General features: G+C 42.8%; 3 protein-coding genes across 12 annotated transcripts; 1 reads left to right on the forward strand and 2 right to left on the reverse strand.

Moving 5' to 3' along the window:
* The first annotated feature begins 20,080 nt into the window (after nt 1-20,080).
* Nucleotides 20,081-29,696, forward strand: csf1b (colony stimulating factor 1b (macrophage)). 7 transcript variants are annotated; one of them, XM_034086745.2, is made up of 9 exons: nt 20,081-20,374; nt 22,029-22,087; nt 22,191-22,253; nt 22,380-22,550; nt 22,734-22,935; nt 23,024-23,160; nt 26,847-26,890; nt 26,979-27,016; nt 27,170-29,696. In XM_034086745.2, exons 1-8 carry the CDS (start codon nt 20,329-20,331, stop codon nt 27,013-27,015), a joined length of 759 nt encoding a protein of 252 aa, XP_033942636.1. In that variant the 5' UTR covers nt 20,081-20,328; the 3' UTR covers nt 27,016; nt 27,170-29,696. The 7 variants fall into 7 exon arrangements, with proteins under 7 accessions (XP_033942636.1, XP_033942637.1, XP_033942633.1 ...); XM_034086746.2 differs by having other exon boundaries at nt 20,082-20,374; nt 21,968-22,087; nt 27,170-29,694; XM_034086742.2 differs by having other exon boundaries at nt 20,082-20,370; nt 21,968-22,087; nt 27,174-29,694.
* On the reverse strand, nt 29,696-32,374 carry fmodb (fibromodulin b). Its single transcript, XM_034086739.2, has 3 exons — nt 31,975-32,374; nt 30,892-31,785; nt 29,696-29,851 (listed from the first exon to the last, which is right to left on the reverse strand). Exons 2-3 carry the CDS (start codon nt 31,778-31,780, stop codon nt 29,700-29,702), a joined length of 1,041 nt encoding a protein of 346 aa, XP_033942630.1. The 5' UTR covers nt 31,781-31,785; nt 31,975-32,374; the 3' UTR covers nt 29,696-29,699.
* A 10,804-nt stretch (nt 32,375-43,178) lies between these two features.
* LOC117450142 (MAP kinase-activated protein kinase 2-like) lies at nt 43,179-51,410 on the reverse strand. Of its 4 annotated transcripts, none has more exons than XM_034088206.1 (10): nt 50,847-51,410; nt 47,886-48,025; nt 46,637-46,701; nt 46,364-46,443; nt 46,058-46,184; nt 45,344-45,419; nt 44,966-45,090; nt 44,607-44,692; nt 44,422-44,499; nt 43,179-44,134 (listed from the first exon to the last, which is right to left on the reverse strand). In XM_034088206.1, the coding sequence occupies exons 1-10, from the start codon at nt 51,072-51,074 to the stop codon at nt 43,994-43,996; spliced, it is 1,146 nt and encodes a 381-aa protein (XP_033944097.1). In that variant the 5' UTR covers nt 51,075-51,410; the 3' UTR covers nt 43,179-43,993. The 4 variants fall into 4 exon arrangements, with proteins under 4 accessions (XP_033944097.1, XP_033944096.1, XP_033944098.1 ...); XM_034088205.2 differs by having other exon boundaries at nt 44,422-44,502; nt 50,847-51,409; XM_034088207.2 differs by lacking the exon at nt 50,847-51,410 and adding an exon at nt 49,812-49,902 and having other exon boundaries at nt 44,422-44,502.
* Between the last annotated feature and the right edge of the window lie 20,679 nt (nt 51,411-72,089).

Below are 72,089 nucleotides of genomic sequence, written 5' to 3' on the forward strand. Positions count from 1 at the left end.
GTCGAACGCCAGATGCAGTGTAACCGGGAGCGGTAACCTGCTGAACGGGAAGAGTAGAGCGGTGCTACTACTCGCCGAACAGAAAAAGGGATGTAGCTACATCCGCATTACCGGTAGAGGGAGCGGGAGCGAGAGCACTGCCTTCACCTAGCTGGGTAAAATAAAGAAGCTAACAGTATACGCAAGACGTTAGCCGAGCGGCTGCTGCTAACGATCAAGCGAGATCAAGTCAAATAACACACATGTTTAAGACCAGATAACTAGCTTCTAAAGAATAGAATAGCACAGAGCCGTAGTTACAGCAGTAACCATGGCCAGGGCTCACACGGCATCTAACCGTAGTTACAGTAGTAACTATGGCCAGTACTTACACAGCTTAGCACCGTCGTTACAGTCGTAACTCTGGCCAGTACTTGCACGGCTTGGATACTTACACAGCATAGAGCCGTAGTTACAGTAGTAACTCTGGCCAGTACTTGCACGGCTTGGAACCGTAGTTACAGTAGTAACTATGGCCAGTACTTACATGGTTTAGAACCGTAGTTACAGTAGTAACTATGGCCATTACACGGCATATAGCCGTAGTTACGGTATTGCCTATGGCCAGTACGTGCACGGCTTGGAACCGTAGTTACAGTAGTAACTATGGCCAGTACTTACGGCTTAACCCCGTAGTTACAGTATTAACTATGGCCAGTACTTACACAGCTTGGAACCGTAGTTACAGTAGTAATTATGGCCAGTACTTACAGCTTAGGACCTTAGTTACAATAGTAACTGTGGCCGGTGCCTAAAAGTGTCAGCCAACGGCTGCCCACTAGACAATATAATATTGGGAGGATGAAATCCTCCTTAATGGCCATACATGCAGAGCACACGGCACACACAGTGAAGATTGTTCTCTGCATATCGTCCTAGTGCTAGGAGTCTAGTACTAGGAGCAGTAAATACCACGATATAGCGCTACTGCAACCATACCATGCGTTTACCGGGAGCAGCAGCGAGAGCACTGCCCTCACCGGCTGAGTTAAATAATGAAGCTTAACCGTACATGCAAGGTGTTAGCCAAGCGGCTGCTGCTAACAATCAAGCAACCAAGTCAGAACACAATGTTAAGACCAGATAATTAGCTTCTAAGAAAGAGAACAGCCCGCATAGAACCGTGTCTGGTTACAGTAGTAACCGCACATGCCGAGCACACAGCACCCGCCGTGAAGATGTTCTCTGCATATCATCCTAGTGCTAGGAGTCTAGTACTAGGAGCAGTAATACAACGAACTAGCGCTACTGCAATCAAACCCTATGCTACAGGGAGCGGGAGCACTGCCCTGAGTTAATAGTTAAGCTCAACAGCAAGGTGTTAGCCAAGCGGCTGCTGCTAACAATCAAGCGACCAAGTCAGAACACAAATGTTAAGACCAGATAATAGCTTCTAGAAAATAGAAAGTACTTAGCTTACTTTCTGCATCTAAACGAAAAACGGGTTTAAAGTATGACACTCTTGGCTTTCCATACTAAATCGAATGAGGGACGCAGCCAAAGCTGGGACTCAAATGCTAATGATAGCTCGGGCACAACGCCACAAGCAGAACTTTCAAAAGAGCATAAGGGCAGCTTTATGGGAGAGGAAGCGGGAACACTGTCGTCACCAGAAAGTCTAAGCCACAAACAATAAGACGGTAATCAGGACAACTTGGCTGGGAGCGGGTGTGGAAACACAGCCATCACTAGCAACAAGCTGACACAAACCTGTCTGTCGAGGCTCTGCACAGCCGGCGCAGCTCCTGGAGGACGCGTCTAACGACCCGTAGCTCCGACTGTCAGTCGCGAAGCTTCACGCGGCCAGCTGTTTGCAGAGAAATCCCTCCGATCAAACGTTCAAGCCTGAACGCTGTAGGCTACGAAAACGTAGCCACGGTACCCTCGCGCAGCGAGAAGATGAAAAGGAACAGATCCTCTGACAATACCGGCTGATATAGCCGGTGTCACGTGGGTCACAGGTGACTTTGTTGTTATTGGTACTCGAGCTGCGCATGCGCGCGATGGACATATCCAGTGCTAAAGCACCGCCTCTGGCGGTCATCCGGGACTCATAGAACCGTAGTTACAGCCGTAACTATCGATCTATATATTTTATACTATACTGCTTACCGTTTTCATACTTTATATATCTTAGCATATTCATACACACTGTTCATACTGCTCACAGGCTGATATCTAGTGTATTCATACCCCACTGTTCATACTGCTCACAGGCTGATATCTAGTGTATTCATACCCCACTGTTTATTCATCATTCAATTCATTCTATATGTTATTCTGTAGATTGTGTACATTACTTTCCACTTCACTGCTTGTTGCACCTGAGAAGCTAAACTGCATTTCGTTGTCTCAGTACCTGTAATATGTGCAATAACAATAAAGTTGAATCTAATCTTGAGCAGGAACAAATGTATTTACTTAGTACATATCTGACATTAACGATTAAACACATTTGTGCATTCTTTATAAATGCAAACCGAGTCAAGCCGACTCCGGAGGTGGCGGTATGCACCTTAAAGTTGTTTGCAATCCGCCAAAAAACCGAGAGAAGAAGAAGAAGATGAAGAAGCCGTCTCCGAGCTGTCCGACTTCAGGCGAGCTTTTTGAGACCTCCCCCGGCTGCGATCGGCTACTCTCGTCTACTTTCGAGGCGAGCCGCAATGTGTCTCAAACAAGCCTATTACCTTTAAGGGCAGCCGACATAAACGAATGCCGGTCAAATCCCGACGCAGATGGGAATACACAGGGTGCGAACTGGAGGGGAGCAGGGGGAGCTATAGCTCCCCTAGTGGTGACATGAGCTCCCCTGGGAACATGGTTTGTGAAATTTGGGGGGAGCTCTCTAAAATACTGATATGATGACCAAATAAATTCCATTTTGGGCATGTTTTTTTTCAAAGGTGTAAAATAAGTGAAATAAAATTATATTTAGAGTTTATGATTCATGAAAAAAGTGTCGCCTGCTTGCACGCTGCCCGCAGCTCCACCCACTACCCACTCACTCACAAGCTCGTTTAGTTAGCACTGCATGTTTACCAGGCATTGTTGCTGCTGCTGACATGTCGAAAAGAAAAAAACAACTTAGGCAATTTCTTTAAAAAGACGGCCAAACAACCTGATCAAGAAGACCAACCGAATGTAGCTGGTGGTAGCACATCGTACGTTGTGACTGCTGCTACAACAGAACCGAGAGAGGAGGGAGCTAACGTCAGTGCTAATTTGACAGCTAACGTTAACTTGGGGGCTGAAGAGACACAAGAAGACGAGCCAAGAGAAGCTAACTTGATGACTACAACTACCATACAGTAGTAGAGATCGAAGGAGATGTGGAAGAAGATGATGATGCTGCTGATGACCACCCCACCTGTTCTTCCTCTTCCTCCCTGCCTGCTGCTCGAGATGGGGGGCGAAGTTGCTGCGGTGGTCCCGTGGCCGCCGGCTGGCTGGACCAGCCAACAGTGTAGTGAGTGGATCACATTTGAGTCATTTTAAGTTGATTAATTAATTAATTAAACAGTCAAACGTTACATTGGTGGTCCGTGGATTATTTATTATCAAGTTGATTGAAGTTTGCGCTGCCCACTAGACAATATAATATTGGGAGGATGAAATCCTCCTTAATGGCCATACATGCAGAGCACACGGCACACACAGTGAAGATTGTTCTCTGCATATCGTCCTAGTGCTAGGAGTCTAGTACTAGGAGCAGTAAATACCACGATATAGCGCTACTGCAACCATACCATGCGTTTACCGGGAGCAGCAGCGAGAGCACTGCCCTCACCGGCTGAGTTAAATAATGAAGCTTAACCGTACATGCAAGGTGTTAGCCAAGCGGCTGCTGCTAACAATCAAGCAACCAAGTCAGAACACAATGTTAAGACCAGATAATTAGCTTCTAAGAAAGAGAACAGCCCGCATAGAACCGTGTCTGGTTACAGTAGTAACCGCACATGCCGAGCACACAGCACCCGCCGTGAAGATGTTCTCTGCATATCATCCTAGTGCTAGGAGTCTAGTACTAGGAGCAGTAATACAACGAACTAGCGCTACTGCAATCAAACCCTATGCTACAGGGAGCGGGAGCACTGCCCTGAGTTAATAGTTAAGCTCAACAGCAAGGTGTTAGCCAAGCGGCTGCTGCTAACAATCAAGCGACCAAGTCAGAACACAAATGTTAAGACCAGATAATAGCTTCTAGAAAATAGAAAGTACTTAGCTTACTTTCTGCATCTAAACGAAAAACGGGTTTAAAGTATGACACTCTTGGCTTTCCATACTAAATCGAATGAGGGACGCAGCCAAAGCTGGGACTCAAATGCTAATGATAGCTCGGGCACAACGCCACAAGCAGAACTTTCAAAAGAGCATAAGGGCAGCTTTATGGGAGAGGAAGCGGGAACACTGTCGTCACCAGAAAGTCTAAGCCACAAACAATAAGACGGTAATCAGGACAACTTGGCTGGGAGCGGGTGTGGAAACACAGCCATCACTAGCAACAAGCTGACACAAACCTGTCTGTCGAGGCTCTGCACAGCCGGCGCAGCTCCTGGAGGACGCGTCTAACGACCCGTAGCTCCGACTGTCAGTCGCGAAGCTTCACGCGGCCAGCTGTTTGCAGAGAAATCCCTCCGATCAAACGTTCAAGCCTGAACGCTGTAGGCTACGAAAACGTAGCCACGGTACCCTCGCGCAGCGAGAAGATGAAAAGGAACAGATCCTCTGACAATACCGGCTGATATAGCCGGTGTCACGTGGGTCACAGGTGACTTTGTTGTTATTGGTACTCGAGCTGCGCATGCGCGCGATGGACATATCCAGTGCTAAAGCACCGCCTCTGGCGGTCAGTAGGGACGAAATAGAAATTAAGTTCATGATGATAAACATTGTGGAACAATGATGAAAAATGGGAATGGATGTGGCGACATAAAACTGACACAAAACAACAACAAACTTTTGCCAGCAAATTGGAGAGTTTCATCAGCAGCACGTGGTAAAAACCACCAATGAGCGCTCAGCTCGAGATACCAGCGAGCCGTTTCCCATCAAGCATTTCGCTTCCGCAGCTCGTGGAGAGCAACTGTAAAAACTCGCCTCACTCTCAAGGCTGCGGGCGTCTTTGTCCCGCGAGATTTCAAAGTCTCATGTGGGCGGGCCTCCAGAGCAAGTCGGACAAAATGACTAACCATCATGCAACGCACTAGCAAGACGTTGATCGCAACTGCGCAGGTCTGCGCAGGTCTTGCTTGTCTCAAACAAGCCTAGGCTGCAGTCGGATAGTTTAAAAATCAGCTCCTAAGTTCTAACCCTATCGTCTATTCCTTGACCTCTGAGTGAAACGTCACGGGGTTAAGGGATAGTGGATAGGAGAATTCAAAAGGACTTAGGAGAAGAGACTGCGGTACTTTAGAGAATCCGAATGCACTTTCACTGTCGGACGTGTTTATGATGCGCCAGCGGACGTCATTGTGTGCGTCTGCTGCTGTGGGGAAACTATGGAAACCACAGTTTTCTATACAGCGGACTACAACATGGATGTTTAATAAGAACGAGGGACTACTGTAAACTCATCTAGAGACTCTGCACCGTGCTCTGATGCTGCTGCTTTGCTTTATGAACGTGGACAACAGAGAAACATATTCTTCATGACCAAAGCTGGAATTGAAATAAAAAAGGAAAGTGAAACTTATGCTCGTCACCCTCTCCCTCCGGTCCACATTAATACCAATGATCCCAATAGGTATGATTGTATGAACTAAAGATCTTAAAAATCAATACAGATGTATTTATTATAAACGTTAGTCCTTAACATCTATCACTGTGTATATCACCATTCAAACATCTTTTAAAAGTTGAACAAACCCCACACAGCTCAGTAAAGACTGAAATGTTGACTTTATTTGATCATTTCAGTAAAAACTAACGTTCATATTTCTCTCTTTGATTATAATACTGATGAACGTTCAAAACAAAGCACTTTGGCAACGTACCACCTATGTTTTAAAATGCTTAATAAGCACCGTAACTTTCATGATATAATTTCTCTGTCATAATCGGTTGTTTCCGTGAACGGCCGACTGTTGAGTGACGGCAAATGCTGCGGCTGCAAGGCATTGTGGGGCAGCATTTTCGCTTCTCCTGCCGGTTAGGGAGGTCCAGTGGTTCCTAAGCTAAAGGAGGTTATAAAGGAAGTTTGAAACCTCCTTTCCTATCATTCTCATCATTCTAGAGAATTCGAACGGCACTTATCATGGCTGCCACTGAGGGACTTCCGGGTCATTTCACTCCTTTAGGAAGGTTCCTAAGCTAAATGGACTATTCGACTTCAGCCCTAGGCTGCAGTCGGATAGTTTAAAAATCAGCTCCTAAGTTCTAACCCTATCGTCTATTCCTTGACCTCTGAGTGAAACGTCACGGGGTTAAGGGATAGTGGACAGGAGAATTCAAAAGGACTTAGGAGAAGAGACTGCGGTACTTTAGAGAATCCAAATGCACTTTCACTATCCGACGTGTTTATGATGCGCCAGCGGACGTCATTGTGTGCGTCTGCTGCTGTGGGGAAACTATGGAAACCACAGTTTTCTATACAGCGGACTACAACATGGATGTTTAATAAGAACGAGGGACTGCTGTGAACTCATCTAGAGACTCTGCACCGTGCTCTGATGCTGCTGCTTTGCTTTATGAACGTGGACAACAGAGAAACATATTCTTCAGGACCAAAGTTGGAATTTAAATAAAAAAGGAAAGTGAAACTTATGCTCGTCACCCTCTCCCTCCGGTCCACATTAATACAAATTATCCCAATACGTATGATTGTATGAACTAAAGATCTTAAAATCAATACAGATGTATTTATTATAAACATTAGTGGTCCTTAACATCCATCACTGTGTATATCACCATTCAAACATCTTTTAAAAGTTGAACAAACCCCACACAGCTCAGTAAAGACTGAAATGTTGACTTTATTTGATAATTTCAGTGAAAACTAACGTTCATATTTCTCTTTTTGATTATAATACTGATGAACGTTCAAAACAAAGCACTTTGGCAACTTACCACCTATGTTTTAAAATGCTTAATAAGCACCGTAACTTTCATGATATCATTTCTCCGTCATAATCGGTTGTTTCCGTGAACGGCCGACTGTTGAGTGACGGCAAATGCTGCGGCTGCAAGGCATTGTGGGGCAGCATTTTCGCTTCTCCTGTCGGTTAGGGAGGTCCAGTGGTTCCTAAGCTAAAGGAGGTTATAAAGGAAGTTTGAAACCTCCTTTCCTATCATTCTCATCATTCTAGAGAATTCGAACGGCACTTATCATGGCTGCCACTGAGGGACTTCCGGGTCATTTCACTCCTTTAGGAAGGTTCCTAAGCTAAATGGACTATTCGACTTCAGCCCTAGTGTGAGCGTCCATTCCCAGGAGTAAAGGATGGCAGAAGACACTACACTACCCATAATCCCCAGCTATCGTTTGGACTACACCATGTGCTCTTGACAAACCCCAGTCCTCAAGCTCTGTGATTGGAGAGTGTGCTCCGAGGGTTAAGCCGATTCTCGAACAGCACTTGAAATGGGATGGAACCACAGCAGACTGTTCAAAACTGGATTTGAACGGGTCAACCGCGTCCCCCCTCCCCCACCGCGTCCCCAGAACTACACATGCTGGCTATTCTGTTTCGCAACATGTTCTCTATGGCACGTCTCTACTGGGAGTTGTAGTTTTAAAAGACGTTTTCGTATTTCCCATAATAAGAAGTTGCCAGTACTAAACTGTGTACATCCCTGGAGGTTTAGGGGACAGGAAACACTCACATTTAAAACATATAATTAATAAATGGGTGAAAATTGCTTGTGCCCATTATGGGCAGTATTCATATATATACCCACATGCCAGCTAAGGTCAGAAGAGCTTTATTTAACAGCTGGTCTTATGTGTGTGACCCTTGTGATAACATTACATTACATTAATTGATAAGCCTGAAACATGCACTTGTTCAGAGGCACATTTTGCAAATATGGCAGTAGCCATCGATCAGCTTAAGATAAGATATACTTTATTGATCCCAAGTTGGAACATTTGCGTTACATCAGCATGTGTAACAGTTAAATATGCAGTTGTGTTTATTTGAAAATCATTTAGTATAATCACATAAATTCTGTGTTTTATATTCAACAATTCTGTGTTCTTTATTTATTGATTGTTCAATACCTGACAAGGCCGGAGATGAAATATCTACATACATCTTATAGGAGTGTAATACATTATGTATAATATCAGTTAAAATAAGTGCTTCAACATAGTTAACATTGCTGGAGGCATGCACAAATATTGATAGATGTCTTGTAATGCACTATTGAGGAACCTGCAACCCAAGTTTTTCATTCAGTGCAGAACTACACCACAGTTGTGTAGGCCTATATGATATGTCAATAAACCTTAGAAAATCTTGAAAGGGATGTGCAAAATAGTCATTACATACAGTCTTTAATGAACAATTAGTAGAGAATAACGAGTAATGAATATACTTTATAGGGATCGTATTAATATCTAATAATAAAAATATTGAAATTCAATAACATGCTTTAACCACCAGGTGTCCCTTTATATCATCTGTGCACCTTTATGGTGTAAATACAGCCTATCTACCAATTGGATCAAATATAAAAGTGAGCCGAATTAGTGTTGATACTGCAAGGAGACGTATTGTGTGAAAAGAAATTTAAGATGTTGTTTAATGGCTGATATATTTATGATCCACGTCACGTTTTCAGTTCCTCATGTTTGTCTTCTCATCAGGGCTCTATAAATACAGAATTACGGCAGATATGTAATATGTAATGCAGCCGAACCGTGTATTACAATGCCGTTATGTGATGACTTTCAAAGAGAAAAGCAAGCACACTCGGAATAAGGTATTATTATTATTTTGGTCTGTTTCCGGTATTTGTTAATGACGATTATTCGCATAATAATAATCTGAGATGTGAGACTGGAATTGCACAGGGGGGAAATAACGTAGGCTATCTTTAGATGCGGATTGTGTTAAACTAATATGTTTAGGCTGTGGACCAACACTATACATTGACGGGGAAGGGGGTAGCAATACAGATAACACCATTAAACAGTTACACAACATAACAGAAATAATATCGATAGCAGCGTCCCTAGCAACCACCTTGGTAACAATGAAAACGTCGCGATTTCCTGAAGTAATCTTCGTAATAACTAGCAAACTAAAGATCATGTACATCCACTGCACACATAATCAGAAATAACAACTCATATTTCTCGCATCAAATGACATCAAAACGCATTTTAATGGCCAAACTAACTTTAAAATAGACATTTTCCACGAGAATAAAACGAATTTCGGCCATGTTTTCTTTTTCTGCAGGGAGAAATTTGAAGATCACGTGACATAGACGCCAGCCATCGGAATGAATGGTGAAAAAAACGGGGTTTGTCAAACAGAGCACATGGTGTAGGCCAAACGATAGCTGGGGATTCTGGGTAGTGTAGTGTCTTCTGCCATCCTTTACTCAGAAAACATATTTGTTTCTCCGAATCGAAGGGGAAAAATACAAAAGCATTGCACACAATTTAAACCAATCAATGTTGTGTAATTAACAAGGATAATCTGGTGTTTTTTAGTCGATGAGTAGTGCAGATATCACTGTAAAATCAATCGACAGTAAGAGGAGTACTTACTTCCGGGTATTCTCCGTTATCCAATGGGAATGGATGCTCACATTGCCTTTAAAGAGCCTGTGACACGGTTTTCCCCCATCATCCAAACCCATCAATTTGAGTACATATTGTCCCCTTGAAAACCGTTACTGAACTGATTTCGGATATTTGTACTTTGATAACCATTAATCTGCCTTCAATGTTGACAATTTTCTGGATCTTCTCGCGGATTCTTCAAGTCCCGCCAAATGATGGGTGACGTCATTGCGGGCACAGCGCTCCAGCTGCACCGTTCAGGATCCCAGCATCTGCATGTAAACCTTTATATATATACAGTCAGATGTAAACGCACGATGGTGCACACAGCAGCAAGCTCAGACAGCGATGACAGGTTAATGTTGAACGTGTCTGAGAGCTCATATGAGGCTGAAGGATCGGTTTATGTTGTATCTGTTAGAAGTTTAGGAATGAGGTGCGTCAATATGGGCGATCATATGGTCATGTAGCCAGTGGTGGACTGGGACTACAAATCATCCCGGGACTCTCGACCGGCCCACTTCGGTACCGCTAGTAAATTGTCAACGGGGGGAGCGGGAGATGTAAAATACAAATATAATGTATAATGTCTGTGTCTTTGACATTAGCGCTGCTAGCCACCTGTGCCCTGTACTACGAAGCCAGTTCAACAGACCCTGGATATGTTTGAGTAACAAACAAACTAACAAACGAGATCTCGCTAAGCGGTCCTACGACGCTGGTTATCAACTCGGTAAATCAAGCCAGGGTTTCTCTCTCCAGCTGAGAGCGCGTTCACGTCTAAGACACGAGTGGATCTGACTTTAATTACATTTGTCTCGAGTGTTTCGTCAACATAATGTGTTAAATAATACTTCTGCATACAGTCTGTGGCACTGTGAGTGTTGCACGGCCAGATGAGGCTGGAGAAGCTGACTCAGATAAGGAAATATATGATATATTATGATATTATATGATCGATGATCTGATTGATGATGTAATATGAATGATAAGTGCGACACGTCGGCGTCTTCTCTGGATACGGCAGTTTAAACTGTATTTCCTTTATCCTGTAATATGACTTGAGAGATTTAAACTCCGCACAGTTATTCATCTCTTTTCTATAGACGCCGGAGGCGGGCAGCGTCAGGTAAAATAAGTTATTTAGCCTTCTCAAACCTGAGCCTCACGCGCCGCCTATGGGGGATGTGCTAGTTACTTATCCGACCGGCCCACTTCGGTACCGGCCCATCGGGATTCGTCCCGATGGCCAGTCCGCCACTGCACCCAGCCCACGTAAACTGTCAACGGGGGGAGCCTCGCTGCGGGGAAACGGTGGACCTAGTGTCCCGATCGGAGTGGGAATAATAATAATAATCCGTGCATTTTATCCATTAATTTCCCCAACATTGTGGTAAAAAACCACACATTTAATCCACGTTGGTGTACTACAACTACAAAAAGCATCGGTTTGTTTTCTCATCAGTAAATGCAGACCGGCTCAAACAAACGATTTTTAATCATCATCCTCACTCATCATTTAATGTATCATATGTTCGCCGAATTGACATGAAAGCACTAATAAATGTAGTTTCATCCACTTGAGTTTATAACCACAAAAATAATCGATTTGTTTTTATATCACATCCGACGGGAGGAAATTCAGCAGCTCTCACTCCCGATTTTTAATCCTCATGTAATCATCATCTTCACCACGATCATTTATGTTTATGTCGCCGAATTGACATGAAAGCACTGACAAATATGAATATACTGTAGTCAACTTCATTAAAATGTTATTAACATGCCTAATCTCAGTAATTCACCATTTCTACGCATGACACAACACACTTTGTCCGTGTTTGGCTCTCGAAGCGTTCCCGCATTGACGTCACTTCCGGCTTCCCCCAAAACTTCAAAATGAGTGAAGGAATTTCCCCGCGATGTTCGAAATTATTGATATTTAACGAAACGGTATCACTTTTTTAAACTGACGGTTCGAGATTACTAGTAGCCCAATATTTCATTGCACAACAGTTGTTGGGATGGTGTCACAGGCTCTTTAAGGGCAGCCGGCATAAACGAATGCGTGCTTCCATGAGCGTCAAATCCCGAAGCAGAAGGGAATACATTGCAATCAGTTGAAAGCTATTTGCGTCCCTTTATGACGCTGAAGGAGCCTAGGAGCGTCACAATTGGACGCCACGGACACTGACCAAACGTCGCTATTGGACGCTTAGGGAGTGAGAGTGTGTTGCATGAGGCGTGTACACGCTCAGGGGATGAGTGGGGGTGTGTGCAGTGCTGTCCACATGAGGCGTTAAAACAGCGCTCATGGTTATTATGACCGTGTGTAGGAGGCGTATCTCGGACAGAGGAATGCCGCGAGCTCTGCAGGTTATTAACCGATAAAACCAGCAGGCTTCTGCAGGGAGCCCTGCTGGCTACTTAATCAACAGATTAGTGGCAGCCGGCTTAATTACCGGCTCTGCTTCCTCGGAGGCTCTCGCGGAGCAGACCAGGAACGGGGGAGCCTCACTCCCCTTTGACACATCGCCGGGAGACCCTGTCTCTGGGGTGGCGGGGGAGCGGAGACGTGGGACGGAGCCCCTGCAGCCGCCGAAGGGCGAGTCTGACGCCGAGGCGGTTGCTGTGGGCGTCTCTCCGCTTGCGGCCTCCTGTGGCCGGCGTAGACGCCGCTGCACATGCTGGCGAATGTCGTCCGCCTGTTCCGCGGCCGTCTTCATGGACTCCACCATGGCATGGAACTTGTCTGGCCGTCTCCGTAACAGACGCCTACTTCAGCCCGAGGTGGCGCTGGATCTGTGTCACCCACGCGGAAATCCTCGCCTGGGAGACAGCGACGGACGCGCACAGAATGAGCGCCGTGCTGGCCGCCTTGCTGATTTCCTCTGCCTCGGTGGTGGACCGCTCTACCAGTGTCCCCACCGAGTTTGAGAGCCGCGCGATGTTATTCGCCGCCACGCTGTGGTGACGGAGAGGGGGAAAGCATGTTCGGCCGCCAAGCTGGCACCCTGCTCCGACTCTGTCTCCCCCGTCCGGGGGGGGGGGGAACCGAACGGTGAACTGTGGAGGGAGGCGGGGCAGGAGTTGCCTTTTTCCTCGGACTCCTGCCCGGCACTCGGCCCCAGGGACACAAGGCCCCGTCCAAGGGCTCGTAAGCCTGGACGGGCCAATCGTCCTCCTCGGTCACAGCAGCAAGAGCGTCCGCTCTCCGCTTCCCGTTGCCCGAGGGGAGACGAGCGCAGTGTGTGCATACCTGCTGGTTGCGAGCCGCGTACGCGTGCTCTGACCCCCGGCAGGATTCGCATACTGCTTTTATCTCTGCTGCTCATAACTCATTATGAAACTCATGTATTTATATTATGTTGTGTGAGCTTATCTCTCTGTACAGCACTTTGGTCTGAAGGTTTTTAAAGTGCTATATAAATAAAGTTGGATTGGATTGGATTGGATTATGAACCCAGAGCCACATGAGGGACAATTACGGACGCAGTTGTCCTGATGATTCTCAATTGCTATGCTTCAGTAACTGTGCTGGTTTGCTGAAGAAAAGAGGGAGCAGATTGCCGGGCCCCCTTCCTACTTATACCGGAAGGAGGCCCGAGGGTGGGGCCCACCTAGCAGGTGGGCGTGGACTACAAGTGTTTCAGTGCTGCGCGGGGGCGCAGAGGGATAACCCAATAGCGGTAGCCTTAGAGGGCGAAGCCATATACGAAATAGAACGTGTGTGAGTCAGCACTGGTGAATAAACTCTGTTAACGTCCAACAAGTTGAGTCTTTCATGTACAACATAGAAACATTACATTGGCGACGAGGAGTAAGCGAAAGGACACACGAAGGATAAACACGGACTTCGCTGAGTTTTCCGGAAAAGAAAAGAAAAGGAAGAAAGACGGACAAGTGGAGAGTGAGGCTAAGCTAACTACGCTAAGCTAAAAACGAAAACGTGGCAGTCGGCGCATCGCAGCAGCAATGGCCGTGAATACCGCTTCTCTCCCACCGTTTGACACAGAAACGGACCTTGGCTCTGTCGGACCTCGCTGGATGAAATGGATTCAAAGGTTTGAAAACTACACCACTGCAATGACCATACATGGCGATGCTAGGCTAAAGGCTTTAATGCTGCACTTAGCGGGAGAACGTGTGCATGATATCTACGACACACTAGCAGGAGAAGATGACAAATATGCAGACGCTAAGCAGAAGCTATCTACATACTTCTCACCCAAGAAAAACGTCCAATATCAAGTGTACATTTTCAGAAAAGCTAAGCAAGATCCAGGTGAAACTTTGGACAGTTATCACACAAGGTTGAGGATGTTAGCTAAGAACTGTGAGTTTACCAGCATGGATGCAGAGATTAAAACGCAAATCATACAAAGGTGTGCATCATCCAGACTGCTCAGAAAGGCGCTGAGAGAACCAGATTTAAGCCTAGATGCACTTTTAGACCATGGTAGAACAATGGAGCTGTCCGAACTTCAAGCAAGTGGCATAGAAAAGGGCACAACAGCTACAGACAACAGGCTGGATCAAAAGACCGCAGAGAAGCATTCAAGCAGCAGTCAATGGTCGGAGAAACGCTTTTCCAGCAACCGCTGCAGAAACTGTGGAGGTAAATATCCCCATGATGGTGAATGCCCTGCTAAAAGCAAACAATGTAGAGCCTGTGGTAAACTAAATCATTTTGAAAAACAATGTCGCTCAAGATCTAAAGACAGTGACACAAGACAGGCACAACGCAGAGCTAACACGCATGCTAAGAAGATTCATCATATACGAGGGGCTGCACCAAATGAGAAAACAGAGCATAACTCATCCAGCAGTGATGATGCTTATGTTTTTACAGTTGAAGCTGACAATATTTCAGAGCTGCCACAGACTCATATCAAGCTAAATGAAAATAGCATGTTTGTTTTAATCGATTCAGGAGCTACAGCAAACTGTGTCAGTGAATCAAGCTTCAGAGACCTGGTGCCTCTTCCACAACTCAGCCCCACAACAACAAAGATGTATCCATTCCGCTTCCGCCTGTTCGTGGATCATTCAGGTGCAATGTGGAGAAGGGACAGAAAAACACAATGTGCACATTCTTTGTGATTAAAGGAGATGGATTTAATATTCTAAGCTACCAGACATCCAAAACACTGGGACTGATTAAAATTGTCACTACAGTGTCATCCAGACCACAGCATCTCACAGTCACAGATGAGCTGGTGGAAAGCAATCCCGAGCTGTTTAAGGGAATAGGCCAACTGAAAGACGTTCAGGTAAAGCTTCATATAAATCCTGACATTAAACCTACATGTCAACCACATCGACGAGTACCATTCCACATCCGCCAGAAGGTTGAGGATGAGCTTCACAAGCTAGAAGCAGAGGACATCATCGAGGAGGTGACTGGACCGACTCCATGGGTATCACCTATTGTTGCACCGCCCAAGCCTAAAGACCCCGACAAAGTAAGAATTTGTGTTGACATACGTCAGGCTAACACAGCCATAGAGAGGGAAAGACAGATCACCCCCACAATGGATGACGTGATACATGAGTTAAACGGAGCAACTGTGTTCTCTAAACTTGACCTGAGAGCTGGATATCACCAGTTAGAGCTTCATCCAGACAGCAGATACATCACAACATTTTCCACTCACCTTGGACTAAGACGCTACAAAAGACTGAGTTTTGGCATATCCTCTGCTGCTGAGGTGTTTCAAAATGCCATATGCCAAACACTGCTTGATCTGAAAGGTGTGAAGAATCTCAGCGATGACATCATTGTTCATGGTGCCACTCAGGCTGAGCATGACAACAACAACCTCAGAGCCCTGTTCCAGAGACTGAAAGACAGTGGTCTCACACTTAAGCGTGAGAAATGTGAATTCAACAAATCCAAGTTTTTCGGCTTCATCTTCTCAGCGCAAGGTGTTTCAGCTGATCCCAAAAAGGTTGTGGCAGTCCATCATGCCACAGATCCTGAAAATCAGAGTGAGGTCAGAAGTCTGCTGGGCATAGCCAATTATTGCTCCAGGTTCATCAAATATTTCTCATCCATTTCCGAGCTGCTACGAAGGCTCACCAGAAAAGACACACCCTGGGTATGGGGCCCAGAACAGCAAGCTGCTCTAAAGACACTGAAAGACAGTCTAACCAGTGACACAGTCATGTCATACTTGTACCCTGGCAGACAGACAGAACTTATAGTGGATGCTAGTCCTGTGGGACTGGGTGCTATCCTCTGCCAGCATGATGAAAAAGGGGTGAGGCACATAATAGCTTATGCAAGTAGGTCTCTCAGTGATGTAGAGAGGAGATACTCCCAGACTGAAAAAGAAGCACTGGCTATTGTGTGGAGCTGTGAACATTTCCACCTGTACATATATGGTCATCCTTTCAAACTAGTGACAGATCATAAAGCACTGGAAATCATATGGAACCATGTCGAAACCACCTGCGAGGATTGAAAGATGGGGACTCAGGCTTCAACCATATGACTTCAAGGTGGAATACAGAAAGGGAGCTGACAATCCAGCTGACTACATGTCTCGACACCCTCTACCGTCAAAGACAAGTGACAGCACACGAGCAGCAAAAGTAGCCGAAGAGTATGTAAGCTTCATTGCAATTCATGCAACACCCAAAGCTATGACACTCACAGAGATCAAAGCAGAGACACTTAAAGACCCGATCCTTCAAGAGGTAATCTCTCATGTAACTCACAACACATGGCACAAGACTGATGAATCACAACACGCTGCCATATTAAAACAGTTTAGACGAGTAAGCAGCGAGCTGACAACGTCACATGCATCAGACATAGTACTACGGGGCACTAGAATAGTGATTCCCACAGCCCTACAAGATAGAGTCCTACAGCTAGCTCACGAAGGACATCAAGGCATCGCTAAAACCAAAGCACTACTCAGAACAAAAGTGTGGTTTCCAGATATTTATCAGAGAGCAGAAGCATCAGTACGCAGCTGTCTTGCATGTCAGGCAAATACCCCAGCTGTACATACTGAGCCATTAAAAATGTCAAGTCTACCAGAAGCACCCTGGCACAGCATCAGCGCAGACTTTTATGCACCACTACCAACAGGAGAGTACCTGTTAGTCATTATAGACGATTATACACGCTACCCAGTTGTTGAGAGTGTTAGATCAACTTCAGCTAACACAATCATTCCAGTCATGGACAAAGTTTTCTGGAATCCCCAGAGTGGTAAAAACTGATAATGGCCCCTCATTCAACAGCAGTCAATTCTCTCAGTTTGCAGACTACTTAGGATTTCATCATCGCCGGATCACACCGCTTTGGCCTCAAGCTAACGCTACAGCTGAAAGATTCATGCGTACACTGGGCAAAGCTATACGTGTGGCAGAAACACAGGGAATTCATTGGACCTGACAAACACGGTTATTTCTGCTTACTTAGCAGGGAGAAGAGGCACAAGATAACAAAACAATAAAGGCACATATTCAGCAGATGTAGTTGTCAGATGTTTTTGTCTAATTTTCTCGAAATTGGTTAAGAAAGTCCTCTCATGCTTCAATGATTTGACAGTGAGAGTGCCATACTGTATGCTTCCTTCCTCTCACATCCATGAATTGTCCTCTTTTAGATTGTATCTGTTGACAGTCGACAGTGAGGTGAAAGTGCATATCTCTTTACTGGCATTTCATCAACACAATCAGACCATTGCTTAAGCATTTCTGACAATAGGCTATAGTTCAACAAAGCTACTCAGGCTGGAAATGAGCCGGCGCAATCAAAATGCTTCAAAATGTAACCTCTAACTTGTAGTGTGACTGCCAAATATTTGTATGTATAGCTCAAGTCTTGAAACTGATGCAAAAACGTTCACTCTTGGATAATCACCATCTCTTGCTTACAAATTCCATCTATTAATAATGGAAGTTTCTAACATGTTGTCATCGTTGCATATTGATGTACTTTTTCATATTATTTATAAATGTATCATCAATTCAAGCCAAATATCCTTAATCGTCCTCCATTCGTCTTAAGTCCAGAGGGTTCTCTCATACTGTACAGAATATAATTCATACATTGTGAACATTATGAATCGATTCAATTTCTTGCCCAGCGTTAGATGGGAAGATTGACACAGCCGTACATATGTGTCCCATCAATATGGAGCTGGAGCTAGCAGACACATGCTGTCCTTTGTACTCCACTACATTTATTTTGCACCTTCTACCACATTATTATTTATTAAGCTCCCCAGTAGTACAACAAATAATCAAAATAAACCCCTATGAAAAGTATTTGGTCTTTCAATGGCCCATTCTGCAAAATGAGTACTTTTACTTTTGGTACTTTTACTTACCTACAATTTTGATGCAGGACTTGTAACTAGTTTTTGTTCACTGCAGTTTTGCTACTTTTACTTAAAGGGTAGGTAATTCACTTCAGAAACACTTTTTGTTATATTCCATGGAATGCTCTTAACATCCCGATAGCAATGAATATATTAAATGCTTTGACAATAAATGTATACAAAAATGTCATCTGTGGAAGCCGTAGTATTGTAAAAAGCACAACCAATCATTTTAGCCGGCCCGGCTAAAATAACTGGATGGCCTACCTGCCTGTCAGCCTTCCATCTGTGCACAAACTTATCTCGTGCCCTCATTATTCATGTGCACGTTCGTGTGTATTGGAGGAGGGGCTCTGTAAGGAAGTCTGAAGGAAGGGTCAGATTTTTTTCGGCTGCGTACTTTCAAATTCTAGCGCACTCGAGCTGGTTTCTCCATTCTTACCTACCCTACCTTTAAGTTAATAATCTACTAGAGTACTTCTTCCATCTAAATGTTCCCAAACGCTTTGAAGAACCCAATGGTGGAAGAAGTGCTCAAAGTGGTTATAGTTTTATTTTTAATAAAGGTTACATCATTTCCTAAAACTTCTTGGCACTGTAGTTTTTTCAGGAAATATTACTCAACCACTTAGTGTATTTGTACGTACTGTTTTCACCGGATTAGTACACACTTGGCACTCTAATGTGTATTTCTCGCGAAAGTACACAACTTTAATTGTGTTCTTGATTCAATTATATTAAAAAGGAATTGCATGCACATGCCTCATCCAGTTGCATATTATTATATTGGGTTATTTAATTATTAACATTGATGTTGTAAGTAGAAAACTGAATGGTAATGTTGTTGCTGCTGGGGGTGGAGCTATTTTTAACAACATTCCATTTTGCAACATTACATTCTATTCTATTTGTAGATCACATGATTTTTATGTAAAAGGTTAATTTGTAAATCCAATCCAATCCACTTTATTTAAATAGCACATATTAAAAACAGAGGGTTTACCGAAGTGCTTCACAGTAAACATAACATTATAATAAAATATAACATTACAATAATAGATAAAAAGCATACATAAGAATAGATAGAAGGCACATAAATGCTATGGACAGCTATGGACAGACAATAAAAGCATAACAATCGATAAAACATAGCTCAAACTGACTCGAAAGCGAGGGAAAAGAGGTGGGTCTTCAGGCGGGACTTAAAAGTTTGAAGGGTGGGCGACAATTTGACATGGGGGGCAGGTCGTTCCAGAGCCTGGGGGCTACCGCTGAGAAGGCTCGGTCTCCCCTGGTCTTTTTCTTGGTTTTAGGAACTACTAGCAGCAGCTGATCAGCCGACCTCAAAGCCCTTGAGGGGGTGTACACCTTTAGGAGGTTGGAGATGTACAGAGGGGCCAGCCCATTGATCGATTTAAAAACAAACAATAAAAACAACAAATAACATCTTAAAATGGACAGGAAGCCAGTGGAGGGAAGCCAGAATAGGTGTGATGTGTTCATGCTTGTGTGTTCCTGTAAGCAGCCAAGCCGCAGTGTTTTGTAACAGCTGCAGGTGTGCCAGCGAGGACTTGTTTAGGCCGGCATAAAGTTCATTACAGTAATCTAGACGAGTAGAAACAAAGGCATGAATAACACGCTCAAAGTCTAAATAGTATAAAACCGGTTTAATTTTGGACAGGAGCCTCAAGTGATAAAGTAACAAGTAACATCTGTCAGATAAATGCAGTGAATCCACTAGATCAAACGGTTATTCTGAGAGTGCATAATGTGAACCAGTGTTTTAAATGCAAATTGCCTTCAAGAGACATAGTTTCTAGAACGAAGAACAGATGTTATCACACTTCAAGCTCCCAAAAACGGTGGGGGCTCATGCTGCAAGAAAAATACATTATCCATCAACCTACAATCCAGAAACCAACTGACCATGAAACAACTTCAGCCCAGGATCCTGTATTTTGTCGAACAGAGGAGAGGTGGGAGGTCTTTAAAACGGCTGTGTGTCAACTGCGACAGTTAGTCTCGGTTTGAACTCACCCTAGGAGGAGCACATCAGGCAATGCCTTTAAGAACATCGCCACATGACGAAGTGTTAAGTTTACTTTACAGCAAATTATTTTCTCTGGAGTGGAACTGAATATATGAAAAGGATCTCTTTGCTTCAATGTGTGTGACAGAGGAGTCTGGTGTTTTCCATTGTCAAACACGTACCAGATGACCATCCTCGCGTCAACCCTGATTCAGAGCAAAGTTAAGGTAGGTGAGAACCTTTCTTTAATCACTGCAGCATATTATTCATGCACAGTCAATGCAGGGAGAGAATAGCACAGGCTTGTGCATGTCTGTGAATTAAGTTTTTGCTTTATTTACTGATCTACATACAATAATAATCATGAACAGCATAAAGCAAATCATGTGACAGGTGATATTTCCATCATGTGGTCCTGCATTTACTTCATACCAATCACATTAATAGTTTTATTAGATTACATTGATTTAATTATCATTAACCATCAATAGGGTTTCCAATAACAGACAAAGACTGGCATGATAGTCCTTCAGTTTAAAACATAGCATCTTATTTTCCTGCGAGAATCACTATTTTGTGTTCTTTCAGATGCCACTTTACCAGATTATTTTTCATTGGCTGTAATAGTATAAAACCATAATGGCACACAATGTATTTTGCTTTCCTTTGAGTCCTGGCAATGGATTGAATTGCATGCACGCTCAGTTCATTTTGTATTCGTAGCAAACTATAACATAACATCACAAAACGTCATCATCGCAGAAACTATTAAATGTTGAATCATTTACAAATCTAAACAGAAGTGTACGGTTCAGCGTTATATAAGTAACCAACAAAAAAGGAATGAAAGGGAAACCTATCGTCTCTTGTAGCCTTTAAAGAATTGTCTTTTGTTTCCTAATACTTCGCAGAAGTTGATCAAACAACATGTAAAAGTTGTTTAATGTAGTGCTCCCCTGGCATCTGTCCTGACTGTTTGTTGCAGAAGCTACACTAAAGCGATTCAGAGAGATCATTATCAAGGAATATCTTCTGTTGCAGACATTTTGCCAACGGTGTGAGAAACGTTTTCTTGTCACCATGCTTTAATCCTCAGTAAAATAATCAAGTCCATCTGGAGACCATTTTACTGGTCGAGCTGCCAAAAGGTGCTTGGTAGCAGGCACCCTCAGCTCCAGGAGAAGTGTGCTGCTAAGCATCCAAGGGTAGAGGGCACTGTTTGACCATAACTGAAACTTATCTAACACAGACAACCTTTCAGGTCACTCAAAGTTAAACATCACCGTTAGCGTTGCAATGAAGAGGCGCTGCTCGTATTGCCGAAACCTAACCCAAGTTCAGGTGTGGAAAGAAAGTGTTGTTGTTACTGTAACTGAGCAGCTTTTCTTTTCACTTTCCACACATTGTTAAGTACATTTTGGATTGAAAGGCAGGCATTGCTTGGATGCTCACTGTTTAAGTGTTTTGGCACCACTAGGGGTAAATTCCATTTAGGGTTGCTTGTAAAATCATTTATAAGACTGCTGTTTGAGAAAAGCAATCATCACGGTTTGGGAGGGAAAACTGAATCAGAGAGCGACTACCATGTGGAGTGCACTCATATTTAAATGATTAAGGTCAGGATGTCTCATTGGCTCTAATTGCCATGTTTGAACTGTTGGTTGAGAACATTCCTCCTTTTTCAATTTCAGCATGCATAATCTACTATTTTCATTTGAATGTATTTACTTTCCAGCTGAGTGAATTTCAAAGTGTGTGTCAGCCAACCCCTCAAAGGGAAGATAGTATGTGATTTACATTAAGATAATTAATTGGTTGTCTTAGTTGCAGGTAAAGTGTCTGTGTGTACTGATCTTCCTGAGCTTCCCTCTGACTATGGCTGAAGTCCCTGGTCCATGCAGACACTCAATTACGAGGGAACACCTGCTGACAGTCAGGCATCTGGTAGGTGTTAAAAACTATTAGAAACACATTGGTTGAACCAGCATCAGAAACAATGTGGCTCTACTTGAACTGGGCTGAGATCTACCTGTTTTTATTCCTGCAGATGGATAACCAGTTGAGAAGTGGATGCATAATATCCTACACATTCATAGAACAGAGAAGTTTGGTAAGGTAACATTTGTTTTATGGGACTGTTTTCCTTCCAATTCCTGTGATTCACCTTTCAACTATCCAACTTTTCCATTAAAATTCATGTTCATGTTTATTACCTCGTTATTCTGATTTCACACAGAGTAAATGTTGCTTTGTAAAAGCTGCTTTACCCTGGATCTTTGAGCTCCTCACCACCCACTTCAAATACAGTCGGGGTTCAGTCAATGATGGCTATGTTCAGTCCCTGAGAGCGCTCATCCTCAACATCTACTCTCAGAATTGTGTGCCTCAGATTAATGAGGAGATTGAGGTGAGTGTGTGTTCCTGTGTGCACCCTGTTTAGGACTGAAGGGTTAAATGTTCTATAATATAAAACATGTAGAAGATATATGTGATGTGAGAAACTGCCCAACGCCAGGAGATAAATCTGCAATACTTGTGAAAACATTTATTGCAGAACAATAACAAGTATTTTTCTCGGTATGTGCCGCAGGATAAGCCAGAGAGTTTTGAGATGCTCTACAGAGGGTCTACTTCAGAGGCTCTGCAGAAGGCTGCAGAGGTGCTGTCTGTTTACTGGGAACTGGTGACAACGAGCGATGCACCAGTAGACTGGAGATGCCAGTATGAATACACAGAAATGTTTGACTCTACCACAACACTATACACAGAGTCACCTACAGAATATTTTACAGGTGGGAATCTCTTCTGCTAACATGCTGTGATGAATGATGAGGAGGTGTGGAGCCGGTGAGATCATAAAATACATGTATTTTTCTACAGAAAGTTATGGTAGGATCTCGGTGAAGGCCTCACCGAGAAGAGCAGACAAAGACCTGTACAAGCTTGGCTTCATCATCGTCTCTATCTGCGGAGGACTGCTGTTCATACTCACTCTCTATTGTCTCATCACCAAAAAGGTACCAGCGCTTCTGTTTTGATTGATTTCTAAATTGTGCATTTCCTGATTTAATGTACCATGCATTCTGATCACATTGCTTTAAAGAGGCCTTGGCAGTCTGCCTGTGCCCTCTTGGCACTCCCTCTTGCAGAAGTACCAATTCTCCCTCACAGAAAATACTAAGCATAACAACAAAAGGTGGAGACTGGACCAACTGGTGATAGCAGAAGTCTTATTTGCACAAAAGTCTGCAAAAGCAATTGAATGCATTCATTTATTGTTCTCTTATTTTGGACAATATGGCACCATTAGCTTGTATTTCCTATTGTTTTATTTCATCAGTGTTTTTAACGGGCTGAGGCTCAGATTCTACGTGTACGTCTTCATTAAGCAGGTACATACTTTAGTATTAAAACAATTCTAAATCCTTTGACAAAATGAATACTACAACACCCACAATGGTTGTATGCCCTACCAAAATCAGGAACACACACAAAAGCTCAGCAGCCATTAAATGAAACGGACAAGCTGCAGGTAAATCCTGGTGGAAAGGGGATCCCTGGAAAGCAATAATATGTGTATAAGCCTGTTTGTGGGTTAAACATAAGAAAAAAGCAGAAACATCTCTTTGTCAAAGTGGCATTCTTTATAGAAGTGTCTATAAAGTCTGGGGTATTCTTCGTCAACGCTAAACAAGGTCCTAACCAACCAAAACGTCGTCAAATCTTTGGGAAACCTGAGAATAATCTTGTCTTCTTTACCATCTGAGCCGTCCCCTCGCTGGTAAAAAAACTAAGTATAACAAAGTGGAGGCTTGACTCACTCAGATTATATCAGAATCACTCTTTCGTGCTCTTTCTCCTATATGCAACTATTCGTCGTCGTCAGTTGAATATTTCACCAATTGCAATTCAGTAAAAGCCCTTAAACAATACCAGCTAGATTGAAGTGCTTGTGAAAAGTGCAGTGTTTTTATCGACATTCCGGGATTGGTTTTCTTTTGAAATTAGCAAGAAGTATTTGGTAATGGTAGACAGAGTTGCTCTATGTTTGTGTTCTTTTTACTTTGGAAAGTTAGATGAGCTACATTTGACTTCACATCCTTCATTTCCATTTTATTGATCTTTGTGGTCGAGCATTTGGACTCTACATCTCATCCAGATATATATTTAGTAAACATTTGGCAACCAAGCGAAGTGCTTTGGGACTAACTCTGATTCTTAGTCCATAGAACTGATATTGCAGGAATATTGCTGATACCTAAAATGCATGTGATGAATACGTTGGTATGTGGGACATAACTTTAGTACCTGCTATTCGAACTACAGTATGCCTTTTAAACATGTATTGTATACCTGTGGTGTTTATTTGTATTATTTTATTATCTTTGCTTTGTAATGCCTGTTGTAAAATGCCATTATATAATGTGTTTTTACTGTATTTATTCCTAAAAGTCTTTTAATTTGTTTTGTAAAGCACTTTGAATTGTCGCGTACAGAAAAGTGCTATATAAATAAACTTGCCTTGCCTTGCCTTGCCTTGCAAGAACACGCACAATTTTGTTTTGTCCAAAGTTAAATTACATTACACCAGAACTGAGGGAAGCATACATCAGGGACTCTCAGAATTAAATCACATTAGAGCTTCACAGTGGTGAGTTAATGGAAAACAAATGGCTCCATTTTTAGTCAGAAGCTTGTTTCTCAAACATTGGTTTTGATTATAGCTGAAATCCTACACATCTAGTTCTTTAGGAAACATTGAAACACTAAGCAGTATTCGATAGACATACAACTTAATGTGCACCACGTAGGCCTGCATTATGGGACATTGGTGAAATGCTTTGTTTTGGACACCAAAGACCACAGAAAATGCTGCAGTTGATTCATTCAAATAAGGAAGGGGGAAGAGACATTCCCATCATGAACTAATCCTGTTTTGTCCAGAGTGCAATTCAATTAATCCTTGAATTGCCAGGCTTGAAAGAGCAGGAAGGGTTGACTGTCATTCGAAGAATGTATTGCCAATATCCTTATTTAAGTGACTTCAATTAAGTGGCATATTACAGGCGGCAGAGAATGAGGGATGCCGCAGTGTATACACATTCACAGAGAGTGATTGCAATAAAGTGCTGATGTATTATTATTATTATTATTATTATTATTATTATTATTTACTGCTAGTAAATACTGCTTATTTCTTGTCTGAGCTGCTTTTTGTTTTCACGGAGTTGGTACATGCCAACTTCCTAAACTTTAAGCACTGCCCCCACTCTGACTTCAATTAACATCATCTGTGTGCTCAATGAGAATATGTGACAACAGATGGATGCAATGGCTTACACATGAGGAAGTTGATAACATTGGAAATGACAAATCACACAGGTACATTTATGTCAAGATTGTGAGTGAAACTTGCAGATTCTTGCATGTTCCAGTTGCTGTATTTGTTTTCCAAAGGTCAAATTAGGACAGATGCTCGTAAACTTGTTTTAATGGTGTCTTACATGCAGCTATAGTGTTAAGATTCTCAGAATTAACTGTGTAATTATTTTAGTTTGTCGATGGCCATCTGTGTTTTCCAAGAATATGTGCTAGTCGTCCATTAAGTGGAACTAATGAGTGCTAAAGCAGATGTTCAGATGAGGCTGTATTGTACATGTGGAAACAACATGAGCTTTGTGAGAAAGTTTATCAGTGAAACTTGGCTGTGAATTGTAAACCTTCTATGATACATGCTAGCCCTGTCCACCTCCACACCTTCAGGCAATGTGGGAGTGTTCAAATCGAAGCTTTAATGGAAGCACACAGGAGCCAAACATATGGCATGTTTTAACACTTGGAGACTAACAAAGCGTATCTTTTAAAACACCTGGAATTTTCATCACTATTTCGTCAAGGATTGTCATGAAAGTGACCCATGCCATGACCCACTTTGGTTTAGCACCCCACCGTTTGATATAAGGAACTATGTATATTTGCTTTGCCTACAGGCAGGGCCGCCCCTCCCTACAGGCCGATCATGCAGACTGCACCTTGCGTAGGGGGCCTCAACTGAGCCGAAAATGCGGCGCAACTATGGCTTAGGTGGCGCAATTAGTGTGGCGCGGCACGGTTTCGCCGCTGCGAGGCTTCACTAGCACCCCGTCCCCGTCGACGCTCGCGGAACAGAGGGCCTCATCATAGAACTTTGCGTGGGGCCTCATGTTGGCCAAGGACGGCCCTGTGTAGGGGGTAAAGCAAACATCTCCTTGCCAAGAATTTGAAGTGATGCTCAAAACTTATTTTGACTGTGAAACACTCAGCTACTGTACATTTGAAAGGAGGTGATAAAACGATGTTAATTTACACCGTTAAGGAGATGTGAGCCTGTGTAGCAGCTTTGAATTACAGCAGTGGATTTCAATAATAACACGTTTCCACGGTGGTAAAATAATATTGAATAACCCATGGAAATGGTTTTACATCACACAGAACAACCTTTCACTGCCCTGTCATTGTATGTATAATATTGTTTTATATTCTCTTAATAATTTTGACCCATTACTCTATCAATCACTTGCATCACACTGAACTAAGGAGTATTGTTTGCAAATGGTTAACCTATTTCAATATAAAACAAATGTTACTCTGTGAATGGCTGTAAAGTAACTCATCATTTGTCCTTGGCATTGGAATTATTTAAAGTATTTTCTTTCCGAAACAGAGAACTCACAACCCTCACAGATCAAGATCGTATACAAATTCAAGGTAAGAACACAATTAACATGGGAATTAAAACTCATCTGTCTTTTTTTTGCACTAATCCTTATGCATTCCTTTGTCATCTGGATTGAAGCAGAGACCATCAGGACATAGAGATGGAGCAACAATAATGTGAGTATCACCTACCTCAAAGGGTTTCTGAGAGTTAAACGGCGGGAGCTGGATCATGATTAACGTCTTACACAAACACCTGTGTCAGCCACAGTTTTAAATATTACTGCAGTGCACATCCATATTTTTCATTCTTATTTTACTCTTTCCCAGGCAGCAAAGAACACATCGCTGCAGCTGCAGAAGGAGCACTCGTGAAGCTGCACATTTCATCCGTCTGAACACTTTTTAATATCAGTAAATGTATCATACTCACTTATTTGTTTATGTGCTAAGTATTTGCAGATATCTTTTCACTAAAAAAGTTTTATTTTTACACTAGTTATATGTTGAATATTGTGTCTCCATTTGCTACAACTTAACCAACTGTTTGTATTGTTGTTTTCCAAATATATACAAATTATTTATTAGTTTGACAATACAATCACAATATTGATAATAAAGGTTCCATCAATACAAAATACAAAATATAATGCTCTCACATGTTGTAGCTAAAAGTGCATTCATATAGGAGCACCAGGAAATCAATTGTTAAGTGTGATATTGGCCGAAACTGAGTTTGACTCGCTTTATGGGGAGTCAAACATGTTTTTATCAAAGTCAAAGGGTCTTGCCAGTGCTATGTCTAGTTTGCCTCATCAGCCTACATTGTTGTTCAACACACAGTCCTTCCAACTTGTAAAACTTGTGGCCAAAGATAACAAAACAGTATGGTTTCAACAAGTCCTCTGGAGAATATTCTGTTAATGATCAAACACAGACATACAGTAGAGCTGTTGTTACTGGCAGAGAGGTTGGGATACAATATCAATAGATACACACCAGTCGCTGCTGCAGCTACACAGGAAATGTCTTCACTGCACAGGGCGTGACAGCAGGAGTTGGTGGGAATAATGTGCTACTATCCATTACTCATATGCATGCATGACATTTTATCAATACTGCATGGTAGTGGCACATGGTTAATACAGAGAAAGATTGTGAGATGGACCGAAAGAAAAACACTGCTATAACATTTTGTACAATGTTCAACTGTGTTGCAATGCCAATAAAGACATTTCAGATAGAAAGAAACACATGGAGAGAGAGAGGGAGAGAGGGCAGTGCATGTACATTCCCTCCAGTAGTCATGGCTTTCACTCATGTTTACTCAAAGATGGTCCTGCCCTGTTTTATAATCATGAATTGCATAACGTCTGAGTTCGCAATGAAATGTATTCGTCTCGGAGAGGACCACACCAGTAAAAGATTCCCATGTGCATGTGTACTGGTCGGATTTTTTTTTTTGGAAGAATCTGTGTAGGAAGGAAAAACAACACAGTTCTACCCCACAACCGCTGCAAAACCGTCTACAGCCAGCAATATATCATCATCCATAATGCACTTTATTTCATAGGCTACCGCTTATCAGTGTGTACAACTTAATCCAGTAGTAATCCATTCTTCATCACGAGACTTTGCCCCATGACAAAACAAGGAAAATATTTCTATAATTAAATTGAGTGCCTTTCTGAAGAGTATTAAAGGCAGCTGTGCAAGATGAAAAGGAAAGATGTCTTCAACAATACATGTGAGAACTGCCTTGGACCAGTTAAAGTTGTCAAAAGAGCTGCCACCCTTTTTCTCTCCCTCAATCTCTTTGCTTCTTTTACGTTTCAAATGAGCGGAAACATAACTTTTTACAGCTACAAATACTGTACATCACAGTAAAGGGCACAAAAAACTCTGAAGACATATTTTTTTTCCTAAGATTTAATAATAAGTATAAAGTGGTCGATAACAAGATACAATTAAATTACACGCAAATTATATGATTCATAACTTTCTTGCTAAGTGGATACAAACTGAATTGCATCAAATGCTCATGTTGTAAATCCCGACATTAGCTAGAGTTGGCTCGGAAGTTACCACCCAAAAGATATTTTTAAAAGCGAGTGTTTAGGTAACCAAAACAGCTTAAATAACCCAACAGCATAGGATGCAGCTATTATAGAAACATACATAATTGTCTTTTGATAATTCAGAGGCTCATTGTAGGAGTAATACACATGTTTAACCTGTAGACATAAACACGTTACACAACTTGTAATGTTGATAATGAAAATATCGAAATAGACGAACAGTGGAAAACAGACTCAAACTGTTTACTATAAAAGGCACTGTCATTTTAATTAGTAAATGTGACCTTGCCAAATAACGTTATTAATTATGACAATCTTGGCTGCCTAATCTACAGTTGTATCACCTTGTGCCACATGGTGGAGGCAAAGGTCAAAACTGAATCATGCTGATGACAGGATGCTTTATACAGGTGATATGTTTCCAGACAACAAGCAGAACCTCCATGGTTATTATTATGATCTTATTATTTTTGCCAGAATACCGGATCTGATAATATAACAGTGTGAGGAGAGGAATATCAGTCATCTGGCCTTTGGATATGTTTGTTGTGATACATATGCCTGTCATCTGGATAGGATATACAGCTCTGGTATTTCCCGTTGACTAATACTGGAATTGTGTTAAGGGTTTATGATTGTGAAAACATCTTTTATAACACTGCATTGTCTTAAATACGTTTTGACGCTGAATAAAGTGACAGATGAAGAGAGATTGGAGGGGGATAACAGATGAAGTAAGACATCGGATGAGTTATGAGATATCAGAGAGAGCCCAGGAAGAGCTAAACCTCAATAAAGCCAACGTGCCGCAAACAGTAGGCCGCCTCGGCAGGAATGTCTTTGGCACTGATCTCATTGGCATCCAGTCGCAGCATTCTCAGACTGGAGAAGTTTGTCATGTCGATGGTATTGCAGAAACTGCTCAGGGAGAACTCTGAAAGACACATGAGAGAAATATGAAGGGAGGCTGCATGTTCTGGCTGTCATGTGAGACATTCCAGGCAGGAACCAGGATGTTCACATCAAAACATCGCCAAACTAAACAGAGTTCTGATGTGCTGTATTTCCTACATGGGATTTTAAGCATGTCTTTATAAGAAGGGCTGATATGCTGTATTTCTCACAATCCATATTAAAGCTATACTCTTGTTTGATTAAACTCAGTGATGACTATTTTTTTTAATTATTGGGAGTTTTTGCTCCATACTGTATGTGGGTGGGTTTGCAATGAAACATGTGTTTAAGGAAAAACTCGATGAGAAGGCAGCATTACAAAGTGTGTTTCTGTCATCTAATGGTTGAAAATGTTCTGATTTGTTGCAGACCCCAGCCCAGAAGTGATGTAAGATGTTACATCATGTTTCAGCTTGGAGACAGAAAATACATAAAGCTTTAGGAGGTTGAACTGCCATATTACACATAAATGTTACAGTGGAAACAAGACTACTATAAACAATATGGGTGAACAGGTGCATGTCTAAACTTCACTTTAAATCAGTAAGAGCAACAAGAGTGCATTGAGTCATTGGGCTCACTAAACTTTCTATAAATCACGCTTTCAAACTGTCCTCCTACAGCTTTTAATGATTTGTGAAGCGAATGTATTGTAAAGTGCTCGGCTCAGAACTGAGTGAGTGACAGAGTGTGTATCCTGCTCTGCCAACAAACCCAATTAAACAATGAGTGAAGTAGTTTCTCGTGTACAACATTTGTAATGAGGTGTAATGGTCTGGAAAACTGTATACATTACGTACATCAGCGCAGCACTTTTAATAATCATTCAAATGTACTTTTAGGAAAGTTAAGACTAGTTTCATCGTAAAAATCATTAAAAAGGAATGTGTAGTTATTACATGTTATACAAATTGCATTACAGTTCTTTGAGGTGTAGTATACTCTTTTTCTTCCAATGGGACTATGTTTAGGATAACTTATTTACTTGTATTTAATATGTCTCAGTTAGTGTGTCCATACCTTTGATCTCGTTGGCTTGTAGATAAAGGTTCTCCAGGTTTCTACTAACAACAGGGATCTTCTCCAGTTTATTGAAAGAAAGGTCAAGCTCAACCAGCGTGCTGACATTGAAGACATTGGATGGAAGTCCTTTATCAGTCAGCTTGTTATGAGCCAAGCGGACAAACTGCAGTCTGGGATTCATGGTGAGAAAGCCTGCCGGCACACTCTGTATTTTATTAAAATCCAGGTAGAGCTGCTGCAGCTGCTCTGGGAGGTGGTCTGGGATTTTACTCAGCTTGTTTTTCTTCATATCCAGCAAGGTCAGAGCCTTTAGTTCCTTCAACATACCTCCAACATCCTCTATGACATTTGCTTGGAGCTCAAGGGTGGTGAGGTTAGCCATCCCATCAAATGAGTTGGAGGGGATCTTTGAGATCTTGTTGTGACCAAGTCGCAGGTCTGTGATGGAGTTTGGCAAGTTTGGAGGCACACGTGTGAGCTCATTGTGATCCAAGAGGAGCCGGTCTAGGTGCTTGAGCTTGCTGAAGACGTTCTTGCCGATCTTGTCTGAGTCTAGCTGGTTTTGAAACAGCACGACCCAGATCAAGCTGGTAGCATTGTCAAAAACCCCGTCTTTGATGCCTGTGATCTTGTTCCGTTGTAGGTAGACATACTTAATGTGTGAGGGGACGTATGGAACATGCTGGAGGTTGCGGTTTTGACAGAACATAGCAGTGGGGAAGGTTGAGGGGCAGTCACATTCCAGTGGGCAGTCGACATCCACGGCCTGCCAGGCGGCATGCCTCCGGCGCCCTCGCAGATAGGACAGCCACTTGAACTGGCTGTAATTCAGGCTGATGCTTTGATCCACTATTCCAAGAATAAGGAGAAGCACCAATGTCTGCATGATCACTGTAAGAAAACCAAGAATAACAAATATTTAAAATTGATATAAAGTCAACTTTAGGATATTTCTAAATCCCAAAAACACTGATAATAGGAGATGTTTTGTAGCTATTACTGAATTATGCTTGTTCAACCATTTAAGATCCACTTCTCTTGGCTCTAATCTTTAAATGTAAGTAAGTTCAGTACACTTACCGCTTGGTTGATCAGAGAGGATGTCTCCTTTCTTGCTTGCTCATCTGTGTTTTCCTCAGACTGAGTGAAATATGTTGTCAGTAAAGACTAACTATCTCCCCTTTCTACGTAGCTGCAGCCCCAGTCACACACTCTCATTAGAGGCCATACATTTTTCAGCTTGCATGTAAAGCCTATACCATAATATATCATCTCCAGCCATGTCAATATTAATCCCATCTGGGAAGTGGGGCAAACATCTGCTTTTTTACCTTTAGTGTGTCATGCCTTATCATTAGCACTACCACTTGAAAGCTGGCTTGCTGTGAAGTGTACTCGTAAAAAGGTTATGGAGAGAGTGCAGGGTTATGCTATAGATTTTTTTAGAAACAAGGGTCTAGACGCTGTAATTAATGGTGTGTTTCAATTTAAATGAAACAATAGAGCTTTGTTAAAGTTTATAATCCAATTCTTACATTGTAGAAGGCCTTTGTCAATAATTCACTGTATGTTTCAACATGAAAACAAGTTATTTGTCCACAATAATTCTCCTTAAACATGTTTTTCATTTTTCGGTGTCTTTCTTCTGACTGTTTCAGGTACTCACCCATTTCATCAATTACAGTGTTCAAACTCTGGAGAAAGTTAACATGTGTTTGTGCTGGCGCCTGCAGGCAGGTTTCCCATTACCAGATTGTCATGAATGAATGGGCCTCGCCATTCACCCCTTCCATCGGAGCAGGAAAATTGGAGGCAGAAATGCAAGGATTACGTTTCTCTTACCCAATGTGCCTTCCAGGCTCTTCTGAAGAAGTTCAAGACGAAGGGTTTGTTTGAATAAAAGTTGTTCAGCAATCACAAAAACATTTCATGAGAGGATAGGGGACCTCAGGATACACATGGGACCCCTTTATACAAAATACTTAGCAGGTTTTTAGTCAAATCACATTATTTGGCCGACAACCACCTTTTAATGAGAACATAAAAATATTTAAATCCTCCCAATCTATTACATGAACCTCTATTAAAGAAGTGTTGCATGTGTTCTGAACTGTGCTAGGATTAATTATAAATGACAGTTCTTTCTCACAAATATATCAAAATTGGCAGTATTTGGTAGGGGAAACAAAAAGTTTCCAGGAAAAACAATGTTCCTTTGAAATCTGATGTTGGATTTCTCATTCATCCCCCTTTAATCCACATTGTAAATACATTGATAATTTGTATCAGGCAAGACTGCTTCGTTTGCTGTGTGTGTTATTCTCCGAATGTGCCACAACGACAGTCTGAAATAAAACAGAATAAATATTGTCTTGTAATTAAAGCAACATGTTTGATGCAATACACTCTGTCTGGGCGCCATTCATGAATTTATCCAACTTCAGCCAGAAAATCCAACATAGCCACAATAATATGACAGCATGCACTAAACAATCATCTCTGAGGTATTCTGCTGTTGTGTGCTTTACCATAAGGTAAAACATTTGACTATTTTCTTGTTGTGATGCCCCTGTGGGTTCATCAGTGGAGAGGGTGTGGCTTTCCTGTCTTGGCTGCATTGATCGCACTGATTGCAGTAACTCAGGGCACCTGGGTCTGGTGCTCTACAGCTATTTTAAAGCCTCTCTGCTCCTGTCTGCTCTCTCTCGCTGCTTTTTCCTGCAGGCACCAGCTCTGATGAGTATAAACCATGAGTTGACTTGAACAGTGTGGTGCAAATAAACACCTTTACCTACCCGTTGACATGTTGTGTCTCCTTTTTGTTGTGGCCTTTTGAGCCAGGTCGCAACAAATGGGGGCTCGTCCAACAGGTTATTTGCTCAGAGCACATGGTGTCATTGAGCAGCTGATTCATTGTTGTGGTCCAGCTGTGTGCTGGCTTGTCGCTGCTATTTGGGGGACACATCATGTCTTTTGGGTTTCAGGAAGCTGTAGTGTTTGACATGTCGTCAGGTTTTGTGTGCCAATCAGAAGGTAAGATGTTGCTGTTTGTTACGCTTTTGTAAAAGAGATTTTCCCCGCTAGGCTTAAGTGGCGTTTCCCCTTGGGTTGCGTCTGTTTTTGGTTTTTTTCATAGTGTTGTGGCGACGTGGTTAGTGTCAGCTGTTTTCGGACAGCTGTCTCGGGGGCACGTCCGCGTGAGTTCTTGGTGTTACCTGCGTGCAGGTCGCTCCATAACTCCGCCGGGTTCCAGTGCGTAATTACCCACCGCAAGCCACATGAAGACTAGGGGAGATTAGGAAGATTTTGTTTAGGCAGTTAGGGGGAAATTCTCTGTTGGGTTAATCTTATGCCCATGCGTGTTGGCAGTTTAATACTTTGCTTTCTGATTGGCTATTATGACTTCTTTGTCAGTGTTTGTGGATGCGCCCTCAGTGTCTTTATTAGATGATTGCCAGAAGGTGCAGTTGGTCGAAATAACAGAGCACTATGACATTGCTGTTGTGGGGAGCAAGCGGAAACATGACATTAAAACTGTCATTGTGTCATCTTTGTTTGAGCAGGGGGTGTTGCAGAAGAGTGAGTCTGGTGCAGGGTGCAGGGTTCGTGCCGGTAGTGGTTCAGACAGCTGGTTTGACGTTCGAGCAGCAAAAGGAGCTTTTGGCCATGCAGTTTGATCAGGAGAGATTGCAGTTGGAGTTGAAGTTGGAGCAGGAGAAGTTGCAGTTGGAGATGAGGGGTCAGCAGCAGGAGGTAGAGAAGCGTTTAGAGGTGGAGAAGATGCTGGAGGTGGAAAAGATGAAATGTGAGGTGGAACATGCTAGATTACGGCTGATGGGAGAGGGCATGTTTTCTCCAGGGGAGGATGGTGGTGATAGGTCGGCATCAGGCAGTGGCGATATCATTTCTCACTTGCTATTAGTGCCAACGTTCAATGAGCGTGACCCGGACATTTTTTTCACTCTATTTGAACGCATAGCAGAGGCAAGAAACTGGTCAGATTCGGACAGAGTGCTGTTACTTCAGTGTGTACTCACTGGGCGAGCACAGGAAGCCTATTCAGCTGTTTGTGGCGAAAATTCTTTGGACTATGATAGAGTAAAATCAGCGGTGTTGAAGTCTTACGAACTGGTTCCTGAAGCGTATCGTCAAAGGTTCAGAAGTTGGGTCAAGGGAGATAAGCAGACACATGTGGAGTTTATCCGTGATTTAACTTCCCATTTTCAGCGGTGGTGCGCGGCAGCAAAGGTTGCAAGTTTTGATGGTCTTTGTGAGCTCATTGTCTTGGAACAATTTAAAGACATTCTCCCTCAGCGTGTGGCCACTTATGTGAATGAACAGAAACCTTCCACCGCGTTTAGAGCTGCTGAATTAGCGGACGATTTTGTGTTGACACATAAGGGCAGTTTTACTGAGAAGTATTCTAGGGGTGATTGGAAACGTGGAGAAGACAATGGCTATGCCCGCGGTGGTGCAAAGTTTTCACCAGGCTCCTCCCGTAGATTTGTAGGTACAGGGCGACCCGAGGGGGCCAAAGTGGACCTATGTCATTATTGCAGAGGAGAGGGTCATTGGAAGGAGCAGTGTCCGTTGCTGGAAACTAAGGGGAAGCCTCGTTTGTCACCACATGCTCCTGCCATGTGTTGTTCTGCCGTGTTGGATAAAAAACCGTTGGGTGTAGGCTCGGGCATGGAGCCTGATAAGAAGCCGGTTTGTGCCGACCCGGTTGCGGGTACTGGTTTTGAGCCGTTCATCACTGAAGCTGTTGTATCAGTAGTCGGTAGTGACAAATATTACCGATTAAGGTGTTGCGTGATACAGCGGCTAGATACTCATTCATTGTTGAGTCAGTGTTGCCTTTTTCGTCAGACAGAAACGGGGAATTTTGTGCTGATGAGGGGCATGGAGATGGGCTTGATCCCTGTGCCACGGCATACAATAGTGCTGGATTGCGAGCTGGTGCAGGGAGTTGTGTCTATCGGCGTGCGTCCCGCGTTGCCACTTGATGGGATACATATGATGTTGGGCAACGATCTCGCTGGTAGTGCTGTGTGGGCTGGTGTGCCACCGCCTGTGGTGGTTTCCAGGCCGGTGGCATCTGGGGAGCCAGATGAGAGTGGTTTGCAGTTTCCAGTTTGTGCTGTGACACGTGCACAGAGCCGTAAAATGTCTGCTGACCCACATGTTTCGGAGTGTAGCAAAAGTATTGTGGTACATGTGGTCTCACTGCCTGATTTCCCTTCGTCGGTGTCAAAGGAGGACTGGGTCAGGAGTCAGAAGGACGATTCATCTCTTTCTGCTCTGTGGACTGAGTTGTTGCCGGCAGAGAAGGTCAGAGACATAGCCCAGGGTTACTTTGTTCAGGCGGACTTGCTGGTGCGTAAGTGGGTGCCCTGTGTTGGTGATGCTGTGGGGGAGGCAATGTTTCAGGTGGTGGTGCCGAGTAGCTTTCATGATGTGATATTGCAAACTGCGCATGATAGTGGTGGACATTTGGGGATAAAAAAAAACTATGACCGTGTCCTACGCTATTTTTTCTGGCCTCGGTTAAAGCGCGATGTTGCAAGTTATATTAAAGCATGCCACATATGTCAGTTCACTGGTAAACCAAGTCAGGTGGTGAAGCCTGCACCCCTCAGTCCCATTCCAGCCCTTGGTCAACCTTTTGAGCATTTGATCATAGATTGTGTGGGGCCGTTGCCTCCATCTAAGTCCGGTTGTCCGTACATGCTTACTATAATGTGCCAGACTACAAGGTATCCTGCAGCGTTTCCCTTGCGCTCCATTTCAGTGAAGCCAGTAGTTAGGGCTTTAACCCAGTTCATCTCCACATTTGGGATCCCACGTGTGATTCAAAGCGACCAGGGTACCAACTTTACTTCCCATATGTTCAAACAGATCCTACAGCAGCTGGGGGTCAGGCATAACCGTGCGTCGGCTTACCATGCCCAAAGCCAGGGGGCGCTAGAGCGGTTTCATCAAACATTGAAGTCCATGCTGCGTGCTTATTGTATGGAAATGGGGAAGGACTGGGAGGAGGGACTTCCATGGCTCATATTGGCGTACAGGGTTCAGCCCTAATGATTTGGTCTTTGGGCATAAGGTGCGTGGTGTGTTATCTGTTCTCCAGGATGGTTTGGTTGAGGGTGAGCCACCTAAACATTTTGTGGAATATGTACAGGGCTTTCGTCATCGCCTGTATGTAGCGGTGGAAATGGCAAGGAAAAATGTAGCTGGTGCTCAGGCTAATATGAAGAGACTCTATGACCGTAAAGCAGAGTATCGTGAATTCAGCCCAGGGGATCAGGTGTTGGCTTTAATGCCACTGCAGGTCTCACCATTCAAAGCCAAGTTTGCCGGCCCGTACACTGTTGAGAGTAAAGTGTCAGATCAAAATTACTTGATTGCTACTCCAAATCGGAGGAAGTCGTCTCAACTGTGTCACGTCAACCTCCTGAAACCGTACTATGTTCGTGATACCGTTGGGGATAGCTTCATGGCTAAAAAGTTGGGTGTGGGCCCCATAATGATGGTTGATTCTGTGCTTTCAGATCGAGGGTTGGCTGAGGAGTGTGATGTTAAGGCACCAGATGAACCTGTTATGCCTGGTAGGCTGAGGAATTCGGAGTCGTTATGCCAATTGGATCGCTTGTTGAGTCACTTACCGGCAGCACAGAGAGATGAATTGGCGGCTTTAATCGGGAAGTTTGTGGTACTGTTCGGCGATACGCCATCGCGCACAACTCTCGTGGAGCATGATATCGACATGGGGGACAGTCCTCCAATTAAGCAGCGATTTTATCGTTGTCCTGCAGATAAGCGTAGGGTGCTGGAGGCTGAGGTCCAGTACATGTTGGACAATTAGATTGCAGTACAGTCGTTCTCCAGTTGGGCGTCGCCTAGTCTGCTAGTTGGCAAATCAGATGGGTCTCCGCGGTTTTGTAACGACTATCATAAGGTTAATAAGGTGACAAAAACAGATTCTTACCCGTTGCCACGGATGGAGGACTGTATTGCCTTGGTGGGCTCTGCTAGATTCGTCAGTAAATTCGACTTGTTAAAGGGGTACTGGCAAGTTCCTTTGACAGTGCGTGCGCAAAAGATTTCAGCGTTTGTTACACCTTTCGGTCTGTATGAGTATACAGTGATGAGTTTTGGGCTTTGTAATGCGCCAGTGACATTTCAGCGCCTCATGAACATGGTGGTAGCAGGTCTTGAGGGGGTTGCTGTTTATCTTGACGACGTAGTGGTGTTTAGTGACACATGGGATGACCACATCAAACGCATTGGTGCTCTGTTCTGTCGCCTGGCTGAGGCGCATCTCACTGTTAACCTCGCCAAGTGTGAGTTCGCTAGGGCGACAGTGACGTACCTTGGCCGGGTGGTCGGCCAGGGACAAGTTCGTCCGGTAGACGCGAAGGTGCGGGCCGTTTTGCAGTTTCCTGTGCCCACTACTAAGAAGGAACTCATGCGGTTCCTAGGTCTGGTCGGGTACTATCGCACCTTTTGTAAGAACTTCACCACAGTGGTTGCGCGCCTGACTGATTTGCTGAAGGGTACAGTCAAGTTCATTTGGTCTGACCAGTGTCAGGTAGCGTTTGAGAATGTGAGGACCCTGTTGTGCTGTGCTCCGGTTCTCGCTGTGCCGCGCCTCGATGAGCCATCATGTTGGGGCAGGTGTGGTTTTGCTGCAAGAGGTTGAGAGTATTTATAGGTCAGTTTGTTACTTCTCAAAGAAGTTTAATTCGTACCAACTCAATTACTCAACAATCGAAAAGGAGGCATTGGCCTTAATATGGGCCCTCCAGCACTTTGAGGTGTATGTGGGTTTTGGGAGTAGCCCAGTTGTAGTTTATACCGACCATAATCCCCTTACCTTTCTCCGGTGACGATAAGACACGCGGGAACGGATTCCCGCGCTTTACCAAGCTGGGGCTCCCGGTTAGACCTCACCATGGTTTCACCCACGGAGGATGTCCTCGAGTTGGACTATGAGGAGGACGAGGAGGGGGACGCCCTGGCGTTCCTCCTGTCCGAGTCGGATGACCAAGAAGAGGACACCTTCATGTCATCGGCCCAGGCTGCAAAGCCTGGAGCGAGGGCTGCTCTCCCGGGCGACAGCACACCAGCCTTGCCCGGTCTGAGCATGGACCTGCAGGCCGTGTGCAAACGCGATGTGGTCAGACTCAATGTTCCGTGGCCTGAAATGGCCAAGGAGACCTCCAGGTCCCGCTACGAGGGGAAGCATCTTCCCCAAACAGCGGGCAAAGGGAGGCAACTCCTCCCGGTTTTTCCGGAAATGTTGGATGAAGTGTCGGTCTCGTGGAGAGACCAGCTCTTCAGCAACAAGGTCCCAATCCAGGGTGCGTCCTCCCTGGATTGCGATGGAATGGAGTGGCTCCGCATTCCGCCCATGGAACCGCTGGTGGCAGCCCACCCTCACCGAGCAGGAACCCCACGCTGCCAGCAAAGGCGGACCGCTTTCAGTCCACAAAGTCCTATAAAGCTGCAGCGCTGTCCGCCAGGGCCCTGAACGTGTCCTCGCTGCTAACCGCCTACCAAGCGGAGCTCAGCGAGGACCTGTTGGGTAGCCCGGGAGCAGCCACTCTGGACGAGATGCAAAGGAAGTGTGAGACGAAGAAGAAGGAGGACGAGGCACTCCACCTCTGCCTCCCTCGAAGGGTCCAGCCGCTGCCCTCGCAGCAGCAGTCCTTCACCCAAGCGAACTCTGCCCGGTTCAAAGCACCGGTCAAGCAGAGGTCGCAGCCCACCCCGAGTCTCCAGCCCAGGCTGGAGACAAGAGCAAGTTGGCCGAGAAAATCTCCGGTTCCGGCTGCAGCTCAGGCTCAGCCAACCCAGAATTTCGGCCAGCAGTCGAGGAAGAAGAAGCGAGCGGCGTGACAGCCCCTCCTTCTCCCCTCTGTGAACGTGTTCCCGCCGCCTCGAGAGATGCCTAAACACCATCCTCAAGTCCGCACAAACACATGTCACATGCTGATTGATTCCTCTGTCATAAAACATTTGCCGCTGACGCATCCAGGCTTCAGGCCGAGGGCGCAGCTCAAAAAAATGAAAAGAAAATCAATAAAACCAATAAACAGCCCGCCAATTCTTCCCCCTTTGAGAGCAGCTAGGCATCTCTCAAAAGGCGGATTATTGACGGGTCTGTGAAGGCACCACCGCCACGCGCCAGGGTTTCCGCTAGGATTTTTTCTCGTCGGTCAAATGTCCGGGCAGAATTTATTTTACCGGACTAATTTGAAACTTACCGGTCATATTTCAATAATAATAATAGTTGTGTAGCAGAGTTTCCGTTAGCAGGTAATTACCGGACTATGAGCAGATATGCTTCAGTTTAAAACTCAGTTCACGGGCTCATTTTTATATTGCTTCAGTTTATAATCGTAACAGATCGAAAAATTCAGATTCATTTTTCAATAAATGATTCCACAAACAACAAACAACATCATTATTACATTCAAACAAACTACTTGTAGTAGATAACGTACATTATTCAGAAGTTTACATCAACTTTGAATAATAACACGGGAGAAACGGATCCTCTCCCTCCCTCTCTCTCTCCTGACAGCACCTCAGTTTCTCATGCAGCTCGCTAAACAGAGGGCGGGGCTTCAGGTGATCCTGCAGAGCTGCGTGTCTCGGTCAGACTCAGCAGCTGATCTGATCTCTCTCTCGCTCCGGTTACACTTCACTCGCGTTTATGTCCATATCGATCAGATCCAGCTCTCCTGATCGGCCTTTATAGAGAGCACCGATCAAACTATTAAGAGTGAATATCGGCCGATAATGACCGGCGGCCGATCGATCGCAGCCTCCCTAATTATTACCAGACATTTTGACCGTCAGGTTTTGAATTTACCGTTTTTTTATAAATTTTACCAGCTAAAAACCGGTAATTACCGGCTAACGGAAACCCTGCCACGCGCATGCGCAGTGCCGGCTGGGGTCTTGAAGGCTCCACCGTCACACGCATGCGCAGTGCCGGCTGGAGCTGTAAGCGTGACATCTCAGCTAAGGAGCATACAGCAGGAGATACTCACGACATCTGCCTGGGCTTCTCAAAACAGTTATACTTTATCTGTTTTCACAAGCCCAGAGAGAGTCAACCCATATTCTGGAGAGAGAGGTTCTCTCTCTCCTAGAAAGAAGGGTTTTATCTATAATGCCCGCCGAGCAGAGTCAGATTGCGCAGACAAATGTCCTCGTAAAGCACCCGCTCAACATGGGTCTCATAATAAAACTAAACCCCGCACGCCACGGCGTGCGGAGAGTATTGGTTATTATGTAATGCGTAGTGGCACTACACCCGACTTTTCTAGTGCGGGACGCGCCTACGTGGTCACCACGGACGCATGTCAGACAGGCTGATAGGGTATCTACGAAGGTCGCCCGGTGAGAGGTCTCTAGAGCAGAGACCTCCAGCGGGCACACGTCAATTACCCGGAGCTTTTAGCGGTGTTCCCCACCCTAAAACGCTTCCTGCCTTCTCTCAGAGGACACCATGTCCTCGTGAGGACAGACAACACGATATCGTGTATGAACCGCCAAGGGAGGTTGCGTTGTCTCCAGTCACACACACTGGCACACAAACTGATCCCTTGGAGCGGCAGACGTCTCCTCTCTCTGAGAGCGACACAGGTACCGGGATTGATGCACCTCGGGACAGAACTACTGTCCAGAGGTGCACCACTCTATGCAGACTGGACTCCATATCCAAGGATCGTGAGTCCGCTGTGGGTGTGTTACGGCGGAGCCGCGTCAAATCTGTTCGCATAAAGAAAAAATGCTCAATGACAGCTGTTCTCTTTAATGCACGATTTAAACGCACTGTTAGGCGGGGACGCACTCGTACACGATTGACCTCCGGGTCCTCTGTACGCGTTCCCACCCCTGGCTCTGTTACCCCCAACTCTGGCCAGAGTGAAGGAGCAACGCCACACACTTATCCTGATGGTTCCGCCCTAGCCCGCAACGTACGGGCTGGCGGAGATATATCAGCTGTTGTGCGGGCAGCCATGGCAGCCCCCACCACGCAGGGACAGATTGTCTCAGGCGGGGGGGGGGGTGATCCTTCACCCACGCCCAGAGTGCGGGGCACTATGGGCCTGACCCGTGAGTGGTACAATCTGAATACAGTGGGACTCCCTCAGAAGGTGATAAACACTATTCAGAGTGCGAGAGCTTCCTCCACCAGGTCTCTTTAAGACAGTGCTGTTACTGGCCCTGGCATCCGCCTAGCAGGTCAACGATATTCATGCACTGTCTGTACATCCCTCATGCACTCAGTTCGCCCCAGGGCAAACGAGAGTGTTGTTGAAGCCCAACCCTGCCTTTACACCAAAGGTGGTTGGTTCGTGTACCCCAATTGACATTGAGGCATTTCCTCCGCCGCTGGTTTCCTCCGGGGAGCAGCAGCAGGATCTGTTGTGTCCAGTCCGGGCTTTACACACATATATGGACAGATCAAAAGAGCTTCGTCTTAATGACCAACTCTTCGTGTCCTGGGCTAACCCTCACAAGGGTAAGCCTGTTACTAAGCAACGGCTCTCCCACTGGATTGTGGAGGCAATTGCTTTGGCCTATACGAGTCAGAATTTGCAAGCACCTTCGGGTCTGCGGGCTCACTCGACTCGGGGCCTGGCTACATCCTGGGGTTTGTTCAAGGGTGTTTCCATCCCAGACATCTGTGCAGCGGCGAGCTGGTCCTCGCCGCTCACTTTTGTCCGCTTTTACAGGCTAGACGTCTCCGCTCCAAGCGTGGCCCGAGCAGTGCTGGGCACCTTGTTGAGTCGGGACTCTAACTGTTAAATTCTGGTTGATCGGTGATTCTCGAGATAAGCTCGTCTGGCAATACGGGAGCTACAATATCCCATAGTGAGACATCGAACGGAGTGTTATGAATGAGAACTATAGGTTACTTACGTAACCCCAGTACTCAGAGTAACATGAAGTGAGATGTCTCACCAGATGGCCCTCCTTGCTATGGTGAAGCGAGAAGAGGTGCTTATTTTGAATGACGCATGCGTTGTGGCGCAAGCTACTTATAGGGGGTGATTTCCCCTGAAGCTGACGTCAAGATCATCAGCCAATCAGGATTGGCGTAATGAGATTGATGCTTCTGTTTGCTCCGCGATGAGGCGCATCCCATAGTGAGACATCTCACTTCATGTTACTCAGAGGACTGGGGTTACATAAGTAACCTATAGTTTTTGACATGCTAACGTAGAAAAGGTTACCAATCAAACAACACACAAAACCATAGAAAACTTCAAGAGATTTAATTTAGAGTAAAACACAGACATTATAATATTGATGAGCAACATTTTACACAGTAAATCTCCTCAAACTCTAAAGTTTCCTCCATTTTTCCTGCGCCTCACACAACAAACCTCATGCAACAGTTTTTACATTACTGCTTTGGAGAAAATTATACAAAATAATCCGTTGGCATCACAGTATTGTCAATCAAAAGCAATCACGGTGATAGCAGGACTGATTATTTGTACATATGGTATATACGTTTAATATACCGCACAACCACAATCTGGCAAAAACTGTGCTTTATCGTGGAAAGGAGAAACGCTTCCAACATCCCATCAGTATACAAAACAAAAGTTGTGGTTTCTTGTAACAACCATTCAAATGACAAATATGAAGGACAGCCAAACTATCTCAAACAAGACCCTCAATTCTTGAGAAACAGAAAATAAACCAAAAGAGTTACGCCAAACAAAGCTCACTAAAATATGTACATCAAAAATATAAAAACTGTCCTAATATACCACACAGTAGAGTTGTGTTTCCTCTAAGGAGAGGTTTAATTTATAGCCCTTAGTGTACAGTGTACACAAACAATACTTTTCAGTGTATACTGTAGAAAGAGTTCAAAAGTTCTTTAGCACATTCGACAAAGGGCCAAGAGGCCTTATAGTTTCAAGATCAAATCACTGAGGAGAGAATTTAATCTGCTTGAACAATACTGTGAAGTTATTACAGCCACTTGGCAATGAACTCCTAAAGCTCTCATTCAAAGCTTTTCCACTCTTACTAAATCATATGTATGAGTGTGTGTGTGTCACTAGCCTGGAGGTTGTGTAGGTGTTTTTTTACTTTTCTTTCTTCTCTTCAAGAGTAGAGGATTAGTCGAGTCTTCTATGGTTTTGATTTTAATTTGATCATAGTCCACTCTCATCGTTTGCAGGGCATTTGTCATTTCCTCCTAATAATAACAATAAAATGATAACTTTATCAAACACAATCAACATGAAACAGTATGCACAATACGCACATACAGTTAGAAGTTAATATTGTATGCAGGGTAAACAATCACGTATGCGTAAAGATATATGTTTTTATAGCATGACATATTTTAAAATGAGCTTTATTATCAAACACAAACCCATGCTTAACCACCTTGTGATTTTCAAAAACAAACAAAGAATCAACAGCATTTTCTGTTAGTCTAAAGAAGCATCAACTTCTCAAATGAAGCACACAACCACTTACCTTAACCTTCTCCCAGACATCTTGCTCCTCATGCAGCACGCGGCTGGTGTGGAGAGGCGTTAGTGGGACCTCCACTGACTGCTGTATTAGTGAGAGAATATGGATTAGTGTCCACCAAAGGTTACAAACATCTCTAAAAAGCAGTTTTTGCTCTAAAAGTTTCAAGCCCTTAGTGAGCTGCTTACATTAATCCAGGGATGATTTATGAACTCGGTGACGTTCATTCTCTGGGTTGGCTCAGTTTTCAGTAAGTGGCAAATTAGCTGTTTGGCTGAAACATAAAATCAAATCAAATTGTATAATATTTGTGGCAATCATACAATAACTGCAATAATGTGGGACTGTTGTTCCAAATGTCTTATATTAAATTATAATGACATTTACATGAAAGTTATATAAAAAGACAATGGCTCTGTACCAAACAGTTCATAGAAATCCAGAACAATTTTGAGGAAATAAATCTAGTATGTCCTCCCAGGAGAAACACTTTAGCAAATAGAAATGCCAGATAACACCACCTTTTCAATTTCCAACAAGCCCTCACCTTCATCAGACACATCGCTCCATTCTTGTTTGGGGAAATCGTATTTTCCAGTACGGATCCGTCTTTTCATTCCTGGGGATATTGCCAGACCGTGATGTGAGAAGAAGGGAGGGTAACCACAAAGTCTGTGAAAAAAAGCATGATGATAGATTCAATAAAAATGTGGTTCATATAGAACAAAATCATAACAGAAGTCATGTCAGGGCATTTTCCATAAAGCAGGTTTAGATTTAACTCTATATAAATTATACAGTATGTTATCAAGAACATGGGTTATATAATACAACAAAAACAAGAACTTAGACAAGCTTCAAAGAGAACAATATGTCATTGCAAGAAAGTAAAACCGCTAAAGACACATCACACAGATAGACTTACAGAATATACATAATGACACCCAGAGACCACATGTCACAGGATCTGTCATATTTCTCTGGACCCAGAACCTCTGGAGCTGCCACAGTGTGAAGAGAAATTATTCAAATTGAGGGATTCACTTCTGTTAACATTAAATCTGTTAATAAAAAACAGATGACTGCAAAAAAAACAGGTCCTTAAAGTGTAGTATAAAGGATTTTCCATCAAAGCTAGATTCTACACTATTCAAACCGCTAAATCCCCTCAAGGAAACTACTTGAAATTTGAAAAAATGCACAATGCTGTTATGTTTACCCAAACAAATGTAAATGCAGATTATATTCAAGTGTGTATAATCTTTTCCAAACTTCTGGATTTAAAAATAATAACTGGTACCTTTTTTTTTTTTTAAATGGGGCAAACATTTTATTATTCGAAGTCTAGTTATTAAGTAAAGAATTGACATGAAACAAGAAATATTTTTACATTGTAGTTTAAGAAGTATGTCCAAGACATGTCAAGCTGTTCCACAAAAATGTGATGATTTTGCCAACACAGTTCTTCGTGTTGATGTAGGGCTATCACTGACATCAGGAGGTCTAGTTTCTTAGGAACTCGCATCATTCAATGAACATTGATCATTAAAAAAAAGAAATTCCCAGCTATAACTTTCAGTTTTCTCCGCATGCTACAAATGTCTAGTGTATCTTCCCAACGTCCAATGTGGGGTCTCACCAACATAGTAGGGTGTAAAACATGGTGTTGCCAGAGAGTTTAAGGTGGTGATTTCTTTGGCAAACCCAAAATCTGTCAGCTTGAGGAAGGCGTCTGGCCTTTTGGAGGTGTACAGCAGGTTCTCTGGCTGAAAGAGACAGCAACAGCAATCAACTGCTGGATAATATACTTCACATCACTTGTTATCAACCACAGGGAAACAAATGAATAAACATGAAGTTAAAACGAAACACTGTAACTACTAAATGTTCCCTAAAAGCAATCCACTGTTGGAAGTTTTGTCTCAAATATACAGGGAGAAATTACCTTGATGTCTCTGTGTGCAATGTTGATGAAATGCAGGAAATGTATGGCTTCTCCTATACTCTTCATGATGTCAGAGGCCTCTGAGTAAAAAGAAAGTGTTGAGAAAAAAAAATAGACACAATAGAGGTCAAACAGAGAGCCGCCGATTAAATCATACATTCAGATGTATACTTGTGCTTACCAACAGTAATCACAAGTAAAAAACAAATCAACCAGGATTTAAATCTTAAGGATTGTAACTTTACTTTGATTGAAATATAATAATCCCTTTACCTCTTTCTGTAAATGCATGATTCCCTCTGTCCTGGATATGACTAAACAATTCACCTCCATCCATACTAAAAACAAAAACAACAAAATGGATAGAAGAACAGTATGAGCCTAAAATCATTAGGGCATGGTATGTATTTTACTACTCATCAAAACAAATAAAACGTTCTCCTGGTTCACCCAAGATGGTGACCTGCAACCTGCAGAGGAGCGAACAATCATTGTTAAGCAAACTGAAAATGTGTATGCTTTTGTGGTCATCAATCTGATGATGCAGGTCTCCCTCGTAAAAGAGATCCATGATCTCAAGGGACCTATCTGTCTAAATAAAGGTTTGAAATGAAATGAAATGAAATCTAAGAGGACTTTATAAATCCTTCAGTCTGAACATGCTTTATGTTGGGAGTCTGTGTTTTCGGTTTCGAGAGGTTAAAATGTTACGTTAGCAACATAAATTCAAAGTTGTACCACGAATCAAACTATTCACCTCTTGAATATAACTTGAATGTGTTGACCCATAACTTTTGTTTTTTTGTTATTTGTTTTCTCTTCTAATTATTTCTATGCATTTATGTATTCTGTTCAAAATGTACTGTCAACATTATAAATGAGGGCAAGCTGTCAGAGATTTCAAACAAAGTTTGGAAGAAATGTCAGTAAAAAGCTCTTGACTAAAATCAGAAGCAGCTGTAAACATTACACACTTGTGATCCCTTAACTATGCATCATTCTTAGTCACTTTTGTTGTTCACGGTGAGGATTTAACTTATCCCATCCAGCTTTGAAAACACTTTTTTAATTATATTATAACATTAGAGGTAGATTAGACGGACACCTGCCTTATTGTATTCTAGACAAAGCAGCCTCTGTCTGCTTTTTATGACTTTGTTCCCTAAAGTCTTCTGGAAACTCACCTCAGTGGGTGTAAATGAACAAAGCTGGCTCCTCGACAGTGAAATAATACAAGCCAACTGCCAGGAGCCTCTCAAAGAAGTCCAAGAAAGGAACACTACTTTTGTCAACATGTTTAATCATTTGATAAAGACCACACATTAATTTCTGACTTTTAATTGTATGTTTCTCTGTGTGTGTGTGTGTGTGTGTGTGTGTGTGTGTGTGTGTGTGTGTGTGTGTGTGTGTGTGTGTGTGTGTGTGTGTGTGTGTGTGTGTGTGTGTGTGTGTGTGTGTGTGCGCGTGTGTGCGTGCGTGCGTGCGTGCGCGCGTGCGTGCGTGCGTGCGCAGAAGAACGCACCATTCCAACACGATGAGGAGGCACTTCCTGCCATGGTAGAGATTCTCGTAAACATCTATGATGGGTACAATGTGGCAACAAGTTGACACCCTCCAGTGGAGCTCCACTTCCCGTCTGGCTTCAGGACAATCCTGCAGCATCTGAAACACACACAGCAGAGGAATGAAAAAACATATGTTAGTTTTAAGTGTACTCATGTGACCCAGTTCTAGTTCAAACAGGTCCATATTTGTGTTATGTTTTTAGGCAACGCTAAACAACATTCCTTGTAGATGTTTTAAAACAATTATGGGGCTCAGGCACTTTAACCGTCAAGGTACATTTTACCACAGGAAGGCTTGGCCTTAGTTGCAAATAGAGCTGCTTTGTTGATTACCATTTTACATATTGACAGATAATTAATCAGCCACCACTTAATAATCAACTTCTTATTGTTGAAGCTTTTCTATTTTTAAATGATGGTAAATAGAAAAAGTTGGCAAAATGAGGCGTTTGAAGGACGTTGCACTCATCAATGAGACATTGATATATATGGAGAAATGTATTTTCGAAGAAAATAATAAAAAGCTATAGCTCTTTCAGCCTCGTGTTTTCTTTTAAACTCTGTTGTTGTGGGTTAGGGAGCACACAAGGTTCTTAGCAAACCATTGTTAGAAGAGAATTTATGATACACATTTCTTTCATTTATAAGATTCATATTACATGTTACATTTAATAGGCAACTTTTTATAATAGGTTAAACTTATTCATTGACTAGAGATATCTATAATACATACAGAGATGTTTCCACGGATGTGAGCAAGGTTGTGATTTTGGATGTAGAACAGACTGAATAATGTTTTAATAAATATATTATCATAGGTGTGGGGATTTCCATGTGCCAACTTCTGTTATATTTCACTACAAACATTTGGAAGATATCAGATTTACAGTCTTCTTTCTCAGACTTGGGGAAAGGACCTCAACATATGATTTACTTTTGAACTTTTCTTTGGTGGGATTAGTTTGTCTTTCACACTGCATATCATAGATAAAATATTTTCTGATTTCCGACATACACTGCTTTCACAAGACTTTTTCAACAGGGTGCACCTGTGGAAAATGATAATTTAAAAAATCCTATTGCATGTAATATTTACTGGAAAATTAACTACATATTTATGCTGTGGACACTGGCAACCTCATCTGTCTACTTTAAGTCAAATGCCACTACATTTAGAAAAAGTCTTAAAAAAAAACCTAGCTCTCTAGCAAGAAATCAAATCTGAAGAATGCAAATACGAAGGCACAGTAACAAAGAAATGTGAGATGGGACATACTGTATGCTTCTCATCAAAAAGTTAGTAACTGAAGACTACACAAATGTGTCTCTGCAAATAATAACAACATACTTTTATAAAACAGACAAAGGTCTATGATGATATTAATCATTTGCTAGTTTTTCCGTTCTGTTTACCCATCTCAAAACTCCTTCACTTAATGTAAGCTGAGTGTGTGTTATCTGCATGACACCTCGTCCTGCTGTCCCAGTGGCATAATCTCTCAGCCATCTCAGGCCTCGTGCATGTGGCTACTTTTAGACACAGGCATGTTCCCCTCTCTCTTTCTGGCTGGCAGCATTTGGATAGCAAAAGTCAACACTCCTCTTTCGAAAACAGGCACCTTTAAATGGTAGGCCAGAGGCCCTAGCTCCTAGCTGCTGAGTTATATATAATTTACAATCTGTTGGACAGAAATTAGAAGCTCACCAAACCGAATACTTTGTACAAACTCCTAAAACGACCTGTTGCCACGAGAAAATAAATCTATAACTCACATGTGATGCCATCATCGACCTCACCTCTTGAACTCTGACTGAAAATAATGCCTGTCATTTAACATGCACAAATCACAGGTACTCTATAGTTAGATATGCATCACACATGCCTTAGAAGCTTCACATTGATCCACTGCAGTTGGGTAACGTGTAATCATCTCTCCCTGCTAGCTGAAACTAAGATTACAAATAGAAAAAAACTGTCCTGAGGTGAAAAAAAGAGGATCATCTTTAAAATATTTAAAGGGAGGCGTCTGTTGACGTTGAACTCGCTACTTGACACATCCTGGGCTCACCCTTGGCTGCGATATCTAATAATATGAAATTGTGTCAAGGTGGACATACAATCTTATTGCACAATAGTCATCTTTGGCCAGTTTTTGATTCACACAAATCAATCATGAAAGCTTTCAGAGGCCTTTCAAGTGTTTACCCAAAGGGATCAGATAAGAACCATTAACCTCTTGGGCTTCATTGTGTTTGATATTTTTGGCAAATATTAGACAATGATATGTTGACCGTTGAGGCTCTGCATATACTATTTAATAATAATATATATATATATATAAATGTCATATATGCCTGTAGGCCTATGTCTCTTATTAATAAACAAATCGAATTTAAACTGGAACAAGAGACAGCCCAGTAACAAATGGAAATGTTGGGTACATCTGAATCAAATTAATCAAATTAAAAATGCTGTTTTATATTCAAGACTTTAAATATATTAAAAAATGAAAAGTTGAAACAGCTTTAAGACACTGCCTTTAAGCAATGTTTACACTCAGAAGGTTATAAATCCATGCACAAAACATAAACATCTTTCGAAACACATTCAACTTCCCAGTAAATATGGTCATAGTCCTGAGAGCTATACAAAAACATCTATCAGAATAAATTCAAACCAATCTTTCTCCATTATCCAATATTATAAATCAATCACACATTGCTACAGTCTAGTAGATAATACAGATAATATGCTGGTAACTATGGTAACTATGTAATAGTACAAAAGTGAAAAAAATTCCCCATAAACAATTATTTAACATTAGGCCAATGGATTTATGTGTATTTAATAACCATGATTTGGCTAACAGATTATAATATTTATTAGTACGATTAAAAAAACAGTAGGCTATTTTTACCTTCAGTGCATACTTTTCTCCACTCTCTTTGTGAAATATTTCCAACACCTTGCCATTTATTCCCATCCCGAGCACCTGACTTGTAACATTGTAATCGACTGTAATTACATTCCTTTTGATTTGAAGAGGGTTGTTTAGAGTATTCACAAAACAGTGAGGTGGGAAAGGAGCAGAGTTTAGATTAGGCTGCTGTTGGATCGGCACAGCCGGCTGGATCTGACTCGACATGTTAACTATCGGCGACACATACAGACAGGTGCGTCTCCCGTCCTCTCACTGAAGGTAGCAGCTTGTTTACTATCTCAGCTACAGTTGTAACACCGAGCTCATGTTGTTCTTCTTTGATATCAGCACACCGCTAGGGATAGCTACAGTAGACAGCAAACAAGTCCTCCTGAAGTAGCGACGACGAGTGTCCAATAAGTCAACTTTCAACTGAGATTTTTTGACAGACAGCCAGTTCAAACCGTGCTTAATAAACAAAATTGCTTAATTTGTCAAGGGATAAACAAATGACAAAACTTCCGGACTTAAATGGTGAATCTCTCTCAGGGGAGTGCCTGAGATGGGTCTGTCTGCAGACCGCAGCAAGGAGGCGTTTCCTATAGGGGCGTTTCCTATAGGGGCGTTTCCTAACTTTTTTTATCCAGCTGCTTTTATAAATCATAAAGAAGTCATTGTTCTAGTGATGGGAATTCCGGCTCTTCTTGCTGAGCCGGATCATTTGGCTCACCAAGAAGAGCCGGCTCTTTCGGCTCCCAAAGGGCTCTTCAGTTTACCACATATTATACCTTTTAATTAAATCAAATGTAGCGCTGTTTTGACTAATGATTTATATGTGTACACATATATCACTTAAATTATTCAAGACATCCTTTGTACTAAAGTATTCAAAAGTAAAAATTACATGTTTAATATAAATTATTTGCTGTGGCCAATTGTTTTCATTGCATTTACAGACCCGTGTAACTCTCTGATACCACCCAATTAATGCATTGACTTGCTTGTAGAACCACGCTACACAAAACAGATGGCAACACCTATAAAAACTATTTAAAAAAAGGGGCTACTGTATCAACCTATATAAAGTATATAAATATAGTTTTTCTCCCTGCAGGAGAGGGGAGCGTGCATTTGAGATCAACTCAGCGGTCCAGACATATACATCATCGCTACGGCGACATATATTCAGTTGCCAGTTACTTTTGGCATTAGGGCAGGGATATCTTTCAAGGTTTGACATAATGAATTGTGCTACTTTTAAAGCAAGCAACGATGTTTTCAAATCTGTAATCAAAAAGCTCCTCAAAAACACTATAGAAGCAGTTCCTGCCGTTGTTACGTTAGTTCAAACAGTAACAACGGACTACTTTTCTTAGTGGATGCATGTCAATTTAAATCAATACAAAAAACTATTTTTTAAATCAATAAAATCTTTTTCTAAATCCATAAAAGCATTTCAATTATTATTGGGAGTCATGTCGTTACTTTGTTGAGAATGTGGCCATGTGTAATAAGCGGGATAATGTCCACATTGCACATTGCATAATGTGCCTTCATGCCGATCTAGATCCCTCCGCAAAAACAAAACAAAAAACGTCTCGTTCGCTGGCGAGAGCCGGCTCCCGTCGTTCACTATAGGAAACGCCCCTATAGGAAACGCCTCCTTGCTGCGGTCTGCAGACAGACTCTATTGGCGTGCCTGGGGAAAGGAGAGTAGGGGGCAGGGACGTGCACAGACATTTGGAGGGGCTATTGCTCTAAACTAGAAAAAGGGCCTCCCCCCACTCGAAACCACATTTTTTCTTAATGAAAACCAGGGACATTTTTTGTTTTGCCCTTTCCCCTTTTTATCTCATTAAAATATCTAATGTTAGTAACTATTAAAGAAAAAATGGGGACAATTCTGTTTTAATGTAGTTTGACCATTGTAACTGCTGTGCAGACATACTGATAAAATAGGGCTTCTAAGTAATTTTCTTAAATAACCTCACGAATGAAACCAGTTCAATACGCATTATTCTTATTCTTATCATTCTTTATGAGCGCAGTAACGGTAAAGATATCTAATTACTTATTTATTTAGTATTCCATAACTTAATAACAGAGATGGTCAAACTAAAGCGGTAGAGACATGGCAGAAATCCTACAATGAAGCGGGACAGTGAACTGTCCCCGGCCGGAAGTCCCCGGAGTTGGAGACTGGCTTCAGTAGAAGCTGCTGGGACTCCCAGCAGCTTCTACTGAAGCCTTCCGAGTAAATCGCCAGAACGCCGACACCTCCTCATCTCCACCGTTCCCATGTTTTATTTTGTGTTGCCATAAGTTAGTCTCTCTGCATTTCTGCGCTGGGCTAATGCTAATAATGCTAATGCGAGGATAATAAAATGGCGGCTTCACAAACGTTTTTGGGAGTTTTACGGGGCGTGGTTTGCAATCCGCCCAGCCAATCAGACATAGGAACCTTTTTCACCTACGAAAGTCCCTGCTCTCTAGCAGGGACGGAAAAGGGGGTGAAAAGGTTCTCGTGAACTAATTTTAGTTCCGGCTCTTTTTGGTGTGAACTAGGGGTGTAACGGTATCCGTATTCGTCCCGTACCGTCACGGTTCGGACGTCACGGTTTGGCACATGCAGTCACACGACGAATACGCCTTTTTTTTTACGAGTGGGAAAAAAGTCTGTCATTCAGGGCAGTATCCACTACACTATTTATAATCCAGGGGGCGGTATTGCGCCTAAAAGCTGTTTGCCAGCCGCCCTTAAACAACAAATGAAAAACAAGAATAAACGCAACAACAAAACCAACAAAACCAACAAAATACTAGAAGAAGAAAAGTTAGTATGGCAATTTCAGATAACACAGCTAGAACCCACCTGCTTCTTTTAAATCAGCTGTGTGGGAACATTTCGGGTTCCCTGTGAACTACAATAACGATGAAGTGTGCGAGTGGTGGATCGGACGAGGACGGTGTGTCGGCGTTGTTCGATAGCGGTGCGGTATGCTAATGGTAACACACGCCAAACATGCTAAATCATATCAGAAGGCATCACCCAGATTTGCCAATCACCGGAGCCCGGCAAAAGACAACAGCAGTTCAACAGCTGATCCCCGCTGTTTTTAAGAAGCCAATAGACATGAAAGCCGTGAAACCAAAATAAATAACGGAAGCTTTTGGCATATATTTCAACGGCCATGCGCTCTTGAAACAATTTCTTATAGGTAATATTTTCAAGACATTCTTTTTAGTTTTACAGCTTGATGAAACCTTTTTGTTTGACATCAGATAATATTATATGTTATAGATAATATGGCCATCTGAGTGTGTGTGGTACTGTTTGTGGTTTGTTTTTAACTGTTTAATACAGTTAATTATTCAAAATGTCAGAGTTCCTTATTTTTAAACTGAAACTTGCACTACTGTTCAAAAATAAATAACAACAAACCTGGAATTATGCATTTGGGACTTTTTTTTGCTTTTTCTTGTTGTACCGAACCCGTACCGAACCGTGACCCCCAAACCGAGGTACGAACTGAACCGTGACTTCTGTGAACCGTTACACCCCTAGTGTGAACGCAACATTTCGGAACTATATCGGAACTAAAGTAGGAAAAGTACTACGGTGTGAACGCGCCTAAGGTGTGTTTTATCGCAGCGAGACGCTATAATACTAATTGTGGGCTTATCATGTTGATTCGGCCACAACAGAAACAAAAAAACCTCTTGCTCTCTCCAGAGGGGCAGGTCAGCCAAAAGGGCCATTGCCCGGGCAACATTAGCCTGTACCTGTGCACATCCCTGGTAGGGGGCACAACCCTCACTACCACCCTACTGCCACTCAAATCCTACATTATGATTGGCTGATGCCTATTATAGAGGGGGGCTACTAAGACAGCAGTTATAGCATTTATTTTCTGATAAATAAGATGTTCCAGTTACCAAAAATCAATCAATAATGAAAAAATAAAATCTGAAGGCTGTCATTTTGACAAATCAGAAATATAGGGGCGAGTTACCAACATGTTAAGTAATTCCCAGCACATCTCCTCTCCTCACTGTGAGGAGCAGCAGTGCTGTAAATGCCTCCTCCTGATCACTTCACTGCAGGCCCGGTTCTACCCTCAGTTGAGTCGTTATGCACCCTCATTTGAAAAACGAAAAGGGAAAAAAGAAAAAAGTGAAGAAAAAAAAATCTGAAAAAAGTGAAAAATCTTACATATATAATAACAATAATAACAATAATAAGAAGAAGAAGAAGAAGAAGAAGAAGAAGAAGAAGAAGAAGAAGAAGAAGAAGAAGAAGAAGAAGAAGAAGAAATATTCCATAATCATAATCTTGGAAGTTGAAAATGTCCCAGGTCTCAATGACTTTTGCCGCAAAAGTCTCTATCAAAATGTTAACACCAGTGTCCAATTCTGAAACCTTCCTTCTGATATTGCTCTTTGAGACAGGGATTGTCTGTGTGTAAACCTCTTTGAGAGCTCCACAAACTGTAAACCATACAATTTGGGCCCCACCAGTTCTGTCAGGATTTGAACAGCCTTTTCTTGGCCCATGTGTCACAAAATATTGGTCTTGGTTTATAGTTTATAGTTTATTAGGATCCCCATTAGCTGGTGCATAACAACAGCTAATCTTCCTGGGGTCCACAAATAACATAAAACATGACATTCGACAGTACATCCAAGACAATGATACAAATCGTGTACGGCGTCAATTTTCCTTCAAACAGTGACTTTCATATCAACCATCACATACAGCTTATTTTCTGATTCCCCATTTCCTTGGAAAGAAAAAAAAAAAATAATAATAATAATAATAGTGATTTTACAAATGTCTCCCTTCGCTTCTTTTAGAGTAAAACAAACTAAACAAATACAATCCTCATCATAACTGTGAAAGGCTGTGTGTGTGTGTCTATGTTAGCGAAAGTACCATATTCCTGCATGTGTTTAAAAAACCTATATGAATCGGTGTGCTGCTGTATGTTTACCATAACCTGTCTGCTGCTTGTGTAATTTACAATCTTTGGGCTTCCAGATGCCTCTTCAATCGTCTTTTGAAGCTTGCTTTAGTTGTTTCTTTAGAAAGCTGATCTGGCAGTGTGTTCCATGCAGCCATGGCTCTATACCGCACTGTGCTCTTCATAGACTCTGTTTTGGCTTTAGGGATTTGATAGCAACCTCTTGTGGCATGTCTTGTTTTATATGTATGGATGTTAGAGCTAGGTGTAAGTTGCTTATATAGACAGGTTGGATGCTTCAGCTCATTTATGTTTCTCAAAAAGACAAGGAGTGATACCATCAGCCTTTCCGTGACTAATGTCCAGGAGAGCTTGACATGCATTTTGTTTACATTATTGTTTGTCATTATGCCGAGCTGCTCTGTTCTGAACCAGTTGCAGCTATCCCAGGTCCCTCTTGTTTGCCCCTGACCAGATTATTGAGCAGTAGTCCAGTTGTGAAAGGACTAGAGTCTCAATGACTTGTTTTGTCAGTTGCGGTGGTAAAAACACTGAGCACCTCTTGATGACAGATGTATTCCTCCCCATCTTTGCCACCACTGACTCTATGTGTTTCGTCCATGATAAATTGTTCACTAGGATGAGTCCCAGGAGCTTTGTTTCCTCCACCTGCTCAACCTCTACATTATTCAGCATCAGATTCAACTGCGGTTTAGACCTTAGTACGTAATTTGTGCCAAATACAATACTTTTTGTTTTTTGAATGTTGAGCAATAATTTGTTGCTGGTCACCCATTCCATTACTGTTTTCAGTTCTTTGTTCAGAATATCAGTTATCTCACCAATTGTGGGAGCCTGTGTATATATTGTCGTGTCATCCGAGTACATAGAGACTTGTGCTTTTTCAAGAGCTAATGGAAAATCATTTGTAAAGATTGAGAAGAGTAAAGGACCTAGTGAACTTCCTTGTGGAATTCCACTTGCAACACATCTAGCACTAGAGATACTGCCATTAAAGTATACACTTTGAGTTCTGTTATATAGATAGCTTTCTAGCCATGATATCGCCTTTGGGGCAAAACCATAGCACTCCAATTTGTCAAGTAAAATTCTATGGTCTATCAAATCAAAGGCAGCGCTATAATCTAATAGTACTGCTCCCACCATTTTCTTCACATCAATCTCTTTCATCCATTGATCTGTCATTTGTGTTAATGCTGTGGCTGTTGAGTGACCCTCTCTATACGCATGTTGATACTCACTCATCAAACTGTTAACAGAAAAATAGCATTGTATTTGATTGAATACAATTTTTTCTAGTAGTTTGTTTAGAACAGGTGACAGGCTTATTGGTCTGCTGTTAGAGCCAGTGAAGGCATTCTTTGCATTTTTAGGGAGTGGAATAACTTTAGCTACTTTCCAGATTTGCGGGCATGTACCTTCCAGACTCATGTTAAAAATATGACAGATGGGTGCAGCAATGAACTTGGCTACATTCTTTAATAGCTGACCATCTAAGTTATCAATACCTGGTGGTTTATCATTATTGATTGCCAACAATAACTTTTCCACCTCTTCTGTCCTAACTTTACCCAGCTCAAAGGTGCAATTTTTATTTTTCATAATACGTTCTCTAATATTAACATAGGACGACTCGCAGCTAGATTTTGGCATTCCCTGCCTTAGCTTCTCCACTTTAATCAATAATTGGCAATATCTAGTGGTCTAGTGATGTATGCCCCCTCTGATTCTATAAAGGATGGTGTTGAGTTGTTTTTCCTACCCATGATGGTATTCAAGGTACCCCAGAGCTTTTTTCCATCATGCTTTATATCATTTATCTTAATCTCATAATACATTTTCTTCTTGTTTCTGTTCAGTTTTGTCACATTATTTCTTATTTTGCAATATAACTACCACTGATTGCCGGAATTCATTGCTGCCCTTTTTGTTCTGTCTCTATCAGCCATACATTTTTTTAGCTCCTCGTCAATCCATGGTGCCTTTACTGTTTTAACGGTTAACTTCTTAACAGGTGCATGTTTATCCATCACTGGTAACAACAATTTCATGAAAACATCCAGTGCCGCATTTGTGTCACTCTCTTTAAAAACATTAGACCAACATACTCCCTTAAAATCCTCCACATATGAATCACAGCAAAACCCTTTATATGATCTCTTCAGCACTATTTTCGCTCCTGCTTTTGGGACTTTGGCTTTCCTACATATTGCTACAAGGTTATGATCGCTGAAGCCAATTGGTACTGATACCGCTTTTGAGCACAGTTCACTTGCGTTTGTGTATATGTGATCAATGCATTTGGATGATGTTACTCCAGAGCTATTGGTAATGACCCTGGTTGGTTGATTGATCATCTGATCTAGGTTACATGCACTTGTTACCGTCATCAATTTGTTTTTCAATGAACAGTCTGATGACAGAAAGTCAATATTCACGTCACCCAATAAATATATCTCCCTGTTTTCATCACATGCCTTCTCAATCATTTCACACAATTTATCTAGATAATTACTATCAGAGCTTGGTGGTCTATAGCAACATCCCAGCAACATAGGTTTTAAATGGGGCAGGTGAACCTGCAACCATACCATCTCTACTTCACTTAACATCAAATCCTCCCTATACTTCACAGGAATGTGACTTTGTACATAAAAAGCCACTCCTCCCCCATTGCAGTTTCTATCCTTTCTGTAAAAATTGTACCCCTGTATTGATATTGCACCGTCCTCAAACGAGTCATCTAAGTGAGTTTCAGAGATGGCCAAAATATGAATATTATTTGATATCAACATATCCTGAACACACTGAACCTTATTTCTAAGGCTGCAGATATTCAAGTGAGCGATCTTTAGCCCTTTCTTAGGTAGTTTAGCATTCACTGACATAAATAGAGATAGACTAACAGAAAATTAAGCACAATGTCCATTACAGTTCTGATGCTAAAGTGCATGTTTGTGTGTGTGTATGTGTGCATCCCTTGTGTGTGCGTGTGTATATGCATGCACCAAGCTATGAACCCCTTCTGTCTCTTTAGTCCCTTTTCTCAGTCCTCTGAGATGAGTGGCGTGAATCCGTTCTCTCAGCCCTTTGGGAGGGGGGGATCGGGGGATCGGGGGGTGGGTGGGGGTTTGCGGAGGATGAACAATTAGTCTGTCGTACCTAATGTAAGCAATGTTCCCTTTGCTCCTTTCGGCCTTCATGGCAGGGATGAGTTCCTTTCTCTTCTGGCGTACCGCTTCAGGATAATCCTCGTTGAGGAAGATGTTCGTTCCTTTCAACCTGTTTCGTCTCCCCATCACAGCCGTCTTGTCCTTGAAACGCAGAAACTTCACAACAATCTGCCTAGGCTTGTCTGCGCCCCTGCCGTTTCCCATTCAATGTGCCCTTTCCACCTCGATCCTCTCCTCATCCATCTGTAGTTCTGTTCTGAGCAGCTCCCGGACCTTGTACTCCGATTCCTCTCAACTCTCCCCTGGAGACTCTGGGATTCCATCAATAATTAAGTTTTTGCGTTTCGATTGGCCCTCTAGATAGTCTGATTTTCCACTCATTGTCATAACAGATTCACGCACAGTACTGTGCGTGAATCTTGGCTCTTCTTCTTGGCTCTTCTTCTTCTTTTAGTTCATCCACTTCTTTTTGGGAGAACTGTAGACTGTTTTTAAGGTCCTGAGCCTCCCTATTCATATCATCCATTCTCTTGTTGGTGGAATCAAACAAGATTTGGATGAAACTTTTAAAATTGTTTTCTTGCTGCGTTAGTAGCTGCCCGTATGCATCCTGTTGTTGTTTTAACAGTTCACACACCTGTGACAGGCTGACGTTGTCCTCTCCTCTCGGCTGCATGGTTGTTTGGTTACCGTGAGTTTGACGCTAACTCCAGTTAGCTGCTGTTAGCAGGAAGTTAGCAGCTACGTTAGCCTCCTTTGGGTTCCCACTTGGCACGTCCTTACAGGAAGCTGGCCGGTCAGTTAATCTGCTGTGATCAGATGATACTGCTCTCACCGCTTGGTGCCTGTCATGGAACACAAATAAGAATGTATTAGCAGTTAGAAGGCAGCTTTTATTTTTAAATGTACGTTGAAAGAGATGGCACTTCCTTTGTGGCTATGACCACTTCCTTAAGTTCCAGGAAGTCCTTTTACACATGGACACTAATGCAATAAGCATGTAATGGGAGCACTCGCTGCAGAATCCCCATCCATCCTTCGTTCTAAGCCCAAAATGTGGCATTATCAGTAAGTCAAGTTACTAATTATTATCTTAGCTACAAGTGTTTGATATTATTTGTGGTAATATATTTTTGTAGTAAGGATAAATATTATTTTTGTAAGAACTTGTTGCTGTGTTATAGTGTGTCTCTAGCTCACTCCCCCATCTATTGCCACCTGCACAGGTAAAAGCAACCGGATATAAGCACAAACGTCACCACCCCAATGCAATGACACGCCCACCACCTATAGTGACTCAAAAAACATGTATCTTAACAAACACAGAAATGGCTTCATATGTGGCTCCTACAACACCCTCTGTCCTTAGACCCTCACATCGTACAAGGAAAAACTTCCGAAGAAAACCCAGTTATTGCAGGTAAATATGCAATGCAACATTACACAGCATTACGTAACGGATTTATCGACGATGTCAAGCAATGGCTTTCTGAAACTGGGAGACAACCGAGCAGCACCATTGCACATGTGCCCTCAAATGAGATATCTGATAAACACCAGCAAAGTATGTCTCATGTTTCAAAACACTCTGGGAAAAATGTTGAAACTTTCGAAGCACAAGATGAAATAAAACCAAGCGACAGTGTTTCAAACATAGGAAGCATTGTGTCTTGCAAGCAGAGCTCTGCTGGAACCAGGTCCAGTGTTTCAGCTACATCATCATGCATCAAAGCTGAGGCTGACATGGCCGCTCTCATGGCACGACAAATGTTACTAAAAGACAAGCATGCATTGGATGCACAAGAGGAAGAGCTCAGGAAACAGAGGGAGGAACTGGAAGTGGAAATAGCCGCATCAAGGGCTAAAATGAATGTGCTAAGACGCTCTGGAAGGTCTCGTGCTGCAAGTAACGCATCTGTGAGTCCCAATGGCATGAATTCTTATTTGGAAAGGGGACGAAAGGAAGCCACACTCAGTGCTGGAGCAAAAACATTTGTGCCTGACACAAACAGGCCTACAGGTGGCCAGTCTGACGCACAGTTTTCGCACAGAGAACATGAAGTAGCCAATGGACATCTGCAACATCAAGCCACAAGAATCTCAGAGGCCAATATACATCAAAGTTCAACACAATCACATCCACAGTTACAGCACCAAAGCAATCACCCAGCAGCACTGGCACCAAGCAGCAGTGCTCAGAACCCATTACTTAATGTCTTAGAAAGACTAAATGAAATAACATCCATGTTGGTTCAGCAACAGTCTCTTTATTTTCTGCCTAAAAGAGAAATCCAGATTTTTGATGGCTCTCCATTTCAATACCAAGCATTCATAAGAGCTTTTGAGCACAGCATTGAGGAGAAGACTCACAATCCTAAAGACCGCCTGTATTTTCTCGAACAGTACACCAGGGGGCAGCCTTTGGAGCTTGTCAGAAGCTGTCAGCATATGGCCCATGACAGAGGATATGCCAAAGCAAAGGCTTTGCTACAGGAGCATTTTGGTAATGCACAGAAAATAGTTTCAGCTTACATGGAAAAGGCTCTTTCATGGCAGCCAATAAGAGTAGAAGATGTGCGAGCTCTGCAAGCTTACGGTCTCTTTCTGAGAGGATGCTGCAATGTCATGGAAGAGTTGGAATTCATGTGTGAGTTGAACATGCCTAGCAATATGCTAGCCATCATAAAAAAGTTGCCCTACAAATATAGGGACAAATGGAGAACCCTGGCCTATGACTTACAGAAAAGGCAGGGCCGGAGAGCTACATTCACTGATATTGTTAACTTCATTGAAAGACAGGTGGATATTGTGAGTGATCCACTGTTTGGAGATATACAGGATACTCCACCAGCAGCCAACAAAGATGTGAGGAAAGCTACATTTGAACCTCGTTCAAGGATGAGGGGAAGCAGCTTTGCTACTACTATTACGACAGCCAATAAAGTGGAACCTGGAATAAGAATGAAGGAGAGAGGCTCACTAGATACAAGTGTTTGCCTGTTTTGTGGAGGTGGACATACACTGGATCTGTGTTTTCAACTGGAAAGAAAGGCTCATAGTGAGAAAATCGCTTTCTTGAGGGAACATGGTGTGTGTTTCGGATGCTTGTGTATTGGGCACATGAGTAAAGACTGCAGGAAACGCCTCTCGTACAAAGTATGCAGTCTGAAGCACCCAAGCATACTTCATATCTACCAGAAAGAGAAAGAAAATGACACAATGCAAGCTAAAGGAAAAGCTGTAAGCAGTGCTCTGATCTCCGTTCAGTCCAGTGGTCTTACAGGGGCCGGTGAGCCAGATTGTACTCTCTCCATAGTGCCTATTCAAGTAAAGTCTAAGAAGGGCCATGAAACAATCATAACATATGCCTTCCTGGATCCTGGGAGCTCAGCATCATTCTGCACGGAGCGGCTGATGAACAAACTGAATCTCAGGGGAAGAAGAACAGACATTCTCCTTCGGACAATGGGTCAGGAGAAAATAGTTGGAAGTCACATTGTTTCTGACCTGCATGTGGCTGGATTAGACAGCAGTCATTATTGTGAGCTGCCTGACACCTACACCCAGAAAACTATGCCAGTTCATCGAGGCAACATTCCTCGTCAGAAAGACCTTCAGAGATGGCCACACCTGAAACATGTAATGATTACTGAGATTGATTCAGATGTGGACCTGTTGATTGGAACTAATGTTCCTCAGGCACTGGAGCCATGGGAAGTTATTCGGAGTGTAGACGGGGGCCCATATGCAGTCAAAACTATGCTGGGTTGGACTGTCAATGGACCTCTCAGAGGAGACAGGAGTAGTGAAATGACTTGTGGACAGCCAGATGTCACTGTCAATAGGATATCTGTTGCAAACCTTGAAGATCTGTGGAAGCAGCAGCTAAAGGCTGATTTCCCTGAATGCAGTCAGGATGAGCAGATGGGACCGTCAAGAGAGGACTGTCACTTTATGGAGTACGTCACAAAGTCTGCTAAGTTGATGGATGGCCATTACTGTATTGGCTTACCTTTAAGGAAAAGGGATGTTAGTATGCCAAACAACAGGAGAGTAGCAGAACAACGTACACTGAGCCTCAAGAGAAGGTTTGATAAAGATGTTTCATTTCATGCTGATTACACCGCTTTCATGAATGACATCCTTTCAAAGGGCTATGCAGAGAAAGTGCCAGTTGTGGATCTGGAACGCAGTGACGGCAGGGTATGGTATATACCACACCACGGTGTATACCACCCAAAGAAGAAAAAGATCAGGGTCGTATTTGACTGTGCAGCTACATTCCAGGGAACATCGCTGAATGCGCAGCTCCTACAGGGACCAGATCTTACCAGCACACTGGTTGGAGTTATGACAAGATTCAGAAAGGAACCTGTTGTACTCATGGCAGACATTGAAGCCATGTTCCATCAGGTTCAAGTACCAGCTGAGGATTCAGATCTGTTGAGGTTTCTCTGGTGGCCAAATGGAGATCATCATCAGAACTTAGAAGAGCACAGAATGGTTGCACATCTGTTTGGAGCTACATCGTCGCCAAGTTGTGCTAGTTTTGCCCTTAGAAAGTGTGCAGAGGACCATCGGGAGCAGTTCAGTCCCAAAGTAATCAACACTGTCCTGCACAATTTCTATGTTGATGATTGTCTAACATCTGTGGTTTCAGAGGAGGAGGCAGTGGCACTCTATCATGACCTTTGTGCACTTTGTGCTCAAGGGGGCTTTCATCTCACAAAGTGGATTAGCAACAGACGTACCGTGCTTGCTGCTATACCTTCGATGGAGAGAGCGAAATAAGTTAAGGATCTGGACTTGGATAATGACACACTCCCTGTGGAAAGAGCATTGGGCGTACAGTGGTGTGTTGAGTCAGATGTCTTTAAGTTCAAGATCATGATCAAGGACAAACCCATAACCAGAAGAGGGATCCTTTCCATGGTCAGCTCAATATTTGACCCATTAGGAATATTGGCACCTGTGGTCCTATCAGCCAAGATGATTCTTCAAGACTTGTGCAGAAGAGAACTTGGTTGGGATGATATTATACCAGCCTCAGCTGCACAAGAGTGGAAAAATTGGCTGAAGGAGCTCTGCAATCTCGAAGAGTTTAAAGTTGACAGATGCCTAAAACCGGTGAATTTTGGGGAAGTGACCTCTGCTCAGCTACACCACTTCGCAGATGCAAGCGAAGACGGCTATGGAACAGTGACTTATCTGTTATTACATAACATCAAAGCACAAGTGCACTGTGTTTTCATTATGGGAAAAGCTAGAGTGGCCCCATTGAAACCAATAACCATCCCTCGAATGGAATTGACGGCTGCCGTGGTTGCAAGTCGTATGGACAAGATGTGTAGGAAGGAGCTGCAAATGCAACTTAAAGACTCCATCTTTTGGACTGATAGTACTTCCGTACTGAAGTACATCAGTAATGAGACATTAAGGTTTCGAACCTTCGTCGCAAACAGGGTTTCAAAAATACGCAGCGTATCAAATCCATCTCAGTGGAGATATGTTCCCACCGCAAGCAATCCTGCCGACTGGGCTTCCAGGGGAGTCAAAGTGGAAACGCTCCTGAAAGATGACACATGGGTGTCTGGACCTCAGTTTCTCACTGGACCTGAAGAACAGTGGCCTGGGAACCCTGATGGCTCTGAAATGGCACCAGAAGACCCTGAGGTCAAGATAAGTCTGAATGTGAACGCTGTGCAGGTTGAAGAAGAGATGGATGCTGTAACCCGATTGATCAATCACTTCTCTTCTTGGATCCACCTGAAGAAGACAGTTGGTTGGATCCTTAGGTTGAAAAACCTGCTGCTGTGCCTTAGTCGGAAGAGGAAGCAATTGAGTCTGACTCTTGCTCAGTCTGGCTTGAATAAGGAACAACAAGACCGAGAGATGAAAAAGGAAATGCAGACTATCAAGGCTCAGGTGGTCTCCGGTTTTCTTTCTATTGAGGACCTCCGGAAAGCTGAGAAAGAAATGATCTGCTTTTGCCAAAGAAAAAGGTTTCCTGATGAAATTAAAGGCTTGCAAAAGGGAGAAGGTGTGAAAAGGACTAGTCACATCTACAAGCTCAACCCAGTACTTGAAGATGGTGTTCTGAGAGTCGGAGGATGTCTCAGTAGAGCAGCAATGCCTGAAGAATCTAAACATCCTGCTATATTGGCAAAAGATCTTCACATTTCTGACATCATTCTACGGCAAGTACACCAAGATGTGGGACACGGTGGTCGTAACCACATGCTATCTAGCCTGCGACAAAGATACTGGATTCCTGGTGCTAGTGTGGCTATAAGGAAAACCCTGTCAAAATGTGTTGTTTGTCAGCGACTAAATGGAGCTCCAGGAATGCAGCAGATGGCAGATTTACCTCGAGACAGAGTTTCTCCAGATGAACCTCCATTCACTCGTGTTGGAGTTGACTATTTTGGACCTTTTGAGGTTAAGCGAGGAAGGAGTACAGTTAAAAAGTACGGTGTTCTCTTCACATGCTTAACAGTAAGAGCCATCCACATTGAAGTAGCTTCATCCTTGGATACAGATTCCTTTGTTAATGCTCTTCGACGCTTCATCGCAAGACGTGGACAAGTACTGGAATTACGCTCAGATAATGGAACCAACTTCGTTGGAGCTGAGCGTGAATTGAGAGAGGCAATAGAAAGGTTGAATATTGCTAAAATCAACAACACCCTCCTTTAGAAAGGAATAAAGTGGACTTTCAATCCCCCTACTGGATCCCATCATGGAGGAGTATGGGAAAGGTTGATCAGATCTGTGAGGAAGGTTCTGAATTCCAGCCTGAAGGCACAGAACCTTGATGAAGAGTGTCTTCACACTGTTCTTTGTGAAGCCGAATCCATCATCAACAGCCGTCCCATAACGAGAGCATCCACAGATCCCAATGACTTGGAAGCACTAACCCCTAACCATCTTTTGCTGCTAAAAACCAAGCCATCTTTTCCACCTGGACTGTTTCATAAAGAGGACATATATGCTCGTCGAAGATGGAAACAAGTTCAGTACATCTCAGACTTGTTTTGGAAACGATGGATTAAGGAGTACTTGCCTCTACTCCAGGAACGACAGAAGTGGTCAAATGTCAAGCGCAACTTCATACCAGGAGATATTGTGCTCATAGTCGATGACTCAGCACCTCGCAATTCATGGCTTACAGGAAGGATTGTACAAACCATTCCAGACAGAAGAGGACTTGTACGTCAGGTGCGAGTGAAGACAAAAACTAGCTATCTGGACAGACCTATCACAAAGATCTGCCTTCTACAGGAAGCAGAAGAGCCGTGAGGAAATTAAGTGAACTTCATAGACCTTGACATTGACATTTTTTCCGATTTTTTTATTAAGTGATAGTAAAGATCACTCCTTCATAGGCTAACAAACTATATCTTTTTTATTTTATTTTCTATTTTTTGCCTAAAGAAGAAAAAGACACTTTGACAAAAGGACGTTTTATCCTTAAAAGTTTTTTCTTGATTGTCTCCTACATAATTTTCCAGTTGTGTAATTATTATGTTGATATAATTAGGGGCCGGAATGTAGGAGCCACATATGAAGCCATTTCTGTGTTTGTTAAGATACATGTTTTTTGAGTCACTATAGGTGGTGGGCGTGTCATTGCATTGGGGTGGTGACATTTGTGCTTATATCCGGTTGCTTTTACCTGTGCAAGTGGCAATAGATGGGGGAGTGAGCTAGAGAAGGACAATTTTTGTTGACCGCACGCACTCACGCAGGCACATACAAGGAGATACGTACATTCATATGGAATATTGCATTTTTGGAAAGCAAATAAAAGGTCAAACGCATACTGTGTTGGAAAGACTGAGTTTTTGCGCGTCCACAGTGTTTTTTCTCTTGTTTAGTCCCTCGCGGCACTTGGTTTAAGATTACTGCCGCAATAGGTGTCATATTGTCATACTGATATTCTGTACACACTGTGAAGACCACTGAGACAAATGTAACATTTGTGATATTGGGCTATATAAATAAACATTGATTGAAATAAATAAACATTGAATAACCTGTTCTTGTAAAAAAGTACATTTATTCTGTAAATGTTAAGAACATATCATTGTTTTATGTGTACTTATGGAGAAATGTGTTTTGTTTCAGTTTCACACTTATTACCATTAAAATCCCTGCCAAATACAACACCTGCCTGTTACTTGGAGGAATGATGCTGAGGAGAGTTTAGCTGGCTGTTAAGTTTCAATATCCACACAGAGAACAGTACAGTGCCCTTTAAATTCAGCTTCTTAATAAAACAGTTGGTACAAAAGCTTGCTGTATACCCCAGAATCCAAGAAGGCAGAGCTGTGCAGCATCTTATCTTCTTTCTGAGGTTTCAATTGTACTGGCACACAATGGAAAGGTTATAGTAATGGTCTCTGGCAACCTTTAAACCACATGCCATTATAGAGATAAGTACACTAACTGGTGCTTTCTGTGGTTTATTTGTTTTGTTTCAAGATAGTCCGGTGTTTTAGATTACATTCGTCACAGGTCAGATGACTTCTGCATTCCTTGCTCATGCTCAATAGTGAATGAGGCAAGTTGGTGCTACAGAAAATTCTCAATATCTGGGAATGTGGACCTGTGTGTTGTTCTTGTATCTCGCAAGCTTTAGACGCCCAACTTTCCCACAGGCTGCCATCACAGCTATGGCATCTTCTTGGTTATGGCTCTGGTGACAACCTGTAATTGTTGGTAATGTATCTTCCAAAATGTCCCATAATGATTTTGGTGGGTTATCCTGAAACATTGAGGGGACGGTGCATAAGCATTTTGTGAATTTATATTTATATTGTGCTTATAGGTAATCATTTTCACACGTTATTGTGACCAGAAAGATTTATATATTTGCACTGTTCCTCTTAGGAACAGTGAAAATTCTGTTACAGATATGGACATCTGTTAATGCCTGTTATATAGTGACACCTGTTGGCGCTTTAGTAAATTGCATGCTGACACAGGCTTACACTGTGATTCAGGCCCATTCCCAAACCGCCCCCTACACCCTACCCCTACACCATACCCCTCCGTTTGCGCGTTCACGCGGAGGGTCCGCCATATTGAGGGCTGTTCCAAAGCAACGAGTGTGGAGGGGGAGTGGGCTATCAAGCCCTCAAACAGCGAGTCTAGGTGCTGACTTGAGACTGGTCTCTACCTGACCGGAGTCACGCTGTGTGTCCCCGTCAGGAAACACGCTGTTGACAAGTAGTTCCAGCAAACATCCACTGATAAATTGCGATGTTAACAACCTCATGATAACCTCATATGTTTTTAACTTAGGATCATACCTGTGTTTAGTCTAGAAAAAGGTAAATGTGTGCATTTTATTATAAAGTTGTGTATATTTACAGACCGTTGCAAAAACTAAGAAGCTTATAAACATCAGGTTTAAAACTAAAAGAGCTTTGAAACACAATGAAAGATGTTTGGAGTTTTATTTGAGTTATTAATTTAAACTTTTTGTCTAAGAGATGCTGATTTGAAATCGTTGTTACATACAGTTACGGCATTTCCTGTTTCTGCCGGAGAGAGGGGAGGCCGTCCCAAAGCTTGCTGCTGTATTTACCCCCTCCATCTGACAGGAGGGAGCCTCGTTGAGCTGCGAGTGTGGCTACAGACGGAGTTCACTCCATCATGGAGGAGTAGGGTCGAGGGAGTGGTTTGGGATTGGGCCGTACTATATCCGCAAGCGCGGGAATATACATGTGATGGAGTTGTGAGTTACGGAATAAAGCTGCAGACTGAAACATGGTGTCAGAAGCGGTCTTCTTGGACTAAAAGCTCAAGAAAACTCACGTCATGACTGTAATGTTGTTACATACTATTTGGTCCGGAGTTGTGGATACCCGGAATGTGATATGCGGGACACGGATTATTAGGTAGTACAGAGCGGGAATAAAGCGCAGTTAACGATACTCGCTGTCTCCTGAGTTGTCTATAACAAAGCAAGATACACATACCAAATGACAACATGACAACACTACAACTGGCGACGAGGATACCGCAACACATCGCAGAATGAGGGAAGAGAAATAAAACATCCACAATTCTGGATAAGCGGTAAACGAACTACGTTGGCTAACACATAAGGCTAACAAGCTAGCCAATCCATCCACGGGACGCACCATGGCCAATCTCCCACATTTCCCGCAGTTTGATGTGCACACTGAACCCAGCTCTGTAGCCTCGAGGTGGAAAAGGTGGATTAAACGATTCACCAACTTCCTAGTGGCATTAGACATAAAGGAGGATACACAAAAACGTGCGCTAGTGCTGCACTATGCTGGATCAGACGTGTATGACATATTTGACACGCTGCCAGGAACGGGAGACGCTGATGATTACGATACGGCCATAGAGCCTGCAAACCTATTTCTGCCCCAAAGTAAATCCTGAATATGAGATCTATATTTTCAGACAAGCCAGGCAAAATGACAGTGAGACATTGGATGCTTTCCACACGCGACTGAGACAGTTGGCATCAACATGTGACTTTACCGACGCTGATAAGGAAATAAAGTCACAGATTATTCTAAGCTGCAGTTCCGCACGCCTCCGCAGGGCGGCGCTAAAGGACAGCGACATGACACTTCAAAAACTACTGGATGCAGGCAGAGCTCAAGAACTGTCAGACAAACAAGCTGCAGGTATGGAGACAGGAAGATCACAAAAAGAATTCCCAGTGCATGCTGTACAAAAGAAAAGCTTCCAAAGTCATAAACAATTCAATAAATATAATAATGTGAAGCATGAATACAAAACCTGCAACAACTGTGGTGGACATTTTCCTCATGAGGGAGGACAAGAAAACTGCCCAGCAAAGGGGAAAGATTGTAAAGCATGTGGAAAATTAAATCATTTCCAAAGATGCTGCAGATCACAAAACAAAGATTATACCCCTAAAGCTGCAGAAAAACAACAACATTACCGACCAAAATACAAAGTGCATCAAGTGCAGAAACAAACTGAGCAAAAGACACAGAGACCAGACACTCCAGACAGCTCAGCAGAAGATGACCATGTGTATGTTGTATGCACACTGCAAGACAAAGCAGGACACAAACGTACACAAATAAAAATTGTGGACACAGTAATACATGTTATTGTTGACTGGTGCGACAGTGAACATATTAGATGATGTTTCCTATGAAGAGCTAAAAGCCAGTTGTGAACTGCAACCATCTGCTGCCAAGATCTATCCTTATGGCTCATCCACTGCTCTTCCTTTGAGAGGAAAATTTAAAGCTGCAGTCCATTCAACTACTTCCACAGTAAATGCAGTTACATTCTATGTGATACAGGGTGACCATGGCTCACTGCTGAGTCGAAAGACAGCAACAGAACTAGGACTTCTGAAAGTTGTAAACTCTATGTCCACAGAAATGCCTATTTCATCCCCAAACCAGCTCCTCCATGAGTACCAAGACATCTTTCAAGGCATAGGAAAACTCAAAGATTTTCAAGTGAAGCTACACATTGATGAGTCAGTGCAACCTGTGACACAGCCACACAGGAGGATTCCTTTCCACATGAGAAAAAGAGTGGAATCAGAATTAAACCAGCTACAGGAAAAAGGAGTCATCGAGAGAATCAGCGGCCCAACGCCATGGGTGTCTCCGATAGTTGCTACACCAAAACCAAAGAACCCTGACAAAGTTCGCATCTGTGTGGATATGCGCCTGCCGAACACAGCAATACAGCGAGAGCGCCACATCACACCAACTGTAGATGACCTCATCCACGACCTGAATGGAGCTGTAGTATTCTCCAAGCTGGATCTGAATGCTGGATACCATCAACTTGAGCTACATCCAGATTCAAGGTATATCACCACCTTCACTACACACACTGGCCTCTGGAGGTACACCAGACTGAATTTTGGCATTAACTCTGCTGCTGAAGTGTTCCAAAATGTCATTCAAGGAGTGCTACATGGTATCCCCAACGTCAGGAACATGAGTGATGACATCATTGTGTATGGGAAAACACAAGAAGAGCACAACAATAGCCTCAAAGCTGTTTTTTAGAGACTGAGGGAGAAAAATATCACACTCAATGCTGATAAATGTGAATACAGTAAACCAGAGCTTGAGTTCTTTGGCTATATTTTTTCTGAAAAAGGCATATCTGCAGATCCTAAAAAGATCACTGCCATCAAGAACCTTCCTCCACCCCAAAACGCATCAGAGGTTCGCAGTCTGCTCGGGATGATAACATACTGCTCACGTTTCATTCATGACTATGCCACGATTTCTGAACCTTTACGTCAACTAACAAAAAAAGACACTACCTGGTCATGGGGACCACAACAACAGTCGGCAATGGAGAGGCTAAAATCAGAGCTGATGGAAAACACTACAATGGCTTACTTTGACCCAAGGAAGAAATCCAAACTACTGGTTGATGCCAGCCCTGTTGGTCTAGGTGCCATACTTAGCCAGCACAGCCCTGACAAAGAGGGTAATGACCACATTGTTGCATATGCCAGCCGAGCACTCACACCAGTGGAACAGCGCTATTCTCAAACAGAGAGAGAAGCTCTGGCAATCCTCTGGGCATGTGAACACTTCCACCTATATCTCTATGGGTCACACTTCACTGTTATCACAGATCACAAACCGCTTGAACTGATCTTCAACAACCCAAAAGCCACACCCCCAGCTCGGTTAGAACGCTGGCGGCTAAGACTACAACCATACAGCTACATTATCAAGTACAAAGCTGGAAAAGATAACCCTGCCGATTACATGTCCAGACATCCTATTGAGGGAAACATACCAAGCAGATCGTCTCGCATGGCTGAGGAATATGTCAACTTTGTCATTGACAATGCTGTTCCAAAGGCAATGACACTTGCAGAAGTTCAAACAGAAACAAAGAATGATCCTACATTATGTAAAGTGATGCATTTTTTGAGTGCAGGACACTGGAGACATGCACCACAGGACTCAGACTACACTGATTATCCAATGCTGAAAGCACTCTACCGCCTACGAAACGAACTGACAGTCAACGCTGGAGAGAATGTCATTCTCAGAGGAACACGACTTGTGCTACCT

The sequence above is a fragment of the Pseudochaenichthys georgianus genome, chromosome 7, assembly GCF_902827115.2.
Source record: "Pseudochaenichthys georgianus chromosome 7, fPseGeo1.2, whole genome shotgun sequence".
NCBI classification, from domain to species: Eukaryota; Metazoa; Chordata; class Actinopteri; order Perciformes; family Channichthyidae; genus Pseudochaenichthys; species Pseudochaenichthys georgianus.

What these genes read in the sequence shown, in the direction of transcription:
- fmodb (XM_034086739.2), bottom strand. Translation starts at nt 31,780, where the DNA reads ATGCAGACATTGGTGCTTCTCCTTATTCTTGGAATAGTGGATCAAAGC. An exon ending in ACAAGCCAACGAGATCAAAG is followed by an intron (nt 29,852 to 30,891) that starts GTATGGACACAC and finishes TGTGTCTTTCAG; the next exon opens with AGTTCTCCCTGAGCAGTTTC.
- LOC117450142 (XM_034088205.2), bottom strand. Translation starts at nt 51,074, where the DNA reads ATGTCGAGTCAGATCCAGCCGGCTGTGCCGATCCAACAGCAGCCTAAT. An exon ending in GAGAAAAGTATGCACTGAAG is followed by an intron (nt 48,026 to 50,846) that starts GTAAAAATAGCC and finishes TGTGTGTTTCAG; the next exon opens with ATGCTGCAGGATTGTCCTGA. An exon ending in TTGCACACAGAGACATCAAG is followed by an intron (nt 46,185 to 46,363) that starts GTAATTTCTCCC and finishes TGTCTCTTTCAG; the next exon opens with CCAGAGAACCTGCTGTACAC.
- csf1b (XM_034086742.2), top strand. Translation starts at nt 20,329, where the DNA reads ATGACCATCCTCGCGTCAACCCTGATTCAGAGCAAAGTTAAG. An exon ending in TCATAGAACAGAGAAGTTTG is followed by an intron (nt 22,254 to 22,379) that starts GTAAGGTAACAT and finishes GATTTCACACAG; the next exon opens with AGTAAATGTTGCTTTGTAAA. An exon ending in AGATCGTATACAAATTCAAG is followed by an intron (nt 26,891 to 26,978) that starts GTAAGAACACAA and finishes TCTGGATTGAAG; the next exon opens with CAGAGACCATCAGGACATAG.